Source organism: Lampris incognitus, chromosome 8 (genome assembly GCF_029633865.1).
Source record: "Lampris incognitus isolate fLamInc1 chromosome 8, fLamInc1.hap2, whole genome shotgun sequence".
NCBI lineage: Eukaryota > Metazoa > Chordata > Actinopteri > Lampriformes > Lampridae > Lampris > Lampris incognitus.
Genome location: NC_079218.1, coordinates 55810060 through 55882148, shown reverse-complemented (window position 1 = coordinate 55882148; position 72089 = coordinate 55810060).

Genomic DNA, 72089 nt, shown 5'->3' with positions numbered 1-72089 from the left:
TCGATGTTATGTCCTATCATCGGTGTTATATCCTATCATCTGTGTTATGTCCTATCATCGATGTTATGTCCTATCGTCGATGTCATATCCTATCATCGGTGTTATGTCCTATCATCGGTGTTATGTCCTATCATCGGTGTTATATCCTATCATCCTTGTTATGTCCTATCATCGGTGTTATGTCCTATCATAGATGTTATATCCTATCATCGATGTAATGTCCTATCATCGGTGTTATGTCCTATCATCGGTGTTATATCCTATCATCGGTGTTATGTCCTATCATCGGTGTTATATCCTATCATCGATGTTATATCCTATCATCGATGCTATGTCCTATCATCTTTGTTATGTCCTATCATCGGTGTTATGTCCTATCATCGGTGTTATATCCTATCATCGATGTTATATCCTATCATCGATGCTATGTCCTATCATCTTTGTTATGTCCTATCATCGGTGTTATGTCCTATCATCGGTGTTATATCCTATCATCGATGTTATATCCTATCATCGATGTTATGTCCTATCATCGGTGTTATATCCTATCATCGATGTTATATCCTATCATCGGTGTTATATCCTATCATCGATGTTACGTCCTATCATCGGTGTTATACCCTATCATCTGTGTTATGTCCTATCATCGATGTTATGTCCTATCATCGGTGTTATGTCCTATCATCTGTGTTATATCCTATCATCGGTGTTATATCCTATCATCGATGTTATGTCCTATCATTGGTGTTATATCTTATCGGTGTTATATCCTATCATCGGTGTTATATCCTATCATCTGTGTTATGTCCTATCATCTGTGTTATGTCCTATCATCGGTGTTACATCCTATCATCGGTGTTATATCCTATCATCGGTGTTATGTCCTATCATCGGTGTTATATCCTATCATCGATGTTATGTCCTATCATCGGTGTTATATCCTATCATCAATGTTATGTCCTATCATCGGTGTTATATCCTATCATCGATGCTATGTCCTATCATCTGTGTTATGTCCTATCATCGGTGTTATGTCCTATCACCGGTGTTATATCCTATCATCGGTGTTATATCCTATCATCGGTGTTATATCCTATCATCGGTGTTACGTCCTATCATCGGTGTTATATCCTATCATCGATGTTATGTCCTATCATCGGTGTTATATCCTATCATCGATGTTATATCCTATTATCGATGTTATATCCTATCATCTGTGTTATGTCCAATCATCGTTGTTGTGTCCTATCATCGGTGTTATGTCCTATCATCGATGTTATATCCTATCATCTGTGTTATGTCCTATCATCTGTGTTATGTCCTATCATCGGTGTTATATCCTATCATCGGTGTTATATCCTATCATCGGTGTTATGTCCTATCATCGGTGTTATATCCTATCATCGATGTTATGTCCTATCATCGGTGTTATATCCTATCATCAATGTTATGTCCTATCATCGGTGTTATATCCTATCATCGATGCTATGTCCTATCATCTGTGTTATGTCCTATCATCGGTGTTATGTCCTATCACCGGTGTTATATCCTATCATCGGTGTTATATCCTATCATCGGTGTTATATCCTATCATCGGTGTTACGTCCTATCATCGGTGTTATATCCTATCATCGATGTTATGTCCTATCATCGGTGTTATATCCTATCATCGATGTTATATCCTATTATCGATGTTATATCCTATCATCTGTGTTATGTCCAATCATCGTTGTTGTGTCCTATCATCGGTGTTATATCCTATCATCGGTGTTATGTCCTATCATCGATGTTATGTCCTATCATCGATGTTATGTCCTATCATCTGTGTTATGTCCTATCATCTGTGTTATGTCCTATCATCGATGTTATGTCCTATCATCGATGCTATATCCTATCATCGATGTTATGTCCTATCATCGATGTTATATCCTATCATCTGTGTTATGTCCTATCATCGGTGTTATGTCCTATCATCGGTGTTACATCCTATCATCTGTGTTATGTCCTATCATCGGTGTTATATCCTATCATCATTGTTATATCTTATCATCGGTGTTATATCCTCTCATCGGTGTTATGCCCTATTATCGATGTTATATCCTATCATCGATGTTATATCCTATCATCGGTGTTATATCCTATCATCGATGTTATGTCCTATCATCTGTGTTATATCCTATCATCGGTGTTATATCCTATCATCGATGTTATGTCCTATCATCGGTGTTATATCCTATCATCGGTGTTATATCCTATCATCGATGTTATATCCTATCATCGATGTTATGTCCTATCATCGTTGTTATATCCTATCATCTGTGTTATGTCCTATCATCTGTGTTATGTCCTATCATCGGTGTTATGTCCTATCATCGGTGTTATATCCTATCATCGGTGTTATATCCTGTCATCGGTGTTATGTCCTATCATCGGTGTTATATCCTATCATCTGTGTTATATCCTATCATCGGTGTTATATCATATCATCGATGTTATATCCTATCATCGATGTTATATCGTATCATCTGTGTTATGTCCTATCATCGGTGTTATGTCCTATCACCGGTGTTATATCCTATCATCGGTGTTATATCCTATCATCGGTGTTATGTCCTATCATCGGTGTTACGTCCTATCATCGGTGTTATATCCTATCATCGATGTTATGTCCTATCATCGGTGTTATATCCTATCATCGGTGTTATATCCTATCATCGATGTTATATCCTATCATCTGTGTTATGTCCTATCATCGTTGTTATGTCCTATCATCGGTGTTATATCCTATCATCGGTGTTATATCCTATCATCGATGTTATATCCTATCATCGGTGTTATATCCTATCATCGGTGTTATATCCTATCATCGGTGTTATGTCCTATCATCGATGTTATATCCTATCATCGATGTTATATCCTATCATCGGTGTTATATCCTATCATCGATGTTACGTCCTATCATCGGTGTTATACCCTATCATCTGTGTTATGTCCTATCATCGATGTTAGGTCCTATCATCGGTGTTATGTCCTATCATCTGTGTTATATCCTATCATCGGTGTTATATCCTATCATCGATGTTATGTCCTATCATCGGTGTTATATCTTATCGGTGTTATATCCTATCATCGGTGTTATATCCTATCATCTGTGTTATGTCCTATCATCTGTGTTATGTCCTATCATCGGTGTTACATCCTATCATCGGTGTTATATCCTATCATCGGTGTTATGTCCTATCATCGGTGTTATATCCTATCATCGATGTTATGTCCTATCATCGGTGTTATATCCTATCATCAATGTTATGTCCTATCATCGGTGTTATATCCTATCATCGATGCTATGTCCTATCATCTGTGTTATGTCCTATCATCGGTGTTATGTCCTATCACCGGTGTTATATCCTATCATCGGTGTTATATCCTATCATCGGTGTTATATCCTATCATCGGTGTTACGTCCTATCATCGGTGTTATATCCTATCATCGATGTTATGTCCTATCATCGGTGTTATATCCTATCATCGATGTTATATCCTATTATCGATGTTATATCCTATCATCTGTGTTATGTCCAATCATCGTTGTTGTGTGCTATCATCGGTGTTATATCCTATCATCGGTGTTATATCCTATCATCGATGTTATGTCCTATCATCGATGTTATATCCTATCATCGGTGTTATATCCTATCATCGGTGTTATGTCCTATCATCGATGTTATATCCTATCATCGGTGTTATATCCTATCATCGATGTTATGTCCTATCATCGGTGTTATATCCTATCATCTGTGTTATGTCCTATCATCGATGTTATGTCCTATCGTCGATGTCATATCCTATCATCGGTGTTATGTCCTATCATCGGTGTTATGTCCTATCATCGGTGTTATATCCTATCATCCTTGTTATGTCCTATCATCGGTGTTATGTCCTATCATAGATGTTATATCCTATCATCGATGTAATGTCCTATCATCGGTGTTATGTCCTATCATCGGTGTTATATCCTATCATCGGTGTTATGTCCTATCATCGGTGTTATATCCTATCATCGATGTTATATCCTATCATCGATGCTATGTCCTATCATCTTTGTTATGTCCTATCATCGGTGTTATGTCCTATCATCGGTGTTATATCCTATCATCGATGTTATATCCTATCATCGATGTTATGTCCTATCATCGGTGTTATATCCTATCATCGGTGTTATATCCTATCACCCGTGTTATATCCTATCATCGGTGTTATGTCCTATCATCGATGTTATGTCCTATCATCGATGTTATATCCTATCATCGATGTTATGTCCTATCATCGGTGTTATATCCTATCATCTGTGTTATGTCCTATCATCGGTGTTATGTCCTCTCATCGGTGTTTTGTCCTATCATCGGTGTTATATCCTATCATCGATGTTATATCCTCTCATCGATGTTATATCCTATCATCGATGTTATGTCCTATCATCTGTGTTATATCCTATCATCTGTGTTATGTCCTATCATCTGTGTTATGTCCTATCATCGGTGTTATATCCTATCATCGGTGTTATATCCTATCATCGGTGTTATGTCCTATCATCGATGTTATATCCTATCATCGATGTTATATCCTATCATCGGTGTTATATCCTATCATCGATGTTACGTCCTATCATCGGTGTTATATCCTATCATCTGTGTTATGTCCTATCATCGATGTTATGTCCTATCATCGGTGTTATGTCCTATCATCTGTGTTATATCCTATCATCGGTGTTATATCCTATCATCGATATTATGTCCTATCATCGGTGTTATATCTTATCGGTGTTATATCCTATCATCGGTGTTATATCCTATCATCGATGTTATGTCCTATCATCGTTGTTATATCCTATCATCGGTGTTATATCCTATCATCGGTGTTATGTTCTATCATCGATGTTATATCCTATCATCGATGTTATATCCTATCATCGGTGTTATATCCTATCATCGATGTTATGTCCTATCATCGGTGTTATATCCTATCATCTGTGTTATGTCCTATCATCGATGTTATGTCCTATCATCGGTGTTATGTCCTATCATCTGTGTTATATCCTATCATCGATGTTATATCCTATCATCGGTGTTATGTCCTATCATCGGTGTTATATCCTATCATCTGTGTTATGTCCAATCATCTGTGTTATGTCCTATCATCGGTGTTATGTCCTATCATCGGTGTTATGTCCTATCGTCGATGTCATATCCTATCATCGGTGTTATGTCCTATCATCGGTGTTATGTCCTATCATCGGTGTTATATCCTATCATCCTTGTTATGTCCTATCATTGGTGTTATGTCCTATCATCGATGTTATATCCTATCATCGGTGTTATGTCCTATCATCGGTGTTATGTCCTATCATCGGTGTTATATCCTATCATCGGTGTTATGTCCTATCATCGGTGTTATATCCTATCATCGATGGTATATCCTATCATCGATGCTATGTCCTATCATCTGTGTTATGTCCTATCATCGGTGTTATGTCCTATCATCGGTGTTATATCCTATCATCGGTGTTATATCCTATCATCGATGTTATGTCCTATCATCGGTGTTATATCCTATCATCGGTGTTATGTCCTATCATCTGTGTTTTATCCTATCATCGGTGTTATATCCTATCATCGATGTTATGTCCTATCATCGGTGTTATATCCTATCATCGGTGTTATATCCTATCATCGATGTTATATCCTATCATCGATGTTATGTCCTATCATCGGTGTTATATCCTATCATCTGTGTTATGTTCTATCATCTGTGTTATGTCCTATCATCGGTGTTATGTCCTATCATCGGTGTTATGTCCTATCATCGATGTTATATCCTATCATCGGTGTTATATCCTATCATCGATGTTATGTCCTATCATCGGTGTTATATCCTATCATCTGTGTTATGTCCTATCATCGATGTTATGTCCTATCATCGGTGTTATGTCCTATCATCTGTGTTATATCCTATCATCGATGTTATATCCTATCATCATTGTTATGTCCTATCATCGGTGTTATATCCTATCATCTGTGTTATGTCCAATCATCTGTGTTATGTCCTATCATCGGTGTTATGTCCTATCATCGGTGTTATGTCCTATCGTCGATGTCATATCCTATCATCGGTGTTATGTCCTATCATCGGTGTTATGTCCTATCATCGGTGTTATATCCTATCATCCTTGTTATGTCCTATCATTGGTGTTATGTCCTATCACCGGTGTTATATCCTATCATCGGTGTTATATCCTATCATCGGTGTTATATCCTATCATCGGTGTTACGTCCTATCATCGGTGTTATATCCTATCATCGATGTTATGTCCTATCATCGGTGTTATATCCTATCATCGATGTTATATCCTATTATCGATGTTATATCCTATCATCTGTGTTATGTCCAATCATCGTTGTTGTGTGCTATCATCGGTGTTATATCCTATCATCGGTGTTATATCCTATCATCGATGTTATGTCCTATCATCGATGTTATATCCTATCATCGGTGTTATATCCTATCATCGGTGTTATGTCCTATCATCGATGTTATATCCTATCATCGGTGTTATATCCTATCATCGATGTTATGTCCTATCATCGGTGTTATATCCTATCATCTGTGTTATGTCCTATCATCGATGTTATGTCCTATCGTCGATGTCATATCCTATCATCGGTGTTATGTCCTATCATCGGTGTTATGTCCTATCATCGGTGTTATATCCTATCATCCTTGTTATGTCCTATCATCGGTGTTATGTCCTATCATAGATGTTATATCCTATCATCGATGTAATGTCCTATCATCGGTGTTATGTCCTATCATCGGTGTTATATCCTATCATCGGTGTTATGTCCTATCATCGGTGTTATATCCTATCATCGATGTTATATCCTATCATCGATGCTATGTCCTATCATCTTTGTTATGTCCTATCATCGGTGTTATGTCCTATCATCGGTGTTATATCCTATCATCGATGTTATATCCTATCATCGATGTTATGTCCTATCATCGGTGTTATATCCTATCATCGGTGTTATATCCTATCACCCGTGTTATATCCTATCATCGGTGTTATGTCCTATCATCGATGTTATGTCCTATCATCGATGTTATATCCTATCATCGATGTTATGTCCTATCATCGGTGTTATATCCTATCATCTGTGTTATGTCCTATCATCGGTGTTATGTCCTCTCATCGGTGTTTTGTCCTATCATCGGTGTTATATCCTATCATCGATGTTATATCCTCTCATCGATGTTATATCCTATCATCGATGTTATGTCCTATCATCTGTGTTATATCCTATCATCTGTGTTATGTCCTATCATCTGTGTTATGTCCTATCATCGGTGTTATATCCTATCATCGGTGTTATATCCTATCATCGGTGTTATGTCCTATCATCGATGTTATATCCTATCATCGATGTTATATCCTATCATCGGTGTTATATCCTATCATCGATGTTACGTCCTATCATCGGTGTTATATCCTATCATCTGTGTTATGTCCTATCATCGATGTTATGTCCTATCATCGGTGTTATGTCCTATCATCTGTGTTATATCCTATCATCGGTGTTATATCCTATCATCGATATTATGTCCTATCATCGGTGTTATATCTTATCGGTGTTATATCCTATCATCGGTGTTATATCCTATCATCGATGTTATGTCCTATCATCGTTGTTATATCCTATCATCGGTGTTATATCCTATCATCGGTGTTATGTTCTATCATCGATGTTATATCCTATCATCGATGTTATATCCTATCATCGGTGTTATATCCTATCATCGATGTTATGTCCTATCATCGGTGTTATATCCTATCATCTGTGTTATGTCCTATCATCGATGTTATGTCCTATCATCGGTGTTATGTCCTATCATCTGTGTTATATCCTATCATCGATGTTATATCCTATCATCGGTGTTATGTCCTATCATCGGTGTTATATCCTATCATCTGTGTTATGTCCAATCATCTGTGTTATGTCCTATCATCGGTGTTATGTCCTATCATCGGTGTTATGTCCTATCGTCGATGTCATATCCTATCATCGGTGTTATGTCCTATCATCGGTGTTATGTCCTATCATCGGTGTTATATCCTATCATCCTTGTTATGTCCTATCATTGGTGTTATGTCCTATCATCGATGTTATATCCTATCATCGGTGTTATGTCCTATCATCGGTGTTATGTCCTATCATCGGTGTTATATCCTATCATCGGTGTTATGTCCTATCATCGGTGTTATATCCTATCATCGATGGTATATCCTATCATCGATGCTATGTCCTATCATCTGTGTTATGTCCTATCATCGGTGTTATGTCCTATCATCGGTGTTATATCCTATCATCGGTGTTATATCCTATCATCGATGTTATGTCCTATCATCGGTGTTATATCCTATCATCGGTGTTATGTCCTATCATCTGTGTTTTATCCTATCATCGGTGTTATATCCTATCATCGATGTTATGTCCTATCATCGGTGTTATATCCTATCATCGGTGTTATATCCTATCATCGATGTTATATCCTATCATCGATGTTATGTCCTATCATCGGTGTTATATCCTATCATCTGTATTATGTTCTATCATCTGTGTTATGTCCTATCATCGGTGTTATGTCCTATCATCGGTGTTATGTCCTATCATCGATGTTATATCCTATCATCGGTGTTATATCCTATCATCGATGTTATGTCCTATCATCGGTGTTATATCCTATCATCTGTGTTATGTCCTATCATCGATGTTATGTCCTATCATCGGTGTTATGTCCTATCATCTGTGTTATATCCTATCATCGATGTTATATCCTATCATCGGTGTTATGTCCTATCATCGGTGTTATATCCTATCATCTGTGTTATGTCCAATCATCTGTGTTATGTCCTATCATCGGTGTTATGTCCTATCATCGGTGTTATGTCCTATCGTCGATGTCATATCCTATCATCGGTGTTATGTCCTATCATCGGTGTTATGTCCTATCATCGGTGTTATATCCTATCATCCTTGTTATGTCCTATCATTGGTGTTATGTCCTATCATCGATGTTATATCCTATCATCGGTGTTATGTCCTATCATCGGTGTTATGTCCTATCATCGGTGTTATATCCTATCATCGGTGTTATGTCCTATCATCGGTGTTATATCCTATCATCGATGGTATATCCTATCATCGATGCTATGTCCTATCATCTGTGTTATGTCCTATCATCGGTGTTATGTCCTATCATCGGTGTTATATCCTATCATCGGTGTTATATCCTATCATCGATGTTATGTCCTATCATCGGTGTTATATCCTATCATCGATGTTATGTCCTATCATCTGTGTTTTATCCTATCATCGGTGTTATATCCTATCATCGATGTTATGTCCTATCATCGGTGTTATATCCTATCATCGGTGTTATATCCTATCATCGATGTTATATCCTATCATCGATGTTATGTCCTATCATCGGTGTTATATCCTATCATCTGTGTTATGTTCTATCATCTGTGTTATGTCCTATCATCGGTGTTATGTCCTATCATCGATGTTATATCCTCTCATCGATGTTATATCCTATCATCGATGTTATGTCCTATCATCGGTGTTATATCCTATCATCTGTGTTATGTCCTATCATCTGTGTTATGTCCTATCATCGGTGTTATATCCTATCATCGGTGTTATATCCTATCATCGGTGTTATGTCCTATCATCGATGTTATATCCTATCATCGATGTTATATCCTATCATCGGTGTTATATCCTATCATCGATGTTACGTCCTATCATCGGTGTTATATCCTATCATCTGTGTTATGTCCTATCATCGATGTTATGTCCTATCATCGGTGTTATGTCCTATCATCTGTGTTATATCCTATCATCGGTGTTATATCCTATCATCGATATTATGTCCTATCATCGGTGTTATATCTTATCGGTGTTATATCCTATCATCGGTGTTATATCCTATCATCGATGTTATGTCCTATCATCGTTGTTATATCCTATCATCGGTGTTATATCCTATCATCGGTGTTATGTTCTATCATCGATGTTATATCCTATCATCGATGTTATATCCTATCATCGGTGTTATATCCTATCATCGATGTTATGTCCTATCATCGGTGTTATATCCTATCATCTGTGTTATGTCCTATCATCGATGTTATGTCCTATCATCGGTGTTATGTCCTATCATCTGTGTTATATCCTATCATCGATGTTATATCCTATCATCGGTGTTATGTCCTATCATCGGTGTTATATCCTATCATCTGTGTTATGTCCAATCATCTGTGTTATGTCCTATCATCGGTGTTATGTCCTATCATCGGTGTTATGTCCTATCGTCGATGTCATATCCTATCATCGGTGTTATGTCCTATCATCGGTGCTATGTCCTATCATCGGTGTTATATCCTATCATCCTTGTTATGTCCTATCATTGGTGTTATGTCCTATCATCGATGTTATATCCTATCATCGGTGTTATGTCCTATCATCGGTGTTATGTCCTATCATCGGTGTTATATCCTATCATCGGTGTTATGTCCTATCATCGGTGTTATATCCTATCATCGATGGTATATCCTATCATCGATGCTATGTCCTATCATCTGTGTTATGTCCTATCATCGGTGTTATGTCCTATCATCGGTGTTATATCCTATCATCGGTGTTATATCCTATCATCGATGTTATGTCCTATCATCGGTGTTATATCCTATCATCGGTGTTATGTCCTATCATCTGTGTTTTATCCTACCATCGGTGTTATATCCTATCATCGATGTTATGTCCTATCATCGGTGTTATATCCTATCATCGGTGTTATATCCTATCATCGATGTTATATCCTATCATCGATGTTATGTCCTATCATCGGTGTTATATCCTATCATCTGTGTTATGTTCTATCATCTGTGTTATGTCCTATCATCGGTGTTATGTCCTATCATCGGTGTTATGTCCTATCATCGATGTTATATCCTATCATCGGTGTTATATCCTATCATCGATGTTATGTCCTATCATCGGTGTTATATCCTATCATCTGTGTTATGTCCTATCATCGATGTTATGTCCTATCATCGGTGTTATGTCCTATCATCTGTGTTATATCCTATCATCGATGTTATATCCTATCATCGGTGTTATGTCCTATCATCGGTGTTATATCCTATCATCTGTGTTATGTCCAATCATCTGTGTTATGTCCTATCATCGGTGTTATGTCCTATCATCGGTGTTATGTCCTATCGTCGATGTCATATCCTATCATCGGTGTTATGTCCTATCATCGGTGTTATGTCCTATCATCGGTGTTATATCCTATCATCCTTGTTATGTCCTATCATTGGTGTTATGTCCTATCATCGATGTTATATCCTATCATCGGTGTTATGTCCTATCATCGGTGTTATGTCCTATCATCGGTGTTATATCCTATCATCGGTGTTATGTCCTATCATCGGTGTTATATCCTATCATCGATGGTATATCCTATCATCGATGCTATGTCCTATCATCTGTGTTATGTCCTATCATCGGTGTTATGTCCTATCATCGGTGTTATATCCTATCATCGGTGTTATATCCTATCATCGATGTTATGTCCTATCATCGGTGTTATATCCTATCATCGATGTTATGTCCTATCATCTGTGTTTTATCCTATCATCGGTGTTATATCCTATCATCGATGTTATGTCCTATCATCGATGTTATATCCTATCATCGGTGTTATATCCTATCATCGATGTTATATCCTATCATCGATGTTATGTCCTATCATCGGTGTTATATCCTATCATCTGTGTTATGTTCTATCATCTGTGTTATGTCCTATCATCGGTGTTATGTCCTATCATCGATGTTATGTCCTATCATCGATGTTATGTCCTATCATCTGTGTTATGTCCTATCATCTGTGTTATGTCCTATCATCGATGTTATGTCCTATCATCGATGCTATATCCTATCATCGATGTTATGTCCTATCATCGATGTTATATCCTATCATCTGTGTTATGTCCTATCATCGGTGTTATGTCCTATCATCGGTGTTACATCCTATCATCTGTGTTATGTCCTATCATCGGTGTTATATCCTATCATCATTGTTATATCTTATCATCGGTGTTATATCCTCTCATCGGTGTTATGCCCTATCATCGATGTTATATCCTATCATCGATGTTATATCCTATCATCGGTGTTATATCCTATCATCGATGTTATGTCCTATCATCTGTGTTATATCCTATCATCGGTGTTATATCCTATCATCGATGTTATATCCTATCATCTGTGTTATGTCCTATCATCGGTGTTATGTCCTATCATCGGTGTTATATCCTATCATCGATGTTATATCCTATCATCGGTGTTATATCCTATCATCGGTGTTATATCCTATCATCGGTGTTATGTCCTATCATCGATGTTATATCCTTTCATCGATGTTATATCCTATCATCGGTGTTATATCCTATCATCGATGTTACGTCCTATCATCGGTGTTATACCCTATCATCTGTGTTATGTCCTATCATCGATGTTATGTCCTATCATCGGTGTTATGTCCTATCATCGGTGTTATATCCTATCATCGATGTTATGTCCTATCATCGGTGTTATATCTTATCGGTGTTATATCCTATCATCGGTGTTATATCCTATCATCTGTGTTATGTCCTATCATCTGTGTTATATCCTATCATCGGTGTTATATCCTATCATCGGTGTTATGTCCTATCATCGGTGTTATATCCTATCATCGATGTTATGTCCTATCATCGGTGTTATATCCTATCATCAATGTTATGTCCTATCATCGGTGTTATATCCTATCATCGATGCTATGTCCTATCATCTGTGTTATGTCCTATCATCGGTGTTATGTCCTATCACCGGTGTTATATCCTATCATCGGTGTTATATCCTATCATCGGTGTTATATCCTATCATCGGTGTTACGTCCTATCATCGGTGTTATATCCTATCATCGATGTTATGTCCTATCATCGGTGTTATATCCTATCATCGATGTTATATCCTATTATCGATGTTATATCCTATCATCTGTGTTATGTCCAATCATCGTTGTTGTGTCCTATCATCGGTGTTATATCCTATCATCGGTGTTATATCCTATCATCGATGTTATGTCCTATCATCGATGTTATATCCTATCATCGGTGTTATATCCTATCATCGGTGTTATGTCCTATCATCGATGTTATATCCTATCATCGGTGTTATATCCTATCATCGATGTTATGTCCTATCATCGGTGTTATATCCTATCATCTGTGTTATGTCCTATCATCGATGTTATGTCCTATCGTCGATGTCATATCCTATCATCGGTGTTATGTCCTATCATCGGTGTTATGTCCTATCATCGGTGTTATATCCTATCATCCTTGTTATGTCCTATCATCGGTGTTATGTCCTATCATAGATGTTATATCCTATCATCGATGTAATGTCCTATCATCGGTGTTATGTCCTATCATCGGTGTTATATCCTATCATCGGTGTTATGTCCTATCATCGGTGTTATATCCTATCATCGATGTTATATCCTATCATCGATGCTATGTCCTATCATCTGTGTTATGTCCTATCATCGGTGTTATGTCCTATCATCGGTGTTATATCCTATCATCGATGTTATATCCTATCATCGATGTTATGTCCTATCATCGGTGTTATATCCTATCATCGGTGTTATATCCTATCATCGATGCTATGTCCTATCATCTGTGTTATGTCCTATCATCGGTGTTATGTCCTATCACCGGTGTTATATCCTATCATCGGTGTTATATCCTATCATCGGTGTTATATCCTATCATCGGTGTTACGTCCTATCATCGGTGTTATATCCTATCATCGATGTTATGTCCTATCATCGGTGTTATATCCTATCATCGATGTTATATCCTATTATCGATGTTATATCCTATCATCTGTGTTATGTCCAATCATCGTTGTTGTGTCCTATCATCGGTGTTATATCCTATCATCGGTGTTATATCCTATCATCGATGTTATGTCCTATCATCGATGTTATATCCTATCATCGGTGTTATATCCTATCATCGGTGTTATGTCCTATCATCGATGTTATATCCTATCATCGGTGTTATATCCTATCATCGATGTTATGTCCTATCATCGGTGTTATATCCTATCATCTGTGTTATGTCCTATCATCGATGTTATGTCCTATCGTCGATGTCATATCCTATCATCGGTGTTATGTCCTATCATCGGTGTTATGTCCTATCATCGGTGTTATATCCTATCATCCTTGTTATGTCCTATCATCGGTGTTATGTCCTATCATAGATGTTATATCCTATCATCGATGTAATGTCCTATCATCGGTGTTATGTCCTATCATCGGTGTTATATCCTATCATCGGTGTTATGTCCTATCATCGGTGTTATATCCTATCATCGATGTTATATCCTATCATCGATGCTATGTCCTATCATCTGTGTTATGTCCTATCATCGGTGTTATGTCCTATCATCGGTGTTATATCCTATCATCGATGTTATATCCTATCATCGATGTTATGTCCTATCATCGGTGTTATATCCTATCATCGGTGTTATATCCTATCATCATTGTTATATCTTATCACCCGTGTTATATCCTATCATCGGTGTTATGTCCTATCATCGATGTTATGTCCTATCATCGGTGTTATATCCTATCATCTGTGTTATGTCCTATCATCGGTGTTATATCCTATCATCATTGTTATATCTTATCATCGGTGTTATATCCTCTCATCGGTGTTATGCCCTATCATCGATGTTATATCCTATCATCGATGTTATATCCTATCATCGGTGTTATATCCTATCATCGATGTTATGTCCTATCATCGGTGTTATATCCTATCATCGGTGTTATATCCTATCATCATTGTTATATCTTATCACCCGTGTTATATCCTATCATCTGTGTTATGTCCTATCATCGGTGTTATGTCCTATCATCGGTGTTACATCCTATCATCTGTGTTATGTCCTATCATCGGTGTTATATCCTATCATCATTGTTATATCTTATCATCGGTGTTATATCCTCTCATCGGTGTTATGCCCTATCATCGATGTTATATCCTATCATCGATGTTATATCCTATCATCGGTGTTATATCCTATCATCGATGTTATGTCCTATCATCTGTGTTATATCCTATCATCGGTGTTATATCCTATCATCGATGTTATGTCCTATCATCGGTGTTATATCCTATCATCGGTGTTATATCCTATCATCGATGTTATATCCTATTATCGATGTTATATCCTATCATCTGTGTTATGTCCAATCATCGTTGTTGTGTCCTATCATCGGTGTTATATCCTATCATCGGTGTTATGTCCTATCATCGATGTTATGTCCTATCATCGATGTTATGTCCTATCATCTGTGTTATGTCCTATCATCTGTGTTATGTCCTATCATCGATGTTATGTCCTATCATCGATGCTATATCCTATCATCGATGTTATGTCCTATCATCGATGTTATATCCTATCATCTGTGTTATGTCCTATCATCGGTGTTATGTCCTATCATCGGTGTTACATCCTATCATCTGTGTTATGTCCTATCATCGATGTTATATCCTATCATCATTGTTATATCTTATCATCGGTGTTATATCCTCTCATCGGTGTTATGCCCTATCATCGATGTTATATCCTATCATCGATGTTATATCCTATCATCGGTGTTATATCCTATCATCGATGTTATGTCCTATCATCTGTGTTATATCCTATCATCGGTGTTATATCCTATCATCGATGTTATGTCCTATCATCGGTGTTATATCCTATCATCGGTGTTATATCCTATCATCGATGTTATATCCTATCATCGATGTTATGTCCTATCATCGTTGTTATATCCTATCATCTGTGTTATGTCCTATCATCTGTGTTATGTCCTATCATCGGTGTTATGTCCTATCATCGGTGTTATATCCTATCATCGGTGTTATATCCTGTCATCGGTGTTATGTCCTATCATCGGTGTTATATCCTATCATCTGTGTTATATCCTATCATCGGTGTTATATCATATCATCGATGTTATATCCTATCATCGATGTTATATCGTATCATCTGTGTTATGTCCTATCATCGGTGTTATGTCCTATCACCGGTGTTATATCCTATCATCGGTGTTATATCCTATCATCGGTGTTATGTCCTATCATCGGTGTTACGTCCTATCATCGGTGTTATATCCTATCATCGATGTTATGTCCTATCATCGGTGTTATATCCTATCATCGGTGTTATATCCTATCATCGATGTTATATCCTATCATCTGTGTTATGTCCTATCATCGTTGTTATGTCCTATCATCGGTGTTATATCCTATCATCGGTGTTATATCCTATCATCGATGTTATATCCTATCATCGGTGTTATATCCTATCATCGGTGTTATATCCTATCATCGGTGTTATGTCCTATCATCGATGTTATATCCTATCATCGATGTTATATCCTATCATCGGTGTTATATCCTATCATCGATGTTACGTCCTATCATCGGTGTTATACCCTATCATCTGTGTTATGTCCTATCATCGATGTTATGTCCTATCATCGGTGTTATGTCCTATCATCTGTGTTATATCCTATCATCGGTGTTATATCCTATCATCGATGTTATGTCCTATCATCGGTGTTATATCTTATCGGTGTTATATCCTATCATCGGTGTTATATCCTATCATCTGTGTTATGTCCTATCATCTGTGTTATGTCCTATCATCGGTGTTACATCCTATCATCGGTGTTATATCCTATCATCGGTGTTATGTCCTATCATCGGTGTTATATCCTATCATCGATGTTATGTCCTATCATCGGTGTTATATCCTATCATCAATGTTATGTCCTATCATCGGTGTTATATCCTATCATCGATGCTATGTCCTATCATCTGTGTTATGTCCTATCATCGGTGTTATGTCCTATCACCGGTGTTATATCCTATCATCGGTGTTATATCCTATCATCGGTGTTATATCCTATCATCGGTGTTACGTCCTATCATCGGTGTTATATCCTATCATCGATGTTATGTCCTATCATCGGTGTTATATCCTATCATCGATGTTATATCCTATTATCGATGTTATATCCTATCATCTGTGTTATGTCCAATCATCGTTGTTGTGTGCTATCATCGGTGTTATATCCTATCATCGGTGTTATATCCTATCATCGATGTTATGTCCTATCATCGATGTTATATCCTATCATCGGTGTTATATCCTATCATCGGTGTTATGTCCTATCATCGATGTTATATCCTATCATCGGTGTTATATCCTATCATCGATGTTATGTCCTATCATCGGTGTTATATCCTATCATCTGTGTTATGTCCTATCATCGATGTTATGTCCTATCGTCGATGTCATATCCTATCATCGGTGTTATGTCCTATCATCGGTGTTATGTCCTATCATCGGTGTTATATCCTATCATCCTTGTTATGTCCTATCATCGGTGTTATGTCCTATCATAGATGTTATATCCTATCATCGATGTAATGTCCTATCATCGGTGTTATGTCCTATCATCGGTGTTATATCCTATCATCGGTGTTATGTCCTATCATCGGTGTTATATCCTATCATCGATGTTATATCCTATCATCGATGCTATGTCCTATCATCTTTGTTATGTCCTATCATCGGTGTTATGTCCTATCATCGGTGTTATATCCTATCATCGATGTTATATCCTATCATCGATGCTATGTCCTATCATCTTTGTTATGTCCTATCATCGGTGTTATGTCCTATCATCGGTGTTATATCCTATCATCGATGTTATATCCTATCATCGATGTTATGTCCTATCATCGGTGTTATATCCTATCATCGATGTTATATCCTATCATCGGTGTTATATCCTATCATCGATGTTACGTCCTATCATCGGTGTTATACCCTATCATCTGTGTTATGTCCTATCATCGATGTTATGTCCTATCATCGGTGTTATGTCCTATCATCTGTGTTATATCCTATCATCGGTGTTATATCCTATCATCGATGTTATGTCCTATCATTGGTGTTATATCTTATCGGTGTTATATCCTATCATCGGTGTTATATCCTATCATCTGTGTTATGTCCTATCATCTGTGTTATGTCCTATCATCGGTGTTACATCCTATCATCGGTGTTATATCCTATCATCGGTGTTATGTCCTATCATCGGTGTTATATCCTATCATCGATGTTATGTCCTATCATCGGTGTTATATCCTATCATCAATGTTATGTCCTATCATCGGTGTTATATCCTATCATCGATGCTATGTCCTATCATCTGTGTTATGTCCTATCATCGGTGTTATGTCCTATCACCGGTGTTATATCCTATCATCGGTGTTATATCCTATCATCGGTGTTATATCCTATCATCGGTGTTACGTCCTATCATCGGTGTTATATCCTATCATCGATGTTATGTCCTATCATCGGTGTTATATCCTATCATCGATGTTATATCCTATTATCGATGTTATATCCTATCATCTGTGTTATGTCCAATCATCGTTGTTGTGTCCTATCATCGGTGTTATGTCCTATCATCGATGTTATATCCTATCATCTGTGTTATGTCCTATCATCTGTGTTATGTCCTATCATCGGTGTTATATCCTATCATCGGTGTTATATCCTATCATCGGTGTTATGTCCTATCATCGGTGTTATATCCTATCATCGATGTTATGTCCTATCATCGGTGTTATATCCTATCATCAATGTTATGTCCTATCATCGGTGTTATATCCTATCATCGATGCTATGTCCTATCATCTGTGTTATGTCCTATCATCGGTGTTATGTCCTATCACCGGTGTTATATCCTATCATCGGTGTTATATCCTATCATCGGTGTTATATCCTATCATCGGTGTTACGTCCTATCATCGGTGTTATATCCTATCATCGATGTTATGTCCTATCATCGGTGTTATATCCTATCATCGATGTTATATCCTATTATCGATGTTATATCCTATCATCTGTGTTATGTCCAATCATCGTTGTTGTGTCCTATCATCGGTGTTATATCCTATCATCGGTGTTATGTCCTATCATCGATGTTATGTCCTATCATCGATGTTATGTCCTATCATCTGTGTTATGTCCTATCATCTGTGTTATGTCCTATCATCGATGTTATGTCCTATCATCGATGCTATATCCTATCATCGATGTTATGTCCTATCATCGATGTTATATCCTATCATCTGTGTTATGTCCTATCATCGGTGTTATGTCCTATCATCGGTGTTACATCCTATCATCTGTGTTATGTCCTATCATCGGTGTTATATCCTATCATCATTGTTATATCTTATCATCGGTGTTATATCCTCTCATCGGTGTTATGCCCTATCATCGATGTTATATCCTATCATCGATGTTATATCCTATCATCGGTGTTATATCCTATCATCGATGTTATGTCCTATCATCTGTGTTATATCCTATCATCGGTGTTATATCCTATCATCGATGTTATGTCCTATCATCGGTGTTATATCCTATCATCGGTGTTATATCCTATCATCGATGTTATATCCTATCATCGATGTTATGTCCTATCATCGTTGTTATATCCTATCATCTGTGTTATGTCCTATCATCTGTGTTATGTCCTATCATCGGTGTTATGTCCTATCATCGGTGTTATATCCTATCATCGGTGTTATATCCTGTCATCGGTGTTATGTCCTATCATCGGTGTTATATCCTATCATCTGTGTTATATCCTATCATCGGTGTTATATCATATCATCGATGTTATATCCTATCATCGATGTTATATCGTATCATCTGTGTTATGTCCTATCATCGGTGTTATGTCCTATCACCGGTGTTATATCCTATCATCGGTGTTATATCCTATCATCGGTGTTATGTCCTATCATCGGTGTTACGTCCTATCATCGGTGTTATATCCTATCATCGATGTTATGTCCTATCATCGGTGTTATATCCTATCATCGGTGTTATATCCTATCATCGATGTTATATCCTATCATCTGTGTTATGTCCTATCATCGGTGTTATATCCTATCATCGGTGTTATATCCTATCATCGATGTTATATCCTATCATCGGTGTTATATCCTATCATCGGTGTTATATCCTATCATCGGTGTTATGTCCTATCATCGATGTTATATCCTATCATCGATGTTATATCCTATCATCGGTGTTATATCCTATCATCGATGTTACGTCCTATCATCGGTGTTATACCCTATCATCTGTGTTATGTCCTATCATCGATGTTAGGTCCTATCATCGGTGTTATGTCCTATCATCTGTGTTATATCCTATCATCGGTGTTATATCCTATCATCGATGTTATGTCCTATCATCGGTGTTATATCTTATCGGTGTTATATCCTATCATCGGTGTTATATCCTATCATCTGTGTTATGTCCTATCATCTGTGTTATGTCCTATCATCGGTGTTACATCCTATCATCGGTGTTATATCCTATCATCGGTGTTATGTCCTATCATCGGTGTTATATCCTATCATCGATGTTATGTCCTATCATCGGTGTTATATCCTATCATCAATGTTATGTCCTATCATCGGTGTTATATCCTATCATCGATGCTATGTCCTATCATCTGTGTTATGTCCTATCATCGGTGTTATGTCCTATCACCGGTGTTATATCCTATCATCGGTGTTATATCCTATCATCGGTGTTATATCCTATCATCGGTGTTACGTCCTATCATCGGTGTTATAACCTATCATCGATGTTATGTCCTATCATCGGTGTTATATCCTATCATCGATGTTATATCCTATTATCGATGTTATATCCTATCATCTGTGTTATGTCCAATCATCGTTGTTGTGTGCTATCATCGGTGTTATATCCTATCATCGGTGTTATATCCTATCATCGATGTTATGTCCTATCATCGATGTTATATCCTATCATCGGTGTTATATCCTATCATCGGTGTTATGTCCTATCATCGATGTTATATCCTATCATCGGTGTTATATCCTATCATCGATGTTATGTCCTATCATCGGTGTTATATCCTATCATCTGTGTTATGTCCTATCATCGATGTTATGTCCTATCGTCGATGTCATATCCTATCATCGGTGTTATGTCCTATCATCGGTGTTATGTCCTATCATCGGTGTTATATCCTATCATCCTTGTTATGTCCTATCATCGGTGTTATGTCCTATCATAGATGTTATATCCTATCATCGATGTAATGTCCTATCATCGGTGTTATGTCCTATCATCGGTGTTATATCCTATCATCGGTGTTATGTCCTATCATCGGTGTTATATCCTATCATCGATGTTATATCCTATCATCGATGCTATGTCCTATCATCTTTGTTATGTCCTATCATCGGTGTTATGTCCTATCATCGGTGTTATATCCTATCATCGATGTTATATCCTATCATCGATGTTATGTCCTATCATCGGTGTTATATCCTATCATCGGTGTTATATCCTATCACCCGTGTTATATCCTATCATCGGTGTTATGTCCTATCATCGATGTTATGTCCTATCATCGATGTTATATCCTATCATCGATGTTATGTCCTATCATCGGTGTTATATCCTATCATCTGTGTTATGTCCTATCATCGGTGTTATGTCCTCTCATCGGTGTTTTGTCCTATCATCGGTGTTATATCCTATCATCGATGTTATATCCTCTCATCGATGTTATATCCTATCATCGATGTTATGTCCTATCATCTGTGTTATATCCTATCATCTGTGTTATGTCCTATCATCTGTGTTATGTCCTATCATCGGTGTTATATCCTATCATCGGTGTTATATCCTATCATCGGTGTTATGTCCTATCATCGATGTTATATCCTATCATCGATGTTATATCCTATCATCGGTGTTATATCCTATCATCGATGTTACGTCCTATCATCGGTGTTATATCCTATCATCTGTGTTATGTCCTATCATCGATGTTATGTCCTATCATCGGTGTTATGTCCTATCATCTGTGTTATATCCTATCATCGGTGTTATATCCTATCATCGATATTATGTCCTATCATCGGTGTTATATCTTATCGGTGTTATATCCTATCATCGGTGTTATATCCTATCATCGATGTTATGTCCTATCATCGTTGTTATATCCTATCATCGGTGTTATATCCTATCATCGGTGTTATGTTCTATCATCGATGTTATATCCTATCATCGATGTTATATCCTATCATCGGTGTTATATCCTATCATCGATGTTATGTCCTATCATCGGTGTTATATCCTATCATCTGTGTTATGTCCTATCATCGATGTTATGTCCTATCATCGGTGTTATGTCCTATCATCTGTGTTATATCCTATCATCGATGTTATATCCTATCATCGGTGTTATGTCCTATCATCGGTGTTATATCCTATCATCTGTGTTATGTCCAATCATCTGTGTTATGTCCTATCATCGGTGTTATGTCCTATCATCGGTGTTATGTCCTATCGTCGATGTCATATCCTATCATCGGTGTTATGTCCTATCATCGGTGTTATGTCCTATCATCGGTGTTATATCCTATCATCCTTGTTATGTCCTATCATTGGTGTTATGTCCTATCATCGATGTTATATCCTATCATCGGTGTTATGTCCTATCATCGGTGTTATGTCCTATCATCGGTGTTATATCCTATCATCGGTGTTATGTCCTATCATCGGTGTTATATCCTATCATCGATGGTATATCCTATCATCGATGCTATGTCCTATCATCTGTGTTATGTCCTATCATCGGTGTTATGTCCTATCATCGGTGTTATATCCTATCATCGGTGTTATATCCTATCATCGATGTTATGTCCTATCATCGGTGTTATATCCTATCATCGGTGTTATGTCCTATCATCTGTGTTTTATCCTATCATCGGTGTTATATCCTATCATCGATGTTATGTCCTATCATCGGTGTTATATCCTATCATCGGTGTTATATCCTATCATCGATGTTATATCCTATCATCGATGTTATGTCCTATCATCGGTGTTATATCCTATCATCTGTGTTATGTTCTATCATCTGTGTTATGTCCTATCATCGGTGTTATGTCCTATCATCGGTGTTATGTCCTATCATCGATGTTATATCCTATCATCGGTGTTATATCCTATCATCGATGTTATGTCCTATCATCGGTGTTATATCCTATCATCTGTGTTATGTCCTATCATCGATGTTATGTCCTATCATCGGTGTTATGTCCTATCATCTGTGTTATATCCTATCATCGATGTTATATCCTATCATCGGTGTTATGTCCTATCATCGGTGTTATATCCTATCATCTGTGTTATGTCCAATCATCTGTGTTATGTCCTATCATCGGTGTTATGTCCTATCATCGGTGTTATGTCCTATCGTCGATGTCATATCCTATCATCGGTGTTATGTCCTATCATCGGTGTTATGTCCTATCATCGGTGTTATATCCTATCATCCTTGTTATGTCCTATCATTGGTGTTATGTCCTATCATCGATGTTATATCCTATCATCGGTGTTATGTCCTATCATCGGTGTTATGTCCTATCATCGGTGTTATATCCTATCATCGGTGTTATGTCCTATCATCGGTGTTATATCCTATCATCGATGGTATATCCTATCATCGATGCTATGTCCTATCATCTGTGTTATGTCCTATCATCGGTGTTATGTCCTATCATCGGTGTTATATCCTATCATCGGTGTTATATCCTATCATCGATGTTATGTCCTATCATCGGTGTTATATCCTATCATCGATGTTATGTCCTATCATCTGTGTTTTATCCTATCATCGGTGTTATATCCTATCATCGATGTTATGTCCTATCATCGGTGTTATATCCTATCATCGGTGTTATATCCTATCATCGATGTTATATCCTATCATCGATGTTATGTCCTATCATCGGTGTTATATCCTATCATCTGTGTTATGTCCTATCATCGGTGTTATGTCCTATCATCGGTGTTATGTCCTATCATCGATGTTATATCCTCTCATCGATGTTATATCCTATCATCGATGTTATGTCCTATCATCGGTGTTATATCCTATCATCTGTGTTATGTCCTATCATCTGTGTTATGTCCTATCATCGGTGTTATATCCTATCATCGGTGTTATATCCTATCATCGGTGTTATGTCCTATCATCGATGTTATATCCTATCATCGATGTTATATCCTATCATCGGTGTTATATCCTATCATCGATGTTACGTCCTATCATCGGTGTTATATCCTATCATCTGTGTTATGTCCTATCATCGATGTTATGTCCTATCATCGGTGTTATGTCCTATCATCTGTGTTATATCCTATCATCGGTGTTATATCCTATCATCGATATTATGTCCTATCATCGGTGTTATATCTTATCGGTGTTATATCCTATCATCGGTGTTATATCCTATCATCGATGTTATGTCCTATCATCGTTGTTATATCCTATCATCGGTGTTATATCCTATCATCGGTGTTATGTTCTATCATCGATGTTATATCCTATCATCGATGTTATATCCTATCATCGGTGTTATATCCTATCATCGATGTTATGTCCTATCATCGGTGTTATATCCTATCATCTGTGTTATGTCCTATCATCGATGTTATGTCCTATCATCGGTGTTATGTCCTATCATCTGTGTTATATCCTATCATCGATGTTATATCCTATCATCGGTGTTATGTCCTATCATCGGTGTTATATCCTATCATCTGTGTTATGTCCAATCATCTGTGTTATGTCCTATCATCGGTGTTATGTCCTATCATCGGTGTTATGTCCTATCGTCGATGTCATATCCTATCATCGGTGTTATGTCCTATCATCGGTGCTATGTCCTATCATCGGTGTTATATCCTATCATCCTTGTTATGTCCTATCATTGGTGTTATGTCCTATCATCGATGTTATATCCTATCATCGGTGTTATGTCCTATCATCGGTGTTATGTCCTATCATCGGTGTTATATCCTATCATCGGTGTTATGTCCTATCATCGGTGTTATATCCTATCATCGATGGTATATCCTATCATCGATGCTATGTCCTATCATCTGTGTTATGTCCTATCATCGGTGTTATGTCCTATCATCGGTGTTATATCCTATCATCGGTGTTATATCCTATCATCGATGTTATGTCCTATCATCGGTGTTATATCCTATCATCGGTGTTATGTCCTATCATCTGTGTTTTATCCTATCATCGGTGTTATATCCTATCATCGATGTTATGTCCTATCATCGGTGTTATATCCTATCATCGGTGTTATATCCTATCATCGATGTTATATCCTATCATCGATGTTATGTCCTATCATCGGTGTTATATCCTATCATCTGTGTTATGTTCTATCATCTGTGTTATGTCCTATCATCGGTGTTATGTCCTATCATCGGTGTTATGTCCTATCATCGATGTTATATCCTATCATCGGTGTTATATCCTATCATCGATGTTATGTCCTATCATCGGTGTTATATCCTATCATCTGTGTTATGTCCTATCATCGATGTTATGTCCTATCATCGGTGTTATGTCCTATCATCTGTGTTATATCCTATCATCGATGTTATATCCTATCATCGGTGTTATGTCCTATCATCGGTGTTATATCCTATCATCTGTGTTATGTCCAATCATCTGTGTTATGTCCTATCATCGGTGTTATGTCCTATCATCGGTGTTATGTCCTATCGTCGATGTCATATCCTATCATCGGTGTTATGTCCTATCATCGGTGTTATGTCCTATCATCGGTGTTATATCCTATCATCGGTGTTATGTTCTATCATCGATGTTATATCCTATCATCGATGTTATATCCTATCATCGGTGTTATATCCTATCATCGATGTTATGTCCTATCATCGGTGTTATATCCTATCATCTGTGTTATGTCCTATCATCGATGTTATGTCCTATCATCGGTGTTATGTCCTATCATCTGTGTTATATCCTATCATCGATGTTATATCCTATCATCGGTGTTATGTCCTATCATCGGTGTTATATCCTATCATCTGTGTTATGTCCAATCATCTGTGTTATGTCCTATCATCGGTGTTATGTCCTATCATCGGTGTTATGTCCTATCGTCGATGTCATATCCTATCATCGGTGTTATGTCCTATCATCGGTGCTATGTCCTATCATCGGTGTTATATCCTATCATCCTTGTTATGTCCTATCATTGGTGTTATGTCCTATCATCGATGTTATATCCTATCATCGGTGTTATGTCCTATCATCGGTGTTATGTCCTATCATCGGTGTTATATCCTATCATCGGTGTTATGTCCTATCATCGGTGTTATATCCTATCATCGATGGTATATCCTATCATCGATGCTATGTCCTATCATCTGTGTTATGTCCTATCATCGGTGTTATGTCCTATCATCGGTGTTATATCCTATCATCGGTGTTATATCCTATCATCGATGTTATGTCCTATCATCGGTGTTATATCCTATCATCGGTGTTATGTCCTATCATCTGTGTTTTATCCTATCATCGGTGTTATATCCTATCATCGATGTTATGTCCTATCATCGGTGTTATATCCTATCATCGGTGTTATATCCTATCATCGATGTTATATCCTATCATCGATGTTATGTCCTATCATCGGTGTTATATCCTATCATCTGTGTTATGTTCTATCATCTGTGTTATGTCCTATCATCGGTGTTATGTCCTATCATCGGTGTTATGTCCTATCATCGATGTTATATCCTATCATCGGTGTTATATCCTATCATCGATGTTATGTCCTATCATCGGTGTTATATCCTATCATCTGTGTTATGTCCTATCATCGATGTTATGTCCTATCATCGGTGTTATGTCCTATCATCTGTGTTATATCCTATCATCGATGTTATATCCTATCATCGGTGTTATGTCCTATCATCGGTGTTATATCCTATCATCTGTGTTATGTCCAATCATCTGTGTTATGTCCTATCATCGGTGTTATGTCCTATCATCGGTGTTATGTCCTATCGTCGATGTCATATCCTATCATCGGTGTTATGTCCTATCATCGGTGTTATGTCCTATCATCGGTGTTATATCCTATCATCCTTGTTATGTCCTATCATTGGTGTTATGTCCTATCATCGATGTTATATCCTATCATCGGTGTTATGTCCTATCATCGGTGTTATGTCCTATCATCGGTGTTATATCCTATCATCGGTGTTATGTCCTATCATCGGTGTTATATCCTATCATCGATGGTATATCCTATCATCGATGCTATGTCCTATCATCTGTGTTATGTCCTATCATCGGTGTTATGTCCTATCATCGGTGTTATATCCTATCATCGGTGTTATATCCTATCATCTGTGTTATGTCCTATCATCTGTGTTATGTCCTATCATCGGTGTTATATCCTATCATCGGTGTTATATCCTATCATCGGTGTTATGTCCTATCATCGATGTTATATCCTATCATCGATGTTATATCCTATCATCGGTGTTATATCCTATCATCGATGTTACGTCCTATCATCGGTGTTATATCCTATCATCTGTGTTATGTCCTATCATCGATGTTATGTCCTATCATCGGTGTTATGTCCTATCATCTGTGTTATATCCTATCATCGGTGTTATATCCTATCATCGATATTATGTCCTATCATCGGTGTTATATCTTATCGGTGTTATATCCTATCATCGGTGTTATATCCTATCATCGATGTTATGTCCTATCATCGTTGTTATATCCTATCATCGGTGTTATATCCTATCATCGGTGTTATGTTCTATCATCGATGTTATATCCTATCATCGATGTTATATCCTATCATCGGTGTTATATCCTATCATCGATGTTATGTCCTATCATCGGTGTTATATCCTATCATCTGTGTTATGTCCTATCATCGATGTTATGTCCTATCATCGGTGTTATGTCCTATCATCTGTGTTATATCCTATCATCGATGTTATATCCTATCATCGGTGTTATGTCCTATCATCGGTGTTATATCCTATCATCTGTGTTATGTCCAATCATCTGTGTTATGTCCTATCATCGGTGTTATGTCCTATCATCGGTGTTATGTCCTATCGTCGATGTCATATCCTATCATCGGTGTTATGTCCTATCATCGGTGCTATGTCCTATCATCGGTGTTATATCCTATCATCCTTGTTATGTCCTATCATTGGTGTTATGTCCTATCATCGATGTTATATCCTATCATCGGTGTTATGTCCTATCATCGGTGTTATGTCCTATCATCGGTGTTATATCCTATCATCGGTGTTATGTCCTATCATCGGTGTTATATCCTATCATCGATGGTATATCCTATCATCGATGCTATGTCCTATCATCTGTGTTATGTCCTATCATCGGTGTTATGTCCTATCATCGGTGTTATATCCTATCATCGGTGTTATATCCTATCATCGATGTTATGTCCTATCATCGGTGTTATATCCTATCATCGGTGTTATGTCCTATCATCTGTGTTTTATCCTATCATCGGTGTTATATCCTATCATCGATGTTATGTCCTATCATCGGTGTTATATCCTATCATCGGTGTTATATCCTATCATCGATGTTATATCCTATCATCGATGTTATGTCCTATCATCGGTGTTATATCCTATCATCTGTGTTATGTTCTATCATCTGTGTTATGTCCTATCATCGGTGTTATGTCCTATCATCGGTGTTATGTCCTATCATCGATGTTATATCCTATCATCGGTGTTATATCCTATCATCGATGTTATGTCCTATCATCGGTGTTATATCCTATCATCTGTGTTATGTCCTATCATCGATGTTATGTCCTATCATCGGTGTTATGTCCTATCATCTGTGTTATATCCTATCATCGATGTTATATCCTATCATCGGTGTTATGTCCTATCATCGGTGTTATATCCTATCATCTGTGTTATGTCCAATCATCTGTGTTATGTCCTATCATCGGTGTTATGTCCTATCATCGGTGTTATGTCCTATCGTCGATGTCATATCCTATCATCGGTGTTATGTCCTATCATCGGTGTTATGTCCTATCATCGGTGTTATATCCTATCATCCTTGTTATGTCCTATCATTGGTGTTATGTCCTATCATCGATGTTATATCCTATCATCGGTGTTATGTCCTATCATCGGTGTTATGTCCTATCATCGGTGTTATATCCTATCATCGGTGTTATGTCCTATCATCGGTGTTATATCCTATCATCGATGGTATATCCTATCATCGATGCTATGTCCTATCATCTGTGTTATGTCCTATCATCGGTGTTATGTCCTATCATCGGTGTTATATCCTATCATCGGTGTTATATCCTATCATCGATGTTATGTCCTATCATCGGTGTTATATCCTATCATCGATGTTATGTCCTATCATCTGTGTTTTATCCTATCATCGGTGTTATATCCTATCATCGATGTTATGTCCTATCATCGATGTTATATCCTATCATCGGTGTTATATCCTATCATCGATGTTATATCCTATCATCGATGTTATGTCCTATCATCGGTGTTATATCCTATCATCTGTGTTATGTTCTATCATCTGTGTTATGTCCTATCATCGGTGTTATGTCCTATCATCGATGTTATGTCCTATCATCGATGTTATGTCCTATCATCTGTGTTATGTCCTATCATCTGTGTTATGTCCTATCATCGATGTTATGTCCTATCATCGATGCTATATCCTATCATCGATGTTATGTCCTATCATCGATGTTATATCCTATCATCTGTGTTATGTCCTATCATCGGTGTTATGTCCTATCATCGGTGTTACATCCTATCATCTGTGTTATGTCCTATCATCGGTGTTATATCCTATCATCATTGTTATATCTTATCATCGGTGTTATATCCTCTCATCGGTGTTATGCCCTATCATCGATGTTATATCCTATCATCGATGTTATATCCTATCATCGGTGTTATATCCTATCATCGATGTTATGTCCTATCATCTGTGTTATATCCTATCATCGGTGTTATATCCTATCATCGATGTTATATCCTATCATCTGTGTTATGTCCTATCATCGGTGTTATGTCCTATCATCGGTGTTATATCCTATCATCGATGTTATATCCTATCATCGGTGTTATATCCTATCATCGGTGTTATATCCTATCATCGGTGTTATGTCCTATCATCGATGTTATATCCTTTCATCGATGTTATATCCTATCATCGGTGTTATATCCTATCATCGATGTTACGTCCTATCATCGGTGTTATACCCTATCATCTGTGTTATGTCCTATCATCGATGTTATGTCCTATCATCGGTGTTATGTCCTATCATCTGTGTTATATCCTATCATCGGTGTTATATCCTATCATCGATGTTATGTCCTATCATCGGTGTTATATCTTATCGGTGTTATATCCTATCATCGGTGTTATATCCTATCATCTGTGTTATGTCCTATCATCTGTGTTATGTCCTATCATCGGTGTTATATCCTATCATCGGTGTTATATCCTATCATCGGTGTTATGTCCTATCATCGGTGTTATATCCTATCATCGATGTTATGTCCTATCATCGGTGTTATATCCTATCATCAATGTTATGTCCTATCATCGGTGTTATATCCTATCATCGATGCTATGTCCTATCATCTGTGTTATGTCCTATCATCGGTGTTATGTCCTATCACCGGTGTTATATCCTATCATCGGTGTTATATCCTATCATCGGTGTTATATCCTATCATCGGTGTTACGTCCTATCATCGGTGTTATATCCTATCATCGATGTTATGTCCTATCATCGGTGTTATATCCTATCATCGATGTTATATCCTATTATCGATGTTATATCCTATCATCTGTGTTATGTCCAATCATCGTTGTTGTGTCCTATCATCGGTGTTATATCCTATCATCGGTGTTATATCCTATCATCGGTGTTATGTCCTATCATCGATGTTATATCCTATCATCGGTGTTATATCCTATCATCGATGTTATGTCCTATCATCGGTGTTATATCCTATCATCTGTGTTATGTCCTATCATCGATGTTATGTCCTATCGTCGATGTCATATCCTATCATCGGTGTTATGTCCTATCATCGGTGTTATGTCCTATCATCGGTGTTATATCCTATCATCCTTGTTATGTCCTATCATCGGTGTTATGTCCTATCATAGATGTTATATCCTATCATCGATGTAATGTCCTATCATCGGTGTTATGTCCTATCATCGGTGTTATATCCTATCATCGGTGTTATGTCCTATCATCGGTGTTATATCCTATCATCGATGTTATATCCTATCATCGATGCTATGTCCTATCATCTGTGTTATGTCCTATCATCGGTGTTATGTCCTATCATCGGTGTTATATCCTATCATCGATGTTATATCCTATCATCGATGTTATGTCCTATCATCGGTGTTATATCCTATCATCGGTGTTATATCCTATCATCGATGCTATGTCCTATCATCTGTGTTATGTCCTATCATCGGTGTTATGTCCTATCACCGGTGTTATATCCTATCATCGGTGTTATATCCTATCATCGGTGTTATATCCTATCATCGGTGTTACGTCCTATCATCGGTGTTATATCCTATCATCGATGTTATGTCCTATCATCGGTGTTATATCCTATCATCGATGTTATATCCTATTATCGATGTTATATCCTATCATCTGTGTTATGTCCAATCATCGTTGTTGTGTCCTATCATCGGTGTTATATCCTATCATCGGTGTTATATCCTATCATCGATGTTATGTCCTATCATCGATGTTATATCCTATCATCGGTGTTATATCCTATCATCGGTGTTATGTCCTATCATCGATGTTATATCCTATCATCGGTGTTATATCCTATCATCGATGTTATGTCCTATCATCGGTGTTATATCCTATCATCTGTGTTATGTCCTATCATCGATGTTATGTCCTATCGTCGATGTCATATCCTATCATCGGTGTTATGTCCTATCATCGGTGTTATGTCCTATCATCGGTGTTATATCCTATCATCCTTGTTATGTCCTATCATCGGTGTTATGTCCTATCATAGATGTTATATCCTATCATCGATGTAATGTCCTATCATCGGTGTTATGTCCTATCATCGGTGTTATATCCTATCATCGGTGTTATGTCCTATCATCGGTGTTATATCCTATCATCGATGTTATATCCTATCATCGATGCTATGTCCTATCATCTGTGTTATGTCCTATCATCGGTGTTATGTCCTATCATCGGTGTTATATCCTATCATCGATGTTATATCCTATCATCGATGTTATGTCCTATCATCGGTGTTATATCCTATCATCGGTGTTATATCCTATCATCATTGTTATATCTTATCACCCGTGTTATATCCTATCATCGGTGTTATGTCCTATCATCGATGTTATGTCCTATCATCGGTGTTATATCCTATCATCTGTGTTATGTCCTATCATCGGTGTTATATCCTATCATCATTGTTATATCTTATCATCGGTGTTATATCCTCTCATCGGTGTTATGCCCTATCATCGATGTTATATCCTATCATCGATGTTATATCCTATCATCGGTGTTATATCCTATCATCGATGTTATGTCCTATCATCGGTGTTATATCCTATCATCGGTGTTATATCCTATCATCATTGTTATATCTTATCACCCGTGTTATATCCTATCATCTGTGTTATGTCCTATCATCGGTGTTATGTCCTATCATCGGTGTTACATCCTATCATCTGTGTTATGTCCTATCATCGGTGTTATATCCTATCATCATTGTTATATCTTATCATCGGTGTTATATCCTCTCATCGGTGTTATGCCCTATCATCGATGTTATATCCTATCATCGATGTTATATCCTATCATCGGTGTTATATCCTATCATCGATGTTATGTCCTATCATCTGTGTTATATCCTATCATCGGTGTTATATCCTATCATCGATGTTATGTCCTATCATCGGTGTTATATCCTATCATCGGTGTTATATCCTATCATCGATGTTATATCCTATCATCGATGTTATGTCCTATCATCGTTGTTATATCCTATCATCTGTGTTATGTCCTATCATCTGTGTTATGTCCTATCATCGGTGTTATGTCCTATCATCGGTGTTATATCCTATCATCGGTGTTATATCCTGTCATCGGTGTTATGTCCTATCATCGGTGTTATATCCTATCATCTGTGTTATATCCTATCATCGGTGTTATATCATATCATCGATGTTATATCCTATCATCGATGTTATATCGTATCATCTGTGTTATGTCCTATCATCGGTGTTATGTCCTATCACCGGTGTTATATCCTATCATCGGTGTTATATCCTATCATCGGTGTTATGTCCTATCATCGGTGTTACGTCCTATCATCGGTGTTATATCCTATCATCGATGTTATGTCCTATCATCGGTGTTATATCCTATCATCGGTGTTATATCCTATCATCGATGTTATATCCTATCATCTGTGTTATGTCCTATCATCGTTGTTATGTCCTATCATCGGTGTTATATCCTATCATCGGTGTTATATCCTATCATCGATGTTATATCCTATCATCGGTGTTATATCCTATCATCGGTGTTATATCCTATCATCGATGTTATATCCTATCATCGATGTTATATCCTATCATCGGTGTTATATCCTATCATCGATGTTACGTCCTATCATCGGTGTTATACCCTATCATCTGTGTTATGTCCTATCATCGATGTTATGTCCTATCATCGGTGTTATGTCCTATCATCTGTGTTATATCCTATCATCGGTGTTATATCCTATCATCGATGTTATGTCCTATCATCGGTGTTATATCTTATCGGTGTTATATCCTATCATCGGTGTTATATCCTATCATCTGTGTTATGTCCTATCATCTGTGTTATGTCCTATCATCGGTGTTACATCCTATCATCGGTGTTATATCCTATCATCGGTGTTATGTCCTATCATCGGTGTTATATCCTATCATCGATGTTATGTCCTATCATCGGTGTTATATCCTATCATCAATGTTATGTCCTATCATCGGTGTTATATCCTATCATCGATGCTATGTCCTATCATCTGTGTTATGTCCTATCATCGGTGTTATGTCCTATCACCGGTGTTATATCCTATCATCGGTGTTATATCCTATCATCGGTGTTATATCCTATCATCGGTGTTACGTCCTATCATCGGTGTTATATCCTATCATCGATGTTATGTCCTATCATCGGTGTTATATCCTATCATCGATGTTATATCCTATTATCGATGTTATATCCTATCATCTGTGTTATGTCCAATCATCGTTGTTGTGTCCTATCATCGGTGTTATATCCTATCATCGGTGTTATATCCTATCATCGATGTTATGTCCTATCATCGATGTTATATCCTATCATCGGTGTTATATCCTATCATCGGTGTTATGTCCTATCATCGATGTTATATCCTATCATCGGTGTTATATCCTATCATCGATGTTATGTCCTATCATCGGTGTTATATCCTATCATCTGTGTTATGTCCTATCATCGATGTTATGTCCTATCGTCGATGTCATATCCTATCATCGGTGTTATGTCCTATCATCGGTGTTATGTCCTATCATCGGTGTTATATCCTATCATCCTTGTTATGTCCTATCATCGGTGTTATGTCCTATCATAGATGTTATATCCTATCATCGATGTAATGTCCTATCATCGGTGTTATGTCCTATCATCGGTGTTATATCCTATCATCGGTGTTATGTCCTATCATCGGTGTTATATCCTATCATCGATGTTATATCCTATCATCGATGCTATGTCCTATCATCTTTGTTATGTCCTATCATCGGTGTTATGTCCTATCATCGGTGTTATATCCTATCATCGATGTTATATCCTATCATCGATGTTATGTCCTATCATCGGTGTTATATCCTATCATCGGTGTTATATCCTATCACCCGTGTTATATCCTATCATCGGTGTTATGTCCTATCATCGATGTTATGTCCTATCATCGATGTTATATCCTATCATCGATGTTATGTCCTATCATCGGTGTTATATCCTATCATCTGTGTTATGTCCTATCATCGGTGTTATGTCCTCTCATCGGTGTTTTGTCCTATCATCGGTGTTATATCCTATCATCGATGTTATATCCTCTCATCGATGTTATATCCTATCATCGATGTTATGTCCTATCATCGGTGTTATATCCTATCATCTGTGTTATGTCCTATCATCTGTGTTATGTCCTATCATCGGTGTTATATCCTATCATCGGTGTTATATCCTATCATCGATGTTACGTCCTATCATCGGTGTTATATCCTATCATCTGTGTTATGTCCTATCATCGATGTTATGTCCTATCATCGGTGTTATGTCCTATCATCTGTGTTATATCCTATCATCGGTGTTATATCCTATCATCGATGTTATCTCCTATCATCGGTGTTATATCTTATCGGTGTTATATCCTATCATCGGTGTTATATCCTATCATCGATGTTATGTCCTATCATCGTTGTTATATCCTATCATCGGTGTTATATCCTATCATCGGTGTTATGTTCTATCATCGATGTTATATCCTATCATCGATGTTATATCCTATCATCGGTGTTATATCCTATCATCGATGTTATGTCCTATCATCGGTGTTATATCCTATCATCTGTGTTATGTCCTATCATCGATGTTATGTCCTATCATCGGTGTTATGTCCTATCATCTGTGTTATATCCTATCACCGATGTTATATCCTATCATCGGTGTTATGTCCTATCATCGGTGTTATATCCTATCATCTGTGTTATGTCCAATCATCTGTGTTATGTCCTATCATCGGTGTTATGTCCTATCATCGGTGTTATGTCCTATCGTCGATGTCATATCCTATCATCGGTGTTATGTCCTATCATCGGTGTTATGTCCTATCATCGGTGTTATATCCTATCATCCTTGTTATGTCCTATCATTGGTGTTATGTCCTATCATCGATGTTATATCCTATCATCGGTGTTATGTCCTATCATCGGTGTTATGTCCTATCATCGGTGTTATATCCTATCATCGGTGTTATGTCCTATCATCGGTGTTATATCCTATCATCGATGGTATATCCTATCATCGATGCTATGTCCTATCATCTGTGTTATGTCCTATCATCGGTGTTATGTCCTATCATCGGTGTTATATCCTATCATCGGTGTTATATCCTATCATCGATGTTATGTCCTATCATCGGTGTTATATCCTATCATCGGTGTTATGTCCTATCATCTGTGTTTTATCCTATCATCGGTGTTATATCCTATCATCGATGTTATGTCCTATCATCGGTGTTATATCCTATCATCGGTGTTATATCCTATCATCGATGTTATATCCTATCATCGATGTTATGTCCTATCATCGGTGTTATATCCTATCATCTGTGTTATGTTCTATCATCTGTGTTATGTCCTATCATCGGTGTTATGTCCTATCATCGGTGTTATGTCCTATCATCGATGTTATATCCTATCATCGGTGTTATATCCTATCATCGATGTTATGTCCTATCATCGGTGTTATATCCTATCATCTGTGTTATGTCCTATCATCGATGTTATGTCCTATCATCGGTGTTATGTCCTATCATCTGTGTTATATCCTATCATCGATGTTATATCCTATCATCGGTGTTATGTCCTATCATCGGTGTTATATCCTATCATCTGTGTTATGTCCAATCATCTGTGTTATGTCCTATCATCGGTGTTATGTCCTATCATCGGTGTTATGTCCTATCATCGGTGTTATGTCCTATCGTCGATGTCATATCCTATCATCGGTGTTATGTCCTATCATCGATGTTATATCCTATCATCGGTGTTATATCATATCATCGGTGTTATGTCCTATCATCGGTGTTATATCCTATCATCGATGGTATATCCTATCATCGATGCTATGTCCTATCATCTGTGTTATGTCCTATCATCGGTGTTATGTCCTATCATCGGTGTTATATCCTATCATCGGTGTTATATCCTATCATCGATGTTATGTCCTATCATCGGTGTTATATCCTATCATCGATGTTATGTCCTATCATCTGTGTTTTATCCTATCATCGGTGTTATATCCTATCATCGATGTTATGTCCTATCATCGATGTTATATCCTATCATCGGTGTTATATCCTATCATCGATGTTATATCCTATCATCGATGTTATGTCCTATCATCGGTGTTATATCCTATCATCTGTGTTATTTTCTATCATCTGTGTTATGTCCTATCATCGGTGTTATGTCCTATCATCGATGTTATGTCCTATCATCGATGTTATGTCCTATCATCTGTGTTATGTCCTATCATCTGTGTTATGTCCTATCATCGATGTTATGTCCTATCATCGATGCTATATCCTATCATCGATGTTATGTCCTATCATCGATGTTATATCCTATCATCTGTGTTATGTCCTATCATCGGTGTTATGTCCTATCATCGGTGTTACATCCTATCATCTGTGTTATGTCCTATCATCGGTGTTATATCCTATCATCATTGTTATATCTTATCATCGGTGTTATATCCTCTCATCGGTGTTATGCCCTATCATCGATGTTATATCCTATCATCGATGTTATATCCTATCATCGGTGTTATATCCTATCATCGATGTTATGTCCTATCATCTGTGTTATATCCTATCATCGGTGTTATATCCTATCATCGATGTTATATCCTATCATCTGTGTTATGTCCTATCATCGGTGTTATGTCCTATCATCGGTGTTATATCCTATCATCGATGTTATATCCTATCATCGGTGTTATATCCTATCATCGGTGTTATATCCTATCATCGGTGTTATGTCCTATCATCGATGTTATATCCTTTCATCGATGTTATATCCTATCATCGGTGTTATATCCTATCATCGATGTTACGTCCTATCATCGGTGTTATACCCTATCATCTGTGTTATGTCCTATCATCGATGTTATGTCCTATCATCGGTGTTATGTCCTATCATCTGTGTTATATCCTATCATCGGTGTTATATCCTATCATCGATGTTATGTCCTATCATCGGTGTTATATCTTATCGGTGTTATATCCTATCATCGGTGTTATATCCTATCATCTGTGTTATGTCCTATCATCTGTGTTATGTCCTATCATCGGTGTTATATCCTATCATCGGTGTTATATCCTATCATCGGTGTTATGTCCTATCATCGGTGTTATATCCTATCATCGATGTTATGTCCTATCATCGGTGTTATATCCTATCATCAATGTTATGTCCTATCATCGGTGTTATATCCTATCATCGATGCTATGTCCTATCATCTGTGTTATGTCCTATCATCGGTGTTATGTCCTATCACCGGTGTTATATCCTATCATCGGTGTTATATCCTATCATCGGTGTTATATCCTATCATCGGTGTTACGTCCTATCATCGGTGTTATATCCTATCATCGATGTTATGTCCTATCATCGGTGTTATATCCTATCATCGATGTTATATCCTATTATCGATGTTATATCCTATCATCTGTGTTATGTCCAATCATCGTTGTTGTGTCCTATCATCGGTGTTATATCCTATCATCGGTGTTATATCCTATCATCGATGTTATGTCCTATCATCGATGTTATATCCTATCATCGGTGTTATATCCTATCATCGGTGTTATGTCCTATCATCGATGTTATATCCTATCATCGGTGTTATATCCTATCATCGATGTTATGTCCTATCATCGGTGTTATATCCTATCATCTGTGTTATGTCCTATCATCGATGTTATGTCCTATCGTCGATGTCATATCCTATCATCGGTGTTATGTCCTATCATCGGTGTTATGTCCTATCATCGGTGTTATATCCTATCATCCTTGTTATGTCCTATCATCGGTGTTATGTCCTATCATAGATGTTATATCCTATCATCGATGTAATGTCCTATCATCGGTGTTATGTCCTATCATCGGTGTTATATCCTATCATCGGTGTTATGTCCTATCATCGGTGTTATATCCTATCATCGATGTTATATCCTATCATCGATGCTATGTCCTATCATCTGTGTTATGTCCTATCATCGGTGTTATGTCCTATCATCGGTGTTATATCCTATCATCGATGTTATATCCTATCATCGATGTTATGTCCTATCATCGGTGTTATATCCTATCATCGGTGTTATATCCTATCATCGATGCTATGTCCTATCATCTGTGTTATGTCCTATCATCGGTGTTATGTCCTATCACCGGTGTTATATCCTATCATCGGTGTTATATCCTATCATCGGTGTTATATCCTATCATCGGTGTTACGTCCTATCATCGGTGTTATATCCTATCATCGATGTTATGTCCTATCATCGGTGTTATATCCTATCATCGATGTTATATCCTATTATCGATGTTATATCCTATCATCTGTGTTATGTCCAATCATCGTTGTTGTGTCCTATCATCGGTGTTATATCCTATCATCGGTGTTATATCCTATCATCGATGTTATGTCCTATCATCGATGTTATATCCTATCATCGGTGTTATATCCTATCATCGGTGTTATGTCCTATCATCGATGTTATATCCTATCATCGGTGTTATATCCTATCATCGATGTTATGTCCTATCATCGGTGTTATATCCTATCATCTGTGTTATGTCCTATCATCGATGTTATGTCCTATCGTCGATGTCATATCCTATCATCGGTGTTATGTCCTATCATCGATGTTATGTCCTATCGTCGATGTCATATCCTATCATCGGTGTTATGTCCTATCATCGGTGTTATGTCCTATCATCGGTGTTATATCCTATCATCCTTGTTATGTCCTATCATCGGTGTTATGTCCTATCATAGATGTTATATCCTATCATCGATGTAATGTCCTATCATCGGTGTTATGTCCTATCATCGGTGTTATATCCTATCATCGGTGTTATGTCCTATCATCGGTGTTATATCCTATCATCGATGTTATATCCTATCATCGATGCTATGTCCTATCATCTGTGTTATGTCCTATCATCGGTGTTATGTCCTATCATCGGTGTTATATCCTATCATCGATGTTATATCCTATCATCGATGTTATGTCCTATCATCGGTGTTATATCCTATCATCGGTGTTATATCCTATCATCATTGTTATATCTTATCACCCGTGTTATATCCTATCATCGGTGTTATGTCCTATCATCGATGTTATGTCCTATCATCGGTGTTATATCCTATCATCTGTGTTATGTCCTATCATCGGTGTTATATCCTATCATCATTGTTATATCTTATCATCGGTGTTATATCCTCTCATCGGTGTTATGCCCTATCATCGATGTTATATCCTATCATCGATGTTATATCCTATCATCGGTGTTATATCCTATCATCGATGTTATGTCCTATCATCGGTGTTATATCCTATCATCGGTGTTATATCCTATCATCATTGTTATATCTTATCACCCGTGTTATATCCTATCATCTGTGTTATGTCCTATCATCGGTGTTATGTCCTATCATCGGTGTTACATCCTATCATCTGTGTTATGTCCTATCATCGGTGTTATATCCTATCATCATTGTTATATCTTATCATCGGTGTTATATCCTCTCATCGGTGTTATGCCCTATCATCGATGTTATATCCTATCATCGATGTTATATCCTATCATCGGTGTTATATCCTATCATCGATGTTATGTCCTATCATCTGTGTTATATCCTATCATCGGTGTTATATCCTATCATCGATGTTATGTCCTATCATCGGTGTTATATCCTATCATCGGTGTTATATCCTATCATCGATGTTATATCCTATCATCGATGTTATGTCCTATCATCGTTGTTATATCCTATCATCTGTGTTATGTCCTATCATCTGTGTTATGTCCTATCATCGGTGTTATGTCCTATCATCGGTGTTATATCCTATCATCGGTGTTATATCCTGTCATCGGTGTTATGTCCTATCATCGGTGTTATATCCTATCATCTGTGTTATATCCTATCATCGGTGTTATATCATATCATCGATGTTATATCCTATCATCGATGTTATATCGTATCATCTGTGTTATGTCCTATCATCGGTGTTATGTCCTATCACCGGTGTTATATCCTATCATCGGTGTTATATCCTATCATCGGTGTTATGTCCTATCATCGGTGTTACGTCCTATCATCGGTGTTATATCCTATCATCGATGTTATGTCCTATCATCGGTGTTATATCCTATCATCGGTGTTATATCCTATCATCGATGTTATATCCTATCATCTGTGTTATGTCCTATCATCGTTGTTATGTCCTATCATCGGTGTTATATCCTATCATCGGTGTTATATCCTATCATCGATGTTATATCCTATCATCGGTGTTATATCCTATCATCGGTGTTATATCCTATCATCGGTGTTATGTCCTATCATCGATGTTATATCCTATCATCGATGTTATATCCTATCATCGGTGTTATATCCTATCATCGATGTTACGTCCTATCATCGGTGTTATACCCTATCATCTGTGTTATGTCCTATCATCGATGTTATGTCCTATCATCGGTGTTATGTCCTATCATCTGTGTTATATCCTATCATCGGTGTTATATCCTATCATCGATGTTATGTCCTATCATCGGTGTTATATCTTATCGGTGTTATATCCTATCATCGGTGTTATATCCTATCATCTGTGTTATGTCCTATCATCTGTGTTATGTCCTATCATCGGTGTTACATCCTATCATCGGTGTTATATCCTATCATCGGTGTTATGTCCTATCATCGGTGTTATATCCTATCATCGATGTTATGTCCTATCATCGGTGTTATATCCTATCATCAATGTTATGTCCTATCATCGGTGTTATATCCTATCATCGATGCTATGTCCTATCATCTGTGTTATGTCCTATCATCGGTGTTATGTCCTATCACCGGTGTTATATCCTATCATCGGTGTTATATCCTATCATCGGTGTTATATCCTATCATCGGTGTTACGTCCTATCATCGGTGTTATATCCTATCATCGATGTTATGTCCTATCATCGGTGTTATATCCTATCATCGATGTTATATCCTATTATCGATGTTATATCCTATCATCTGTGTTATGTCCAATCATCGTTGTTGTGTCCTATCATCGGTGTTATATCCTATCATCGGTGTTATATCCTATCATCGATGTTATGTCCTATCATCGATGTTATATCCTATCATCGGTGTTATATCCTATCATCGGTGTTATGTCCTATCATCGATGTTATATCCTATCATCGGTGTTATATCCTATCATCGATGTTATGTCCTATCATCGGTGTTATATCCTATCATCTGTGTTATGTCCTATCATCGATGTTATGTCCTATCGTCGATGTCATATCCTATCATCGGTGTTATGTCCTATCATCGGTGTTATGTCCTATCATCGGTGTTATATCCTATCATCCTTGTTATGTCCTATCAGCGGTGTTATGTCCTATCATAGATGTTATATCCTATCATCGATGTAATGTCCTATCATCGGTGTTATGTCCTATCATCGGTGTTATATCCTATCATCGGTGTTATGTCCTATCATCGGTGTTATATCCTATCATCGATGTTATATCCTATCATCGATGCTATGTCCTATCATCTTTGTTATGTCCTATCATCGGTGTTATGTCCTATCATCGGTGTTATATCCTATCATCGATGTTATATCCTATCATCGATGTTATGTCCTATCATCGGTGTTATATCCTATCATCGGTGTTATATCCTATCACCCGTGTTATATCCTATCATCGGTGTTATGTCCTATCATCGATGTTATGTCCTATCATCGATGTTATATCCTATCATCGATGTTATGTCCTATCATCGGTGTTATATCCTATCATCTGTGTTATGTCCTATCATCGGTGTTATGTCCTCTCATCGGTGTTTTGTCCTATCATCGGTGTTATATCCTATCATCGATGTTATATCCTCTCATCGATGTTATATCCTATCATCGATGTTATGTCCTATCATCGGTGTTATATCCTATCATCTGTGTTATGTCCTATCATCTGTGTTATGTCCTATCATCGGTGTTATATCCTATCATCGGTGTTATATCCTATCATCGGTGTTATGTCCTATCATCGATGTTATATCCTATCATCGATGTTATATCCTATCATCGGTGTTATATCCTATCATCGATGTTACGTCCTATCATCGGTGTTATATCCTATCATCTGTGTTATGTCCTATCATCGATGTTATGTCCTATCATCGGTGTTATGTCCTATCATCTGTGTTATATCCTATCATCGGTGTTATATCCTATCATCGATGTTATCTCCTATCATCGGTGTTATATCTTATCGGTGTTATATCCTATCATCGGTGTTATATCCTATCATCGATGTTATGTCCTATCATCGTTGTTATATCCTATCATCGGTGTTATATCCTATCATCGGTGTTATGTTCTATCATCGATGTTATATCCTATCATCGATGTTATATCCTATCATCGGTGTTATATCCTATCATCGATGTTATGTCCTATCATCGGTGTTATATCCTATCATCTGTGTTATGTCCTATCATCGATGTTATGTCCTATCATCGGTGTTATGTCCTATCATCTGTGTTATATCCTATCATCGATGTTATATCCTATCATCGGTGTTATGTCCTATCATCGGTGTTATATCCTATCATCTGTGTTATGTCCAATCATCTGTGTTATGTCCTATCATCGGTGTTATGTCCTATCATCGGTGTTATGTCCTATCGTCGATGTCATATCCTATCATCGGTGTTATGTCCTATCATCGGTGTTATGTCCTATCATCGGTGTTATATCCTATCATCCTTGTTATGTCCTATCATTGGTGTTATGTCCTATCATCGATGTTATATCCTATCATCGGTGTTATGTCCTTTCATCGGTGTTATGTCCTATCATCGGTGTTATATCCTATCATCGGTGTTATGTCCTATCATCGGTGTTATATCCTATCATCGATGGTATATCCTATCATCGATGCTATGTCCTATCATCTGTGTTATGTCCTATCATCGGTGTTATGTCCTATCATCGGTGTTATATCCTATCATCGGTGTTATATCCTATCATCGATGTTATGTCCTATCATCGGTGTTATATCCTATCATCGGTGTTATGTCCTATCATCTGTGTTTTATCCTATCATCGGTGTTATATCCTATCATCGATGTTATGTCCTATCATCGGTGTTATATCCTATCATCGGTGTTATATCCTATCATCGATGTTATATCCTATCATCGATGTTATGTCCTATCATCGGTGTTATATCCTATCATCTGTGTTATGTTCTATCATCTGTGTTATGTCCTATCATCGGTGTTATGTCCTATCATCGGTGTTATGTCCTATCATCGATGTTATATCCTATCATCGGTGTTATATCCTATCATCGATGTTATGTCCTATCATCGGTGTTATATCCTATCATCTGTGTTATGTCCTATCATCGATGTTATGTCCTATCATCGGTGTTATGTCCTATCATCTGTGTTATATCCTATCATCGATGTTATATCCTATCATCGGTGTTATGTCCTATCATCGGTGTTATATCCTATCATCTGTGTTATGTCCAATCATCTGTGTTATGTCCTATCATCGGTGTTATGTCCTATCATCGGTGTTATGTCCTATCATCGGTGTTATGTCCTATCGTCGATGTCATATCCTATCATCGGTGTTATGTCCTATCATCGATGTTATATCCTATCATCGGTGTTATATCATATCATCGATGTTATGTCCTATCATCGGTGTTATATCCTATCATCTGTGTTATGTCCTATCATCGATGTTATGTCCTATCGTCGATGTCATATCCTATCATCGGTGTTATGTCCTATCATCGGTGTTATGTCCTATCATCGGTGTTATATCCTATCATCCTTGTTATGTCCTATCATCGGTGTTATGTCCTATCATAGATGTTATATCCTATCATCGATGTAATGTCCTATCATCGGTGTTATGTCCTATCATCGGTGTTATATCCTATCATCGGTGTTATGTCCTATCATCGGTGTTATATCCTATCATCGATGTTATATCCTATCATCGATGCTATGTCCTATCATCTTTGTTATGTCCTATCATCGGTGTTATGTCCTATCATCGGTGTTATATCCTATCATCGATGTTATATCCTATCATCGATGTTATGTCCTATCATCGGTGTTATATCCTATCATCGGTGTTATATCCTATCACCCGTGTTATATCCTATCATCGGTGTTATGTCCTATCATCGATGTTATGTCCTATCATCGATGTTATATCCTATCATCGATGTTATGTCCTATCATCGGTGTTATATCCTATCATCTGTGTTATGTCCTATCATCGGTGTTATGTCCTCTCATCGGTGTTTTGTCCTATCATCGGTGTTATATCCTATCATCGATGTTATATCCTCTCATCGATGTTATATCCTATCATCGATGTTATGTCCTATCATCGGTGTTATATCCTATCATCTGTGTTATGTCCTATCATCTGTGTTATGTCCTATCATCGGTGTTATATCCTATCATCGGTGTTATATCCTATCATCGGTGTTATGTCCTATCATCGATGTTATATCCTATCATCGATGTTATATCCTATCATCGGTGTTATATCCTATCATCGATGTTACGTCCTATCATCGGTGTTATATCCTATCATCTGTGTTATGTCCTATCATCGATGTTATGTCCTATCATCGGTGTTATGTCCTATCATCTGTGTTATATCCTATCATCGGTGTTATATCCTATCATCGATGTTATCTCCTATCATCGGTGTTATATCTTATCGGTGTTATATCCTATCATCGGTGTTATATCCTATCATCGATGTTATGTCCTATCATCGTTGTTATATCCTATCATCGGTGTTATATCCTATCATCGGTGTTATGTTCTATCATCGATGTTATATCCTATCATCGATGTTATATCCTATCATCGGTGTTATATCCTATCATCGATGTTATGTCCTATCATCGGTGTTATATCCTATCATCTGTGTTATGTCCTATCATCGATGTTATGTCCTATCATCGGTGTTATGTCCTATCATCTTTGTTATATCCTATCATCGATGTTATATCCTATCATCGGTGTTATGTCCTATCATCGGTGTTATATCCTATCATCTGTGTTATGTCCAATCATCTGTGTTATGTCCTATCATCGGTGTTATGTCCTATCATCGGTGTTATGTCCTATCGTCGATGTCATATCCTATCATCGGTGTTATGTCCTATCATCGGTGTTATGTCCTATCATCGGTGTTATATCCTATCATCCTTGTTATGTCCTATCATTGGTGTTATGTCCTATCATCGATGTTATATCCTATCATCGGTGTTATGTCCTATCATCGGTGTTATGTCCTATCATCGGTGTTATATCCTATCATCGGTGTTATGTCCTATCATCGGTGTTATATCCTATCATCGATGGTATATCCTATCATCGATGCTATGTCCTATCATCTGTGTTATGTCCTATCATCGGTGTTATGTCCTATCATCGGTGTTATATCCTATCATCGGTGTTATATCCTATCATCGATGTTATGTCCTATCATCGGTGTTATATCCTATCATCGGTGTTATGTCCTATCATCTGTGTTTTATCCTATCATCGGTGTTATATCCTATCATCGATGTTATGTCCTATCATCGGTGTTATATCCTATCATCGGTGTTATATCCTATCATCGATGTTATATCCTATCATCGATGTTATGTCCTATCATCGGTGTTATATCCTATCATCTGTGTTATGTTCTATCATCTGTGTTATGTCCTATCATCGGTGTTATGTCCTATCATCGGTGTTATGTCCTATCATCGATGTTATATCCTATCATCGGTGTTATATCCTATCATCGATGTTATGTCCTATCATCGGTGTTATATCCTATCATCTGTGTTATGTCCTATCATCGATGTTATGTCCTATCATCGGTGTTATGTCCTATCATCTGTGTTATATCCTATCATCGATGTTATATCCTATCATCGGTGTTATGTCCTATCATCGGTGTTATATCCTATCATCTGTGTTATGTCCAATCATCTGTGTTATGTCCTATCATCGGTGTTATGTCCTATCATCGGTGTTATGTCCTATCGTCGATGTCATATCCTATCATCGGTGTTATGTCCTATCATCGGTGTTATGTCCTATCATCGGTGTTATATCCTATCATCCTTGTTATGTCCTATCATTGGTGTTATGTCCTATCATCGATGTTATATCCTATCATCGGTGTTATGTCCTATCATCGGTGTTATGTCCTATCATCGGTGTTATATCCTATCATCGGTGTTATGTCCTATCATCGGTGTTATATCCTATCATCGATGGTATATCCTATCATCGATGCTATGTCCTATCATCTGTGTTATGTCCTATCATCGGTGTTATGTCCTATCATCGGTGTTATATCCTATCATCGGTGTTATATCCTATCATCGATGTTATGTCCTATCATCGGTGTTATATCCTATCATCGATGTTATGTCCTATCATCTGTGTTTTATCCTATCATCGGTGTTATATCCTATCATCGATGTTATGTCCTATCATCGGTGTTATATCCTATCATCGGTGTTATATCCTATCATCGATGTTATATCCTATCATCGATGTTATGTCCTATCATCGGTGTTATATCCTATCATCTGTGTTATGTTCTATCATCTGTGTTATGTCCTATCATCGGTGTTATGTCCTATCATCGATGTTATGTCCTATCATCGATGTTATGTCCTATCATCTGTGTTATGTCCTATCATCTGTGTTATGTCCTATCATCGATGTTATGTCCTATCATCGATGCTATATCCTATCATCGATGTTATGTCCTATCATCGATGTTATATCCTATCATCTGTGTTATGTCCTATCATCGGTGTTATGTCCTATCATCGGTGTTACATCCTATCATCTGTGTTATGTCCTATCATCGGTGTTATATCCTATCATCATTGTTATATCTTATCATCGGTGTTATATCCTCTCATCGGTGTTATGCCCTATCATCGATGTTATATCCTATCATCGATGTTATATCCTATCATCGGTGTTATATCCTATCATCGATGTTATGTCCTATCATCTGTGTTATATCCTATCATCGGTGTTATATCCTATCATCGATGTTATATCCTATCATCTGTGTTATGTCCTATCATCGTTGTTATGTCCTATCATCGGTGTTATATCCTATCATCGGTGTTATATCCTATCATCGATGTTATATCCTATCATCGGTGTTATATCCTATCATCGGTGTTATATCCTATCATCGGTGTTATGTCCTATCATCGATGTTATATCCTATCATCGATGTTATATCCTATCATCGGTGTTATATCCTATCATCGATGTTACGTCCTATCATCGGTGTTATACCCTATCATCTGTGTTATGTCCTATCATCGATGTTATGTCCTATCATCGGTGTTATGTCCTATCATCTGTGTTATATCCTATCATCGGTGTTATATCCTATCATCGATGTTATGTCCTATCATCGGTGTTATATCTTATCGGTGTTATATCCTATCATCGGTGTTATATCCTATCATCTGTGTTATGTCCTATCATCTGTGTTATGTCCTATCATCGGTGTTATATCCTATCATCGGTGTTATGTCCTATCATCGGTGTTATATCCTATCATCGATGTTATGTCCTATCATCGGTGTTATATCCTATCATCAATGTTATGTCCTATCATCGGTGTTATATCCTATCATCGATGCTATGTCCTATCATCTGTGTTATGTCCTATCATCGGTGTTATGTCCTATCACCGGTGTTATATCCTATCATCGGTGTTATATCCTATCATCGGTGTTATATCCTATCATCGGTGTTACGTCCTATCATCGGTGTTATATCCTATCATCGATGTTATGTCCTATCATCGGTGTTATATCCTATCATCGATGTTATATCCTATTATCGATGTTATATCCTATCATCTGTGTTATGTCCAATCATCGTTGTTGTGTCCTATCATCGGTGTTATATCCTATCATCGGTGTTATATCCTATCATCGATGTTATGTCCTATCATCGATGTTATATCCTATCATCGGTGTTATATCCTATCATCGGTGTTATGTCCTATCATCGATGTTATATCCTATCATCGGTGTTATATCCTATCATCGATGTTATGTCCTATCATCGGTGTTATATCCTATCATCTGTGTTATGTCCTATCATCGATGTTATGTCCTATCGTCGATGTCATATCCTATCATCGGTGTTATGTCCTATCATCGGTGTTATGTCCTATCATCGGTGTTATATCCTATCATCCTTGTTATGTCCTATCATCGGTGTTATGTCCTATCATAGATGTTATATCCTATCATCGATGTAATGTCCTATCATCGGTGTTATGTCCTATCATCGGTGTTATATCCTATCATCGGTGTTATGTCCTATCATCGGTGTTATATCCTATCATCGATGTTATATCCTATCATCGATGCTATGTCCTATCATCTTTGTTATGTCCTATCATCGGTGTTATGTCCTATCATCGGTGTTATATCCTATCATCGATGTTATATCCTATCATCGATGTTATGTCCTATCATCGGTGTTATATCCTATCATCGGTGTTATATCCTATCACCCGTGTTATATCCTATCATCGGTGTTATGTCCTATCATCGATGTTATGTCCTATCATCGATGTTATATCCTATCATCGATGTTATGTCCTATCATCGGTGTTATATCCTATCATCTGTGTTATGTCCTATCATCGGTGTTATGTCCTCTCATCGGTGTTTTGTCCTATCATCGGTGTTATATCCTATCATCGATGTTATATCCTCTCATCGATGTTATATCCTATCATCGATGTTATGTCCTATCATCGGTGTTATGTCCTATCATCTGTGTTATGTCCTATCATCGGTGTTATATCCTATCATCGGTGTTATATCCTATCATCGGTGTTATGTCCTATCATCGATGTTATATCCTATCATCGATGTTATATCCTATCATCGGTGTTATATCCTATCATCGATGTTACGTCCTATCATCGGTGTTATATCCTATCATCTGTGTTATGTCCTATCATCGATGTTATGTCCTATCATCGGTGTTATGTCCTATCATCTGTGTTATATCCTATCATCGGTGTTATATCCTATCATCGATATTATGTCCTATCATCGGTGTTATATCTTATCGGTGTTATATCCTATCATCGGTGTTATATCCTATCATCGATGTTATGTCCTATCATCGTTGTTATATCCTATCATCGGTGTTATATCCTATCATCCGTGTTATGTTCTATCATCGATGTTATATCCTATCATCGATGTTATATCCTATCATCGGTGTTATATCCTATCATCGATGTTATGTCCTATCATCGGTGTTATATCCTATCATCTGTGTTATGTCCTATCATCGATGTTATGTCCTATCATCGGTGTTATGTCCTATCATCTGTGTTATATCCTATCATCGATGTTATATCCTATCATCGGTGTTATGTCCTATCATCGGTGTTATATCCTATCATCTGTGTTATATCCAATCATCTGTGTTATGTCCTATCATCGGTGTTATGTCCTATCATCGGTGTTATGTCCTATCGTCGATGTCATATCCTATCATCGGTGTTATGTCCTATCATCGGTGTTATGTCCTATCATCGGTGTTATATCCTATCATCCTTGTTATGTCCTATCATTGGTGTTATATCCTATCATCGATGTTATATCCTATCATCGGTGTTATGTCCTATCATCGGTGTTATGTCCTATCATCGGTGTTATATCCTATCATCGGTGTTATGTCCTATCATCGGTGTTATATCCTATCATCGATGGTATATCCTATCATCGATGCTATGTCCTATCATCTGTGTTATGTCCTATCATCGGTGTTATGTCCTATCATCGGTGTTATATCCTATCATCGGTGTTATATCCTATCATCGATGTTATGTCCTATCATCGGTGTTATATCCTATCATCGGTGTTATGTCCTATCATCTGTGTTTTATCCTATCATCGGTGTTATATCCTATCATCGATGTTATGTCCTATCATCGGTGTTATATCCTATCATCGGTGTTATATCCTATCATCGATGTTATATCCTATCATCGATGTTATGTCCTATCATCGGTGTTATATCCTATCATCTGTGTTATGTTCTATCATCTGTGTTATGTCCTATCATCGGTGTTATGTCCTATCATCGGTGTTATGTCCTATCATCGATGTTATATCCTATCATCGGTGTTATATCCTATCATCGATGTTATGTCCTATCATCGGTGTTATATCCTATCATCTGTGTTATGTCCTATCATCGATGTTATGTCCTATCATCGGTGTTATGTCCTATCATCTGTGTTATATCCTATCATCGATGTTATATCCTATCATCGGTGTTATGTCCTATCATCGGTGTTATATCCTATCATCTGTGTTATGTCCAATCATCTGTGTTATGTCCTATCATCGGTGTTATGTCCTATCATCGGTGTTATGTCCTATCGTCGATGTCATATCCTATCATCGGTGTTATGTCCTATCATCGGTGTTATGTCCTATCATCGGTGTTATATCCTATCATCCTTGTTATGTCCTATCATTGGTGTTATGTCCTATCATCGATGTTATATCCTATCATCGGTGTTATGTCCTATCATCGGTGTTATGTCCTATCATCGGTGTTATATCCTATTATCGGTGTTATGTCCTATCATCGGTGTTATATCCTATCATCGATGGTATATCCTATCATCGATGCTATGTCCTATCATCTGTGTTATGTCCTATCATCGGTGTTATATCCTATCATCGATGCTATGTCCTATCATCTGTGTTATGTCCTATCATCGGTGTTATGTCCTATCATCGGTGTTATATCCTATCATCGGTGTTATATCCTATCATCGATGTTATGTCCTATCATCGGTGTTATATCCTATCATCGATGTTATGTCCTATCATCTGTGTTTTATCCTATCATCGGTGTTATATCCTATCATCTGTGTTATGTTCTATCATCTGTGTTATGTCCTATCATCGGTGTTATGTCCTATCATCGATGTTATGTCCTATCATCGATGTTATGTCCTATCATCTGTGTTATGTCCTATCATCTGTGTTATGTCCTATCATCGATGTTATGTCCTATCATCGATGCTATATCCTATCATCGATGTTATGTCCTATCATCGATGTTATATCCTATCATCTGTGTTATGTCCTATCATCGGTGTTATGTCCTATCATCGGTGTTACATCCTATCATCTGTGTTATGTCCTATCATCGGTGTTATATCCTATCATCATTGTTATATCTTATCATCGGTGTTATATCCTCTCATCGGTGTTATGCCCTATCATCGATGTTATATCCTATCATCGATGTTATATCCTATCATCGGTGTTATATCCTATCATCGATGTTATGTCCTATCATCTGTGTTATATCCTATCATCGGTGTTATATCCTATCATCGATGTTATATCCTATCATCTGTGTTATGTCCTATCATCGGTGTTATGTCCTATCATCGGTGTTATATCCTATCATCGATGTTATATCCTATCATCGGTGTTATATCCTATCATCGGTGTTATATCCTATCATCGGTGTTATGTCCTATCATCGATGTTATATCCTATCATCGATGTTATATCCTATCATCGGTGTTATATCCTATCATCGATGTTACGTCCTATCATCGGTGTTATACCCTATCATCTGTGTTATGTCCTATCATCGATGTTATGTCCTATCATCGGTGTTATGTCCTATCATCTGTGTTATATCCTATCATCGGTGTTATATCCTATCATCGATGTTATGTCCTATCATCAGTGTTATATCTTATCGGTGTTATATCCTATCATCGGTGTTATATCCTATCATCTGTGTTATGTCCTATCATCTGTGTTATGTCCTATCATCGGTGTTATATCCTATCATCGGTGTTATATCCTATCATCGGTGTTATGTCCTATCATCGGTGTTATATCCTATCATCGATGTTATGTCCTATCATCGGTGTTATATCCTATCATCAATGTTATGTCCTATCATCGGTGTTATATCCTATCATCGATGCTATGTCCTATCATCTGTGTTATGTCCTATCATCGGTGTTATGTCCTATCACCGGTGTTATATCCTATCATCGGTGTTATATCCTATCATCGGTGTTATATCCTATCATCGGTGTTACGTCCTATCATCGGTGTTATATCCTATCATCGATGTTATGTCCTATCATCGGTGTTATATCCTATCATCGATGTTATATCCTATTATCGATGTTATATCCTATCATCTGTGTTATGTCCAATCATCGTTGTTGTGTCCTATCATCGGTGTTATATCCTATCATCGGTGTTATATCCTATCATCGATGTTATGTCCTATCATCGATGTTATATCCTATCATCGGTGTTATATCCTATCATCGGTGTTATGTCCTATCATCGATGTTATATCCTATCATCGGTGTTATATCCTATCATCGATGTTATGTCCTATCATCGGTGTTATATCCTATCATCTGTGTTATGTCCTATCATCAATGTTATGTCCTATCGTCGATGTCATATCCTATCATCGGTGTTATGTCCTATCATCGGTGTTATGTCCTATCATCGGTGTTATATCCTATCATCCTTGTTATGTCCTATCATCGGTGTTATGTCCTATCATAGATGTTATATCCTATCATCGATGTAATGTCCTATCATCGGTGTTATGTCCTATCATCGGTGTTATATCCTATCATCGGTGTTATGTCCTATCATCGGTGTTATATCCTATCATCGATGTTATATCCTATCATCGATGCTATGTCCTATCATCTGTGTTATGTCCAATCATCGTTGTTGTGTCCTATCATCGGTGTTATATCCTATCATCGGTGTTATATCCTATCATCGATGTTATGTCCTATCATCGATGTTATATCCTATCATCGGTGTTATATCCTATCATCGGTGTTATGTCCTATCATCGATGTTATATCCTATCATCGGTGTTATATCCTATCATCGATGTTATGTCCTATCATCGGTGTTATATCCTATCATCTGTGTTATGTCCTATCATCGATGTTATGTCCTATCGTCGATGTCATATCCTATCATCGGTGTTATGTCCTATCATCGGTGTTATGTCCTATCATCGGTGTTATATCCTATCATCCTTGTTATGTCCTATCATCGGTGTTATGTCCTATCATAGATGTTATATCCTATCATCGATGTAATGTCCTATCATCGGTGTTATGTCCTATCATCGGTGTTATATCCTATCATCGGTGTTATGTCCTATCATCGGTGTTATATCCTATCATCGATGTTATATCCTATCATCGATGCTATGTCCTATCATCTGTGTTATGTCCTATCATCGGTGTTATGTCCTATCATCGGTGTTATATCCTATCATCGATGTTATATCCTATCATCGATGTTATGTCCTATCATCGGTGTTATATCCTATCATCGGTGTTATATCCTATCATCGATGCTATGTCCTATCATCTGTGTTATGTCCTATCATCGGTGTTATGTCCTATCACCGGTGTTATATCCTATCATCGGTGTTATATCCTATCATCGGTGTTACGTCCTATCATCGGTGTTATATCCTATCATCGATGTTATGTCCTATCATCGGTGTTATATCCTATCATCGATGTTATATCCTATTATCGATGTTATATCCTATCATCTGTGTTATGTCCAATCATCGTTGTTGTGTCCTATCATCGGTGTTATATCCTATCATCGGTGTTATATCCTATCATCGATGTTATGTCCTATCATCGATGTTATATCCTATCATCGGTGTTATATCCTATCATCGGTGTTATGTCCTATCATCGATGTTATATCCTATCATCGGTGTTATATCCTATCATCGATGTTATGTCCTATCATCGGTGTTATATCCTATCATCTGTGTTATGTCCTATCATCGATGTTATGTCCTATCGTCGATGTCATATCCTATCATCGGTGTTATGTCCTATCATCGATGTTATGTCCTATCGTCGATGTCATATCCTATCATCGGTGTTATGTCCTATCATCGGTGTTATGTCCTATCATCGGTGTTATATCCTATCATCCTTGTTATGTCCTATCATCGGTGTTATGTCCTATCATAGATGTTATATCCTATCATCGATGTAATGTCCTATCATCGGTGTTATGTCCTATCATCGGTGTTATATCCTATCATCGGTGTTATGTCCTATCATCGGTGTTATATCCTATCATCGATGTTATATCCTATCATCGATGCTATGTCCTATCATCTGTGTTATGTCCTATCATCGGTGTTATGTCCTATCATCGGTGTTATATCCTATCATCGATGTTATATCCTATCATCGATGTTATGTCCTATCATCGGTGTTATATCCTATCATCGGTGTTATATCCTATCATCATTGTTATATCTTATCACCCGTGTTATATCCTATCATCGGTGTTATGTCCTATCATCGATGTTATGTCCTATCATCGGTGTTATATCCTATCATCTGTGTTATGTCCTATCATCGGTGTTATATCCTATCATCATTGTTATATCTTATCATCGGTGTTATATCCTCTCATCGGTGTTATGCCCTATCATCGATGTTATATCCTATCATCGATGTTATATCCTATCATCGGTGTTATATCCTATCATCGATGTTATGTCCTATCATCGGTGTTATATCCTATCATCGGTGTTATATCCTATCATCATTGTTATATCTTATCACCCGTGTTATATCCTATCATCTGTGTTATGTCCTATCATCGGTGTTATGTCCTATCATCGGTGTTACATCCTATCATCTGTGTTATGTCCTATCATCGGTGTTATATCCTATCATCATTGTTATATCTTATCATCGGTGTTATATCCTCTCATCGGTGTTATGCCCTATCATCGATGTTATATCCTATCATCGATGTTATATCCTATCATCGGTGTTATATCCTATCATCGATGTTATGTCCTATCATCTGTGTTATATCCTATCATCGGTGTTATATCCTATCATCGATGTTATGTCCTATCATCGGTGTTATATCCTATCATCGGTGTTATATCCTATCATCGATGTTATATCCTATCATCGATGTTATGTCCTATCATCGTTGTTATATCCTATCATCTGTGTTATGTCCTATCATCTGTGTTATGTCCTATCATCGGTGTTATGTCCTATCATCGGTGTTATATCCTATCATCGGTGTTATATCCTGTCATCGGTGTTATGTCCTATCATCGGTGTTATATCCTATCATCTGTGTTATATCCTATCATCGGTGTTATATCATATCATCGATGTTATATCCTATCATCGATGTTATATCGTATCATCTGTGTTATGTCCTATCATCGGTGTTATGTCCTATCACCGGTGTTATATCCTATCATCGGTGTTATATCCTATCATCGGTGTTATGTCCTATCATCGGTGTTACGTCCTATCATCGGTGTTATATCCTATCATCGATGTTATGTCCTATCATCGGTGTTATATCCTATCATCGGTGTTATATCCTATCATCGATGTTATATCCTATCATCTGTGTTATGTCCTATCATCGTTGTTATGTCCTATCATCGGTGTTATATCCTATCATCGGTGTTATATCCTATCATCGATGTTATATCCTATCATCGGTGTTATATCCTATCATCGGTGTTATATCCTATCATCGGTGTTATGTCCTATCATCGATGTTATATCCTATCATCGATGTTATATCCTATCATCGGTGTTATATCCTATCATCGATGTTACGTCCTATCATCGGTGTTATACCCTATCATCTGTGTTATGTCCTATCATCGATGTTATGTCCTATCATCGGTGTTATGTCCTATCATCTGTGTTATATCCTATCATCGGTGTTATATCCTATCATCGATGTTATGTCCTATCATCGGTGTTATATCTTATCGGTGTTATATCCTATCATCGGTGTTATATCCTATCATCTGTGTTATGTCCTATCATCTGTGTTATGTCCTATCATCGGTGTTACATCCTATCATCGGTGTTATATCCTATCATCGGTGTTATGTCCTATCATCGGTGTTATATCCTATCATCGATGTTATGTCCTATCATCGGTGTTATATCCTATCATCAATGTTATGTCCTATCATCGGTGTTATATCCTATCATCGATGCTATGTCCTATCATCTGTGTTATGTCCTATCATCGGTGTTATGTCCTATCACCGGTGTTATATCCTATCATCGGTGTTATATCCTATCATCGGTGTTATATCCTATCATCGGTGTTACGTCCTATCATCGGTGTTATATCCTATCATCGATGTTATGTCCTATCATCGGTGTTATATCCTATCATCGATGTTATATCCTATTATCGATGTTATATCCTATCATCTGTGTTATGTCCAATCATCGTTGTTGTGTCCTATCATCGGTGTTATATCCTATCATCGGTGTTATATCCTATCATCGATGTTATGTCCTATCATCGATGTTATATCCTATCATCGGTGTTATATCCTATCATCGGTGTTATGTCCTATCATCGATGTTATATCCTATCATCGGTGTTATATCCTATCATCGATGTTATGTCCTATCATCGGTGTTATATCCTATCATCTGTGTTATGTCCTATCATCGATGTTATGTCCTATCGTCGATGTCATATCCTATCATCGGTGTTATGTCCTATCATCGGTGTTATGTCCTATCATCGGTGTTATATCCTATCATCCTTGTTATGTCCTATCATCGGTGTTATGTCCTATCATAGATGTTATATCCTATCATCGATGTAATGTCCTATCATCGGTGTTATGTCCTATCATCGGTGTTATATCCTATCATCGGTGTTATGTCCTATCATCGGTGTTATATCCTATCATCGATGTTATATCCTATCATCGATGCTATGTCCTATCATCTTTGTTATGTCCTATCATCGGTGTTATGTCCTATCATCGGTGTTATATCCTATCATCGATGTTATATCCTATCATCGATGTTATGTCCTATCATCGGTGTTATATCCTATCATCGGTGTTATATCCTATCACCCGTGTTATATCCTATCATCGGTGTTATGTCCTATCATCGATGTTATGTCCTATCATCGATGTTATATCCTATCATCGATGTTATGTCCTATCATCGGTGTTATATCCTATCATCTGTGTTATGTCCTATCATCGGTGTTATGTCCTCTCATCGGTGTTTTGTCCTATCATCGGTGTTATATCCTATCATCGATGTTATATCCTCTCATCGATGTTATATCCTATCATCGATGTTATGTCCTATCATCGGTGTTATATCCTATCATCTGTGTTATGTCCTATCATCTGTGTTATGTCCTATCATCGGTGTTATATCCTATCATCGGTGTTATATCCTATCATCGGTGTTATGTCCTATCATCGATGTTATATCCTATCATCGATGTTATATCCTATCATCGGTGTTATATCCTATCATCGATGTTACGTCCTATCATCGGTGTTATATCCTATCATCTGTGTTATGTCCTATCATCGATGTTATGTCCTATCATCGGTGTTATGTCCTATCATCTGTGTTATATCCTATCATCGGTGTTATATCCTATCATCGATGTTATCTCCTATCATCGGTGTTATATCTTATCGGTGTTATATCCTATCATCGGTGTTATATCCTATCATCGATGTTATGTCCTATCATCGTTGTTATATCCTATCATCGGTGTTATATCCTATCATCGGTGTTATGTTCTATCATCGATGTTATATCCTATCATCGATGTTATATCCTATCATCGGTGTTATATCCTATCATCGATGTTATGTCCTATCATCGGTGTTATATCCTATCATCTGTGTTATGTCCTATCATCGATGTTATGTCCTATCATCGGTGTTATGTCCTATCATCTGTGTTATATCCTATCATCGATGTTATATCCTATCATCGGTGTTATGTCCTATCATCGGTGTTATATCCTATCATCTGTGTTATGTCCAATCATCTGTGTTATGTCCTATCATCGGTGTTATGTCCTATCATCGGTGTTATGTCCTATCGTCGATGTCATATCCTATCATCGGTGTTATGTCCTATCATCGGTGTTATGTCCTATCATCGGTGTTATATCCTATCATCCTTGTTATGTCCTATCATTGGTGTTATGTCCTATCATCGATGTTATATCCTATCATCGGTGTTATGTCCTTTCATCGGTGTTATGTCCTATCATCGGTGTTATATCCTATCATCGGTGTTATGTCCTATCATCGGTGTTATATCCTATCATCGATGGTATATCCTATCATCGATGCTATGTCCTATCATCTGTGTTATGTCCTATCATCGGTGTTATGTCCTATCATCGGTGTTATATCCTATCATCGGTGTTATATCCTATCATCGATGTTATGTCCTATCATCGGTGTTATATCCTATCATCGGTGTTATGTCCTATCATCTGTGTTTTATCCTATCATCGGTGTTATATCCTATCATCGATGTTATGTCCTATCATCGGTGTTATATCCTATCATCGGTGTTATATCCTATCATCGATGTTATATCCTATCATCGATGTTATGTCCTATCATCGGTGTTATATCCTATCATCTGTGTTATGTTCTATCATCTGTGTTATGTCCTATCATCGGTGTTATGTCCTATCATCGGTGTTATGTCCTATCATCGATGTTATATCCTATCATCGGTGTTATATCCTATCATCGATGTTATGTCCTATCATCGGTGTTATATCCTATCATCTGTGTTATGTCCTATCATCGATGTTATGTCCTATCATCGGTGTTATGTCCTATCATCTGTGTTATATCCTATCATCGATGTTATATCCTATCATCGGTGTTATGTCCTATCATCGGTGTTATATCCTATCATCTGTGTTATGTCCAATCATCTGTGTTATGTCCTATCATCGGTGTTATGTCCTATCATCGGTGTTATGTCCTATCATCGGTGTTATGTCCTATCGTCGATGTCATATCCTATCATCGGTGTTATGTCCTATCATCGATGTTATATCCTATCATCGGTGTTATATCATATCATCGATGTTATGTCCTATCATCGGTGTTATATCCTATCATCTGTGTTATGTCCTATCATCGATGTTATGTCCTATCGTCGATGTCATATCCTATCATCGGTGTTATGTCCTATCATCGGTGTTATGTCCTATCATCGGTGTTATATCCTATCATCCTTGTTATGTCCTATCATCGGTGTTATGTCCTATCATAGATGTTATATCCTATCATCGATGTAATGTCCTATCATCGGTGTTATGTCCTATCATCGGTGTTATATCCTATCATCGGTGTTATGTCCTATCATCGGTGTTATATCCTATCATCGATGTTATATCCTATCATCGATGCTATGTCCTATCATCTTTGTTATGTCCTATCATCGGTGTTATGTCCTATCATCGGTGTTATATCCTATCATCGATGTTATATCCTATCATCGATGTTATGTCCTATCATCGGTGTTATATCCTATCATCGGTGTTATATCCTATCACCCGTGTTATATCCTATCATCGGTGTTATGTCCTATCATCGATGTTATGTCCTATCATCGATGTTATATCCTATCATCGATGTTATGTCCTATCATCGGTGTTATATCCTATCATCTGTGTTATGTCCTATCATCGGTGTTATGTCCTCTCATCGGTGTTTTGTCCTATCATCGGTGTTATATCCTATCATCGATGTTATATCCTCTCATCGATGTTATATCCTATCATCGATGTTATGTCCTATCATCGGTGTTATATCCTATCATCTGTGTTATGTCCTATCATCTGTGTTATGTCCTATCATCGGTGTTATATCCTATCATCGGTGTTATATCCTATCATCGGTGTTATGTCCTATCATCGATGTTATATCCTATCATCGATGTTATATCCTATCATCGGTGTTATATCCTATCATCGATGTTACGTCCTATCATCGGTGTTATATCCTATCATCTGTGTTATGTCCTATCATCGATGTTATGTCCTATCATCGGTGTTATGTCCTATCATCTGTGTTATATCCTATCATCGGTGTTATATCCTATCATCGATGTTATCTCCTATCATCGGTGTTATATCTTATCGGTGTTATATCCTATCATCGGTGTTATATCCTATCATCGATGTTATGTCCTATCATCGTTGTTATATCCTATCATCGGTGTTATATCCTATCATCGGTGTTATGTTCTATCATCGATGTTATATCCTATCATCGATGTTATATCCTATCATCGGTGTTATATCCTATCATCGATGTTATGTCCTATCATCGGTGTTATATCCTATCATCTGTGTTATGTCCTATCATCGATGTTATGTCCTATCATCGGTGTTATGTCCTATCATCTTTGTTATATCCTATCATCGATGTTATATCCTATCATCGGTGTTATGTCCTATCATCGGTGTTATATCCTATCATCTGTGTTATGTCCAATCATCTGTGTTATGTCCTATCATCGGTGTTATGTCCTATCATCGGTGTTATGTCCTATCGTCGATGTCATATCCTATCATCGGTGTTATGTCCTATCATCGGTGTTATGTCCTATCATCGGTGTTATATCCTATCATCCTTGTTATGTCCTATCATTGGTGTTATGTCCTATCATCGATGTTATATCCTATCATCGGTGTTATGTCCTATCATCGGTGTTATGTCCTATCATCGGTGTTATATCCTATCATCGGTGTTATGTCCTATCATCGGTGTTATATCCTATCATCGATGGTATATCCTATCATCGATGCTATGTCCTATCATCTGTGTTATGTCCTATCATCGGTGTTATGTCCTATCATCGGTGTTATATCCTATCATCGGTGTTATATCCTATCATCGATGTTATGTCCTATCATCGGTGTTATATCCTATCATCGGTGTTATGTCCTATCATCTGTGTTTTATCCTATCATCGGTGTTATATCCTATCATCGATGTTATGTCCTATCATCGGTGTTATATCCTATCATCGGTGTTATATCCTATCATCGATGTTATATCCTATCATCGATGTTATGTCCTATCATCGGTGTTATATCCTATCATCTGTGTTATGTTCTATCATCTGTGTTATGTCCTATCATCGGTGTTATGTCCTATCATCGGTGTTATGTCCTATCATCGATGTTATATCCTATCATCGGTGTTATATCCTATCATCGATGTTATGTCCTATCATCGGTGTTATATCCTATCATCTGTGTTATGTCCTATCATCGATGTTATGTCCTATCATCGGTGTTATGTCCTATCATCTGTGTTATATCCTATCATCGATGTTATATCCTATCATCGGTGTTATGTCCTATCATCGGTGTTATATCCTATCATCTGTGTTATGTCCAATCATCTGTGTTATGTCCTATCATCGGTGTTATGTCCTATCATCGGTGTTATGTCCTATCGTCGATGTCATATCCTATCATCGGTGTTATGTCCTATCATCGGTGTTATGTCCTATCATCGGTGTTATATCCTATCATCCTTGTTATGTCCTATCATTGGTGTTATGTCCTATCATCGATGTTATATCCTATCATCGGTGTTATGTCCTATCATCGGTGTTATGTCCTATCATCGGTGTTATATCCTATCATCGGTGTTATGTCCTATCATCGGTGTTATATCCTATCATCGATGGTATATCCTATCATCGATGCTATGTCCTATCATCTGTGTTATGTCCTATCATCGGTGTTATGTCCTATCATCGGTGTTATATCCTATCATCGGTGTTATATCCTATCATCGATGTTATGTCCTATCATCGGTGTTATATCCTATCATCGATGTTATGTCCTATCATCTGTGTTTTATCCTATCATCGGTGTTATATCCTATCATCGATGTTATGTCCTATCATCGGTGTTATATCCTATCATCGGTGTTATATCCTATCATCGATGTTATATCCTATCATCGATGTTATGTCCTATCATCGGTGTTATATCCTATCATCTGTGTTATGTTCTATCATCTGTGTTATGTCCTATCATCGGTGTTATGTCCTATCATCGATGTTATGTCCTATCATCGATGTTATGTCCTATCATCTGTGTTATGTCCTATCATCTGTGTTATGTCCTATCATCGATGTTATGTCCTATCATCGATGCTATATCCTATCATCGATGTTATGTCCTATCATCGATGTTATATCCTATCATCTGTGTTATGTCCTATCATCGGTGTTATGTCCTATCATCGGTGTTACATCCTATCATCTGTGTTATGTCCTATCATCGGTGTTATATCCTATCATCATTGTTATATCTTATCATCGGTGTTATATCCTCTCATCGGTGTTATGCCCTATCATCGATGTTATATCCTATCATCGATGTTATATCCTATCATCGGTGTTATATCCTATCATCGATGTTATGTCCTATCATCTGTGTTATATCCTATCATCGGTGTTATATCCTATCATCGATGTTATATCCTATCATCTGTGTTATGTCCTATCATCGTTGTTATGTCCTATCATCGGTGTTATATCCTATCATCGGTGTTATATCCTATCATCGATGTTATATCCTATCATCGGTGTTATATCCTATCATCGGTGTTATATCCTATCATCGGTGTTATGTCCTATCATCGATGTTATATCCTATCATCGATGTTATATCCTATCATCGGTGTTATATCCTATCATCGATGTTACGTCCTATCATCGGTGTTATACCCTATCATCTGTGTTATGTCCTATCATCGATGTTATGTCCTATCATCGGTGTTATGTCCTATCATCTGTGTTATATCCTATCATCGGTGTTATATCCTATCATCGATGTTATGTCCTATCATCGGTGTTATATCTTATCGGTGTTATATCCTATCATCGGTGTTATATCCTATCATCTGTGTTATGTCCTATCATCTGTGTTATGTCCTATCATCGGTGTTATATCCTATCATCGGTGTTATGTCCTATCATCGGTGTTATATCCTATCATCGATGTTATGTCCTATCATCGGTGTTATATCCTATCATCAATGTTATGTCCTATCATCGGTGTTATATCCTATCATCGATGCTATGTCCTATCATCTGTGTTATGTCCTATCATCGGTGTTATGTCCTATCACCGGTGTTATATCCTATCATCGGTGTTATATCCTATCATCGGTGTTATATCCTATCATCGGTGTTACGTCCTATCATCGGTGTTATATCCTATCATCGATGTTATGTCCTATCATCGGTGTTATATCCTATCATCGATGTTATATCCTATTATCGATGTTATATCCTATCATCTGTGTTATGTCCAATCATCGTTGTTGTGTCCTATCATCGGTGTTATATCCTATCATCGGTGTTATATCCTATCATCGATGTTATGTCCTATCATCGATGTTATATCCTATCATCGGTGTTATATCCTATCATCGGTGTTATGTCCTATCATCGATGTTATATCCTATCATCGGTGTTATATCCTATCATCGATGTTATGTCCTATCATCGGTGTTATATCCTATCATCTGTGTTATGTCCTATCATCGATGTTATGTCCTATCGTCGATGTCATATCCTATCATCGGTGTTATGTCCTATCATCGGTGTTATGTCCTATCATCGGTGTTATATCCTATCATCCTTGTTATGTCCTATCATCGGTGTTATGTCCTATCATAGATGTTATATCCTATCATCGATGTAATGTCCTATCATCGGTGTTATGTCCTATCATCGGTGTTATATCCTATCATCGGTGTTATGTCCTATCATCGGTGTTATATCCTATCATCGATGTTATATCCTATCATCGATGCTATGTCCTATCATCTTTGTTATGTCCTATCATCGGTGTTATGTCCTATCATCGGTGTTATATCCTATCATCGATGTTATATCCTATCATCGATGTTATGTCCTATCATCGGTGTTATATCCTATCATCGGTGTTATATCCTATCACCCGTGTTATATCCTATCATCGGTGTTATGTCCTATCATCGATGTTATGTCCTATCATCGATGTTATATCCTATCATCGATGTTATGTCCTATCATCGGTGTTATATCCTATCATCTGTGTTATGTCCTATCATCGGTGTTATGTCCTCTCATCGGTGTTTTGTCCTATCATCGGTGTTATATCCTATCATCGATGTTATATCCTCTCATCGATGTTATATCCTATCATCGATGTTATGTCCTATCATCGGTGTTATGTCCTATCATCTGTGTTATGTCCTATCATCGGTGTTATATCCTATCATCGGTGTTATATCCTATCATCGGTGTTATGTCCTATCATCGATGTTATATCCTATCATCGATGTTATATCCTATCATCGGTGTTATATCCTATCATCGATGTTACGTCCTATCATCGGTGTTATATCCTATCATCTGTGTTATGTCCTATCATCGATGTTATGTCCTATCATCGGTGTTATGTCCTATCATCTGTGTTATATCCTATCATCGGTGTTATATCCTATCATCGATATTATGTCCTATCATCGGTGTTATATCTTATCGGTGTTATATCCTATCATCGGTGTTATATCCTATCATCGATGTTATGTCCTATCATCGTTGTTATATCCTATCATCGGTGTTATATCCTATCATCCGTGTTATGTTCTATCATCGATGTTATATCCTATCATCGATGTTATATCCTATCATCGGTGTTATATCCTATCATCGATGTTATGTCCTATCATCGGTGTTATATCCTATCATCTGTGTTATGTCCTATCATCGATGTTATGTCCTATCATCGGTGTTATGTCCTATCATCTGTGTTATATCCTATCATCGATGTTATATCCTATCATCGGTGTTATGTCCTATCATCGGTGTTATATCCTATCATCTGTGTTATATCCAATCATCTGTGTTATGTCCTATCATCGGTGTTATGTCCTATCATCGGTGTTATGTCCTATCGTCGATGTCATATCCTATCATCGGTGTTATGTCCTATCATCGGTGTTATGTCCTATCATCGGTGTTATATCCTATCATCCTTGTTATGTCCTATCATTGGTGTTATATCCTATCATCGATGTTATATCCTATCATCGGTGTTATGTCCTATCATCGGTGTTATGTCCTATCATCGGTGTTATATCCTATCATCGGTGTTATGTCCTATCATCGGTGTTATATCCTATCATCGATGGTATATCCTATCATCGATGCTATGTCCTATCATCTGTGTTATGTCCTATCATCGGTGTTATGTCCTATCATCGGTGTTATATCCTATCATCGGTGTTATATCCTATCATCGATGTTATGTCCTATCATCGGTGTTATATCCTATCATCGGTGTTATGTCCTATCATCTGTGTTTTATCCTATCATCGGTGTTATATCCTATCATCGATGTTATGTCCTATCATCGGTGTTATATCCTATCATCGGTGTTATATCCTATCATCGATGTTATATCCTATCATCGATGTTATGTCCTATCATCGGTGTTATATCCTATCATCTGTGTTATGTTCTATCATCTGTGTTATGTCCTATCATCGGTGTTATGTCCTATCATCGGTGTTATGTCCTATCATCGATGTTATATCCTATCATCGGTGTTATATCCTATCATCGATGTTATGTCCTATCATCGGTGTTATATCCTATCATCTGTGTTATGTCCTATCATCGATGTTATGTCCTATCATCGGTGTTATGTCCTATCATCTGTGTTATATCCTATCATCGATGTTATATCCTATCATCGGTGTTATGTCCTATCATCGGTGTTATATCCTATCATCTGTGTTATGTCCAATCATCTGTGTTATGTCCTATCATCGGTGTTATGTCCTATCATCGGTGTTATGTCCTATCGTCGATGTCATATCCTATCATCGGTGTTATGTCCTATCATCGGTGTTATGTCCTATCATCGGTGTTATATCCTATCATCCTTGTTATGTCCTATCATTGGTGTTATGTCCTATCATCGATGTTATATCCTATCATCGGTGTTATGTCCTATCATCGGTGTTATGTCCTATCATCGGTGTTATATCCTATTATCGGTGTTATGTCCTATCATCGGTGTTATATCCTATCATCGATGGTATATCCTATCATCGATGCTATGTCCTATCATCTGTGTTATGTCCTATCATCGGTGTTATATCCTATCATCGATGCTATGTCCTATCATCTGTGTTATGTCCTATCATCGGTGTTATGTCCTATCATCGGTGTTATATCCTATCATCGGTGTTATATCCTATCATCGATGTTATGTCCTATCATCGGTGTTATATCCTATCATCGATGTTATGTCCTATCATCTGTGTTTTATCCTATCATCGGTGTTATATCCTATCATCTGTGTTATGTTCTATCATCTGTGTTATGTCCTATCATCGGTGTTATGTCCTATCATCGATGTTATGTCCTATCATCGATGTTATGTCCTATCATCTGTGTTATGTCCTATCATCTGTGTTATGTCCTATCATCGATGTTATGTCCTATCATCGATGCTATATCCTATCATCGATGTTATGTCCTATCATCGATGTTATATCCTATCATCTGTGTTATGTCCTATCATCGGTGTTATGTCCTATCATCGGTGTTACATCCTATCATCTGTGTTATGTCCTATCATCGGTGTTATATCCTATCATCATTGTTATATCTTATCATCGGTGTTATATCCTCTCATCGGTGTTATGCCCTATCATCGATGTTATATCCTATCATCGATGTTATATCCTATCATCGGTGTTATATCCTATCATCGATGTTATGTCCTATCATCTGTGTTATATCCTATCATCGGTGTTATATCCTATCATCGATGTTATATCCTATCATCTGTGTTATGTCCTATCATCGGTGTTATGTCCTATCATCGGTGTTATATCCTATCATCGATGTTATATCCTATCATCGGTGTTATATCCTATCATCGGTGTTATATCCTATCATCGGTGTTATGTCCTATCATCGATGTTATATCCTATCATCGATGTTATATCCTATCATCGGTGTTATATCCTATCATCGATGTTACGTCCTATCATCGGTGTTATACCCTATCATCTGTGTTATGTCCTATCATCGATGTTATGTCCTATCATCGGTGTTATGTCCTATCATCTGTGTTATATCCTATCATCGGTGTTATATCCTATCATCGATGTTATGTCCTATCATCGGTGTTATATCTTATCGGTGTTATATCCTATCATCGGTGTTATATCCTATCATCTGTGTTATGTCCTATCATCTGTGTTATGTCCTATCATCGGTGTTATATCCTATCATCGGTGTTATATCCTATCATCGGTGTTATGTCCTATCATCGGTGTTATATCCTATCATCGATGTTATGTCCTATCATCGGTGTTATATCCTATCATCAATGTTATGTCCTATCATCGGTGTTATATCCTATCATCGATGCTATGTCCTATCATCTGTGTTATGTCCTATCATCGGTGTTATGTCCTATCACCGGTGTTATATCCTATCATCGGTGTTATATCCTATCATCGGTGTTATATCCTATCATCGGTGTTACGTCCTATCATCGGTGTTATATCCTATCATCGATGTTATGTCCTATCATCGGTGTTATATCCTATCATCGATGTTATATCCTATTATCGATGTTATATCCTATCATCTGTGTTATGTCCAATCATCGTTGTTGTGTCCTATCATCGGTGTTATATCCTATCATCGGTGTTATATCCTATCATCGATGTTATGTCCTATCATCGATGTTATATCCTATCATCGGTGTTATATCCTATCATCGGTGTTATGTCCTATCATCGATGTTATATCCTATCATCGGTGTTATATCCTATCATCGATGTTATGTCCTATCATCGGTGTTATATCCTATCATCTGTGTTATGTCCTATCATCAATGTTATGTCCTATCGTCGATGTCATATCCTATCATCGGTGTTATGTCCTATCATCGGTGTTATGTCCTATCATCGGTGTTATATCCTATCATCCTTGTTATGTCCTATCATCGGTGTTATGTCCTATCATAGATGTTATATCCTATCATCGATGTAATGTCCTATCATCGGTGTTATGTCCTATCATCGGTGTTATATCCTATCATCGGTGTTATGTCCTATCATCGGTGTTATATCCTATCATCGATGTTATATCCTATCATCGATGCTATGTCCTATCATCTGTGTTATGTCCTATCATCGGTGTTATGTCCTATCATCGGTGTTATATCCTATCATCGATGTTATATCCTATCATCGATGTTATGTCCTATCATCGGTGTTATATCCTATCATCGGTGTTATATCCTATCATCGATGCTATGTCCTATCATCTGTGTTATGTCCTATCATCGGTGTTATGTCCTATCACCGGTGTTATATCCTATCATCGGTGTTATATCCTATCATCGGTGTTATATCCTATCATCGGTGTTACGTCCTATCATCGGTGTTATATCCTATCATCGATGTTATGTCCTATCATCGGTGTTATATCCTATCATCGATGTTATATCCTATTATCGATGTTATATCCTATCATCTGTGTTATGTCCAATCATCGTTGTTGTGTCCTATCATCGGTGTTATATCCTATCATCGGTGTTATATCCTATCATCGATGTTATGTCCTATCATCGATGTTATATCCTATCATCGGTGTTATATCCTATCATCGGTGTTATGTCCTATCATCGATGTTATATCCTATCATCGGTGTTATATCCTATCATCGATGTTATGTCCTATCATCGGTGTTATATCCTATCATCTGTGTTATGTCCTATCATCGATGTTATGTCCTATCGTCGATGTCATATCCTATCATCGGTGTTATGTCCTATCATCGGTGTTATGTCCTATCATCGGTGTTATATCCTATCATCCTTGTTATGTCCTATCATCGGTGTTATGTCCTATCATAGATGTTATATCCTATCATCGATGTAATGTCCTATCATCGGTGTTATGTCCTATCATCGGTGTTATATCCTATCATCGGTGTTATGTCCTATCATCGGTGTTATATCCTATCATCGATGTTATATCCTATCATCGATGCTATGTCCTATCATCTGTGTTATGTCCTATCATCGGTGTTATGTCCTATCATCGGTGTTATATCCTATCATCGATGTTATATCCTATCATCGATGTTATGTCCTATCATCGGTGTTATATCCTATCATCGGTGTTATATCCTATCATCATTGTTATATCTTATCACCCGTGTTATATCCTATCATCGGTGTTATGTCCTATCATCGATGTTATGTCCTATCATCGGTGTTATATCCTATCATCTGTGTTATGTCCTATCATCGGTGTTATATCCTATCATCATTGTTATATCTTATCATCGGTGTTATATCCTCTCATCGGTGTTATGCCCTATCATCGATGTTATATCCTATCATCGATGTTATATCCTATCATCGGTGTTATATCCTATCATCGATGTTATGTCCTATCATCGGTGTTATATCCTATCATCGGTGTTATATCCTATCATCATTGTTATATCTTATCACCCGTGTTATATCCTATCATCTGTGTTATGTCCTATCATCGGTGTTATGTCCTATCATCGGTGTTACATCCTATCATCTGTGTTATGTCCTATCATCGGTGTTATATCCTATCATCATTGTTATATCTTATCATCGGTGTTATATCCTCTCATCGGTGTTATGCCCTATCATCGATGTTATATCCTATCATCGATGTTATATCCTATCATCGGTGTTATATCCTATCATCGATGTTATGTCCTATCATCTGTGTTATATCCTATCATCGGTGTTATATCCTATCATCGATGTTATGTCCTATCATCGGTGTTATATCCTATCATCGGTGTTATATCCTATCATCGATGTTATATCCTATCATCGATGTTATGTCCTATCATCGTTGTTATATCCTATCATCTGTGTTATGTCCTATCATCGGTGTTATGTCCTATCATCGGTGTTATATCCTATCATCGGTGTTATATCCTGTCATCGGTGTTATGTCCTATCATCGGTGTTATATCCTATCATCTGTGTTATATCCTATCATCGGTGTTATATCATATCATCGATGTTATATCCTATCATCGATGTTATATCGTATCATCTGTGTTATGTCCTATCATCGGTGTTATGTCCTATCACCGGTGTTATATCCTATCATCGGTGTTATATCCTATCATCGGTGTTATGTCCTATCATCGGTGTTACGTCCTATCATCGGTGTTATATCCTATCATCGATGTTATGTCCTATCATCGGTGTTATATCCTATCATCGGTGTTATATCCTATCATCGATGTTATATCCTATCATCTGTGTTATGTCCTATCATCGTTGTTATGTCCTATCATCGGTGTTATATCCTATCATCGGTGTTATATCCTATCATCGATGTTATATCCTATCATCGGTGTTATATCCTATCATCGGTGTTATATCCTATCATCGGTGTTATGTCCTATCATCGATGTTATATCCTATCATCGATGTTATATCCTATCATCGGTGTTATATCCTATCATCGATGTTACGTCCTATCATCGGTGTTATACCCTATCATCTGTGTTATGTCCTATCATCGATGTTATGTCCTATCATCGGTGTTATGTCCTATCATCTGTGTTATA